The sequence below is a fragment of the Phyllobates terribilis genome, unplaced genomic scaffold, assembly GCF_046119375.1.
Source record: "Phyllobates terribilis strain yellow unplaced genomic scaffold, ASM4611937v1 Scaffold_3__8_contigs__length_932513732, whole genome shotgun sequence".
Lineage (NCBI taxonomy): Eukaryota > Metazoa > Chordata > Amphibia > Anura > Dendrobatidae > Phyllobates > Phyllobates terribilis.
The window spans coordinates 407,834,634-407,906,722 of record NW_027362763.1 but is presented as its reverse complement, the minus strand read 5'-3'; positions in this window follow the sequence as shown (position 1 = coordinate 407,906,722).

The window sequence follows — 72,089 nt, the reverse complement described above, 5'->3', positions numbered from 1 at the left end:
AGTCTCCGTAGCTGTGAGTCTGGACCACATAATCCTCACCCTGATCGTCCTTCCTCTCACCATGCTAAGTGCTCGGAGACAAGTAATCCCACACTTGGACACTCTGAAGAGCTGTTCACATTTCCATTTATAGATTCTGGCCGCTTGCCCTGCCCACTTCAAGCAGGACATGAGGAGATCGCATGTAGCAATGCCCAAATATTTGAGCAGCTACGGTCACAAGAATGCGATGGTGGGAAAGTGCAATTACTGTCACAACAGGTGGATAATGAGACACAATTGCCAGCTGGTAATGAGGAGGACCAGGGTGCAGAAGTGGAAGATGAGGTGGTGGACCATGAAGTCACTGACCCAACCTAGGAATGTGACATGCATAGCGAGGACAGCAGCGCAGAGGGGGGGGGATCCTCAAAGCAATACAACAGGCAGGAAGAAGCAGTGGAGTGTCCACAGACATAAGGCGGGCAACTGTTCCCCAGAGCACCAACATGAGGCAAGTTGCCAGTCCAAGGGTTTGGTGTTCCCAAGTCTGGCACTTTTTTAAAGACTGTCCAGTTAACATTTAGCAGGGGAAGCAAAACTACCAGCCTGACCACCATCAGCATCCTCAGGCACATGACAGCAAAGCACCCGACTAGTTGGGCTGGACGACAAGATCCAGAAACAGTGTCTGTGAGTGACATCACTGCCTCTTCCCCTGTTCTACATGCATGCTAATCACTTGTCCATGAAACCGGCAAAAATGCCTCCCACCCTGCACCTGTCGTTGAAAACTTGCAACCACCATCAGCATCCTTGTCCCAGCACAGTGTTCAGTTGTCCTTATCCTAGTCCTTGGAACGCAAAAGTAAATACGCAACCACCAACTCGCAAGCCACATTACTAACCTGCCACATTTCCACACTGCTTACACTGGAAATGTTGTCGTTTAGGCTTGTAGAGATGGAAGCTTTCCGCAACCTCATGGTGGTGTCCGTCCCTTTGTACTCTGTCCCTAGCCATCACTATTTCTCTCGGTGTGCTGTCCTGGCCTTATACAAGCACGTGTCCCATAACATCAGCTATTACCTGAACAATGCTGTTACTGGGAAGGTCCACTTAACCACGGACACATGGAAAAGTGCTTGTGGCAAGGGACACTACATTTCCCTGATGGCACACTAGGTGAATATTGTGGATTCGGGATCCAGTCGGACCCTGGGACAGAACATGTGCTACCGACGCCGAGGATTGCGGGCTCTGGGACAATCAGGGTTTCCCCCTCCTTCTACACCAGTTTCTGCACCTCCTCCTTGTCACCCTCCATCTGCGAAATGCCAACATAAATCGCAGGCTGGAAGCACTGCCTCAGCCAAATGGCAACAGGCTCTGCTGAAACGAATCAGCTTAGGTAACAAACCGCACAATGCCACAGAATTGTTGAAAGTTCTAACAGACCAGATTGATCAGTGGCTCATGCCCCTGAACCTACAGCCAGGCATGGTCATGTTTGACAATGCCCATAACCTGTTGGCGGCTCTGAAGCTTGGAAACCTCGCACGCGTATCATGCCTTGCCCACGCGCTCACCTTAGTGGTTCAGCGGTTTCTCAAAACCTACCGAGATCTGCCTAAGCTGCTTGTGAAAGTATGCAGCATGTGTGCCGATTTCCGCAAGACAGCTACAGATTCTGCCGCCCTGACAGTGCTTCAGCAGCATTTACAACTTCCAGACTGGTGTGCGATGTCACCACATGATGGAACTCAACTTTACATATGTTGGCAAGGCTTTGTGAGCAGCAGAGGATAGTAATTGAATACCAGCTCCAACATGCTCGTCAGTTTTCTGGTCAGCCTTCATACAGAAGAGCTGATGAGTGGGCATGGATGTCTGACATCTGTGCCATTCTCCAAAACTTTGAGGACTCGACCAAGATGTTGAGTGGCGATGATGCCATAATCAGTGTCACCATCTCGCTTCTCTGTCTACTAAAACGCTCAATGCTCACAAATAAAGAGGCTTTGCAGGCGAAGCAAGTTGAGATAGAGCAAGAAACTATACAGGGTGATGCTACACAGTCCAGCCTCATCTCATCTTTTTAACGCGGATTGGATGATAATAAGGAGGAGGAGGAGGAGGAACAGGAGCTTGTTGCCTGCGCTACAGATGGTACTACCCACACCACATTCATACTGTCTGTTCAGTGTGGATGGCCTGTAGAAGAGGATGAGAGGGAGGAGGATGAGGAGGAGATGGACAGTCATCCTCTTGGTGGGGACAGGGAAGTCTTGGCTTTTGGCAGTCTGGTACACATGGCTGAGTTTATGTTCCACTGCCTTTCCCATGACCCTCGCGTTGTACGCATTTTGTCTAACACTAATTACAGGTTGGTCATCCTTCTAGACCCATGCTACAAGGAGAACTTTCCATCTCTCCTTCCCGTGGTGGAGAGGTCTATGAAAATGTTGCAGTACCAGAAGGCCCTAGTTGAAGATTTATTTAAAAAATTCTCACCTGACAATGCTGGAGGCAGAGGTCACAGTTCCTTGGACAACCAAGGAGTTGACACGAGGGAGACACACACCAGATGTAGATGAGGCAGGGTAACACTATCAAAGGTCTAGGACAGTTTTCTCAGACCCTCCCACCGCCCAGGCCCTGATGCGTGGGGTACTCTGACAAGGAGCGAAAGTTTTAGAAGATGCTGAAGGAGTACCTTGCCGACCATACCCACGTCCTTCGTGATTCCTCTGTTCCTTACAATTATTGGATATCCAAGCTAGACACATGGCATGAACTGTCTCGCTAAGCCTTGGAGGTCCGGGCCTTCCCTGCCACTTGATACTCATAATTAAAGAGTAGGTTTTAACCAAACTGCTGCCGGAAAAAAAATTGTATTCTATTGCTTATTAATACTTCTGTCAGCTGCATTTAGTATAGGGACAGGTGCTAGACATCATCTGCTGGAAATGAGTGTTCATTCTGGTCACATACATCTCTTCCACTATCTATAACTTGATTGCTTTTTCCCAAAAGCTCATTGACCGATGAATAATTTTTATGGTGATCTGTACTCAGAAATTCATCAAAGCTGGCAAAATTAACTAATTTAATGTGTCCATTCACAGTTTCTCTGTAGCTTCTGTTTGTAAGAGGTAGAGGTGGGAGGCTTTACACTACTGGAGCTGGAATTACCACTTCAGAATGCTCCAGTGCTTTGTTTCTATCCATTTCTGAGTGCTTCTTGAAGTATGTTTAGGGTTATTCTTTCCAGTAAAATCCATTTTAGCTCTGGTTTTGTATGTTTTATTTTTATTATTTATTTTTAAATTTATTTTTATAATAATAATAAATTTATTATTAAATAGGATAAAGTAGCTGTGGTTTGCAAAACCAAAGTCTCTTAAATTCCCAAAACCTGCCCATTTTCCATCTCACGGTTGAAGAGTCAGCAGTCCACAAATTCTTTTTTTCTGGCGATTGGAACGCGGTATCCGCCGCTTGTTCCTGTTCATAGAGAGCATCTGCTGTAACTGCACCCCCCCGGCACTGACTGACAGCCGGTTCTAATGCTGAGCTCTAATGCTGAGCTGTCAGTCTGCGCTCGGAGTGAGGTTACAGCCTCTGCTCTCTACACACTGAGTTGTGACTGCCAGCCACCCCATGACTGAAAGAGAGACATTGCCAGAGGTAATAAAATGTATTTCCTCCAGGCAGCTGGACTCTCAGTACCGGAGTCCGAATGCTATTAACCTGTAGATTGACCACCATATCTGCAGGCTGATAGCATTATTTTACTGACAGGTTCCCTTTCAGACAAGTAAGATTTTTAATATTCTATTTAGAGAAGTGGATGGGAAGCTAGTTTAGTATATTACACAAAATTAGGTTTCGACATGTTGCAATACTTGCTGAAAATTCCTCCAAGGCTGGACTTTCCATTTATTATACTGTACATACTGTATGATTTCTTTCAGCTGTACTAATCATGTTACTGGGTGTCATATTCATTGATTGTTACTTTTCTAGGCAGCTTTACACAAAAACAATATAGCATTAATTCAAAGAAAGATATATTTTAATCTGAGCAATACTGTCGGATTGTATATACAGGTTTGCTTTCTACCTGATCCTAATTTGAAAAACATACCTTATTATCATGCGAAATGCATTTTTTATGCCTACACACCATCTGCAGTTGGCATAGTTCATTCAAACAGATTGCATTGCTTATTAAAAAAAGGCTGCAAAAAAAGAAAAAAACATTTGTTTGTAAAGAATTGATAAGCTTTAGATTTTCTTAATATTGAAAACTTATAAAAGGTAAAATTTAATGACAAACAAAACCTAACGTTACATAGTGTGCCATTGTGTGATTTTTGGATATTGTATTACTTATTATTACAAGGAAAATATTTATTTTAGTTGATAAAGAAAAAAATATACCAATTCAAAATGTAAAATTCACCAAACACTATTCACACTGTAATGCTATAAAGACAGAACATGGCAACATTGACTATTTGTTACTATTATAACAGGCGATAAGGCCTTTTATTTTCAGATATTGTACTGTAGTCAAAGTTATGGTCTCTCATTGAAAAATTTACTTATCAGTAAATTTAGGAAAATGCTTATTTAAGTTACATAAGGCTATTTCCTGATTATATTTATGAGGAATTTTTCAGGATTTTTTTGTCAGTATTTATTCATGTAATTAGAGAAGTTCAAGTTATACAAGTTGTTGGCTGCTTTTTTACATGGCTTTTATTATTTAAACCTCTGTTACATTGTCATGTCTGCTTTTGGACCTACCAGTTTAGAAGTCAATGTGATGCTTGCTCTTCACTTCTTTTACTGTTCCAGCTGATGTAACTGTCTGTACCTTCTCTCAGACAGATATAAATGTGCAAGCTACAAGTGAGAAAATTCAGCTCAGAAATCTCCTTGAAGGGAATAAGTAATGCTGACCGGAACTGAATACAAATTGCATTCCAAAGTGCAAAAGTAGGAAGACTGGATGTTTGAGTAAATGGAGGGGGAAAAATAGCAATTACAGTATCAAACTAGACATAAGATTGCTTCCAGTGGAAAACAATGGCACAGCATTTGAAAACACACAATGCTCATAGATCTGGCTATGAGCTGTATACTACAAATGGTAGGATATTTGTATTGATGACTGTTTGCATAGTGCTACATTTATATTGTTTAAAACCATACAGAGCTTTTATAGGGATTCTATCATTCCATATTGACTGAGCCCTGAACTAAGAACATAGCCTGGTAGGGGATGTAGCCTCAATAAAAATCATATTTTTAGTGTTCTAATCTCTGTCTTTATTATGCAGAAGCTGAAATTTAATCAGATATACTATTTAAAGTGCTTAATGTACCCTTGGTGTGGTTAAACAGCTCATTGAACCATTCTACAATGAAAAAAGATGGAAGGCACTCACCAGTCTGTATAAAACTTGCTTCTTTATTTCTTCATTTAAAACAAGCTGGGGGGTATACGTGTTGCACGTATGTTGACGACGGCCGTTTCGCGCCTACAAGCGCTTCAACGGGTCAAACAGGTATGAGGGAAGTAACGAGGGTGGCCGTATTTAACTAGTCTATACCCATTTGGCACACTTGATAGTGGCGAAATCAGACAAACCCACACTGCTGCGAATTAAAAAAAACAGTCAATTAAAAACAATCTAGATATATATCACAATATAATTTACATATTCAATATTCTTACAAGAACGCCGACATCTCTATTCTATCATTTAGACCGGTTGGTCCCTGTGCTTGCAGGTGTAGGATACACCACGCCTCTCTCCTAAGAAGGCATTTGTGAACGTCCTCGCCTCCTGCTGGTAAGCGAACCTGCTCCAAGCCCACAAAGTGCATCACCTGGGAATCTCAGCATGGCACTCCCATATATGCTCAAGCACTCCTCTACAAATGCCTTACTCCATTATTACAGTATTTATCCACCGTACACAAAGATCTCATTACCATGTAGTCAGTTCTTAAGATTAAAACAAATTAATTTGCATGAGAATTTTTTTCTTGAGCAAGCGAAAGAACTTGAATGTAGATTTTTGAGGAGAGGCTATCCCAAAAGAGTTCTTGATAAGGCTTTACAGAGAGTAAATGATTCTAGTCAAAATAACCGATTTAAAAAAATTCAGAAAGTAAAAAGGGAGAAAAGATTCATTTTTAAGTTTAAATATAGTTCAATGGATAAAGCAATTAGATTTGCCATACACAAAAACTGGCATCTCCTAAGGGGTGATGACGTATAAGCTGAAATGGTAGAAAGGGGTCCAATAGTATCCTGCAGACCTACTATTAATCTAAGAGACATATTGGTCCAGAATAGAATAAAAAAAGTATCAAAAAATTGGTTAGATACAGATTCCTAAAAGCGCAATTTTAAATGTAGTCATTGCAATTATTGCCAATTCCACATTACAGACAAATTGATCAAAATGGGCAGTATCAACCATATAGTACAGGATTTTATCTCCTGCCACACAAATGATGTGGTCTATGCAATCTTATGCCCGTGTGGCTACTATTAAATAGGAAAAACGATCCGTCCCCTTTTCAGCTGATTCCGCGAGCACTATAAATCAATTCAGACTAAGAAAGGTTCAAAAAGACTAATTGCGCATATATGGGAGTGTCATGCTGGAGATTCCCAGTTGATGCACTTTTCCGGCTTGGAGCAGGTTCTCTTACCAGCAGGAGGCGGGGACCTTCACAAATGCCTTCTTAGGAGAGAGGCGTGGTGTATCCTACACCTGCAAGCACAGGGACCAACCGGTCTAAATGATAGAATAGAGATGTCGGCGTTCTTGTAAGAATATTGATTATGTAAATTATATTGTGATATATATCTAGATTGTTTTTAATTGACTGTTTTTTTTAATTCGCAGCAGTGTGGGTTTGTCTGATTGGACACTTGATAGTGGCGAAAATGGGTATAGACTAGTTAACTCGTCACTTCCCTCATACCTGTTTGACCAGTTGAAGCGCTTGTAGGCGCGAAATGGCCGTAGTCAACATAGGTGCAACACGTATACCCCCCAGCTTGTGTTCGTTTTAAATGAAGAAATAAAGAAGCAAGTTTTATACAGACTGGTGAGAGCTTTCCTTCTTTTTTAATTATTTATAAGCACTTTATATGGAAGTTAATGCACCCAGTCTCAAGGGATAGGTGCTTAGCCCTGCAATAAGGAGAAGTGATTGGAGGCACAGGTGCAAGCTTTTCTTTTTGCTTCATTTGTTGGTCATTGAACCATTCTGTCTATACAGTGGGTACGGAAAGTCCTTTTAAATTTTTCACTCTTAGCTTCATTGCAGCCATTTGGTAAAATCTAAAAAGTTCATTTTTTTCTCACTAAAGTACACTCTGCACCCCATCTTGACTGAAAAAAAACAAATGTAGAAATTTTTGCAAATTTATTAAAAAAGAAAAAGTGAAATATCATATGGTCATAAGTATTCAGACCCTTTGGTCAGTATTGAGTAGAAGCACCCTTTTGAGCTAATACAGCCATGTGTCTTCTTAAGAATGATGCAACAAGTTTTTAACACCTGGATTTGGGAATCCTCTGTCATTCTTCCTTGCAGACCCTCTCCAGTTCCGTCAGGTTGTATGGTGAACGTAGACAGCCATTTTCAGGTCTCTCCAGAAATTCTCAATTGGGTTTAGGTCAGGGCTCTGGCTGAGCCAGTCAAGAATTCTCAGAGTTGTTCTGAAGCCACTCCTTTGTTATTTTAGCTGTGTGCTTAGGGTCATTGTCTTATTGGAAGTTGAATCTTCGACCAAGTCTAAGGTCCAGAGCATTCTGGAAGAGGTTTTCATCCAGGATGTCTCTGTACTTGGCCGCATTCATGTTTCCTTCATTTGCAACCAGTCGTCCTGTTCCTGCAGCTGAAAAACACCCCCATAGCATGATGCTGCCACCACAATGTTTCACTGTTGGGATTGTATTGAGCAGGTGATGAGCAGTGCCTGGTTATCTCCACACATACCGCTTAGAATTATCACCAAAAAGTTCTATCTTCATCTCATTAGACCGGGGAATCTTATTTCTCATAGTCTGGGAGTCCTTCGTGTGTTTTTGAGCAAATTCTATGCGGGCTTTCATATGTCTTGCACTGAGGAGAGGCTTCCGTCAGGGCACTCTGCCATAAAGGTCCGACTGGTGGAGGGCTGCAGTGATAGTTGACTTTATGGAATTTTCTCCCACCTCCCTACTGCATCTCTGGAGCTCAGCCACAGTCATCTTGGGGTTCTTCTTTACCTCTCTCACCAAGACTCTTCTCCCACTTTTGCTCATTTTGGCTGGACGGCCAGGTCTAGGAAGACTTCTGGTGGTCCCAAACTTTTTCCATTTAAGGATTATGGAGGCAACTGTGCTTTTAGGAACCTTGAGGAATGCAGGAATTCTTTTGTAACCTTGGCCAGTTCTGTGCCTTGCCACAATTCTGTCTCTGAGCTCCTTGGGCAGTTCATTTGAACTCATGATTCTCATTTGGTCTGACATTCACTGTGAGCTGTGAGGTCTTATATAGACAGGTGTGTGCCTTTTCAAATCAAGTCCTATCAGTTTAATTAAACACCGCTGGACTCCAATGAAGGAGTAGAACCATCTGAAGGAGGATCACAAGGAAATGGACAGCATGTGACTTAAATATGAGTGTCTGAGCAAAGGGTCTGAATACTTATGACCATGTAATATTTCAGTTTTTCTTTTTTAAAAAATTTGCAAAAATTTCTACATTTCTGATTTTTTTTCAGTCAAGATGGGGTGTAGAGTGTACTTTAATGAGAAAAAAATTAACTTTCTAGAATTTACCAAATGGCTGCAATGAAACAAAGAGTGAAAAATTCAAAGGGGTCTGAATGCTTTCCATACCCACTGTAGGTTTCACCTACGCCTCTCTCACTGGTGACTGATGGCACTGACTTGCCTGGAGCAAGGAATGTCTGCACAGAATGCTCAGATAAGCCAGCACTGTCAATCACCAATGACAGAGGAGTGTGCAAAACCAGTGCTAGAATTGTGAACTAAGTTACTTGGTCACGTGAAGTATGCACCAAGCATACACTGTGTTCAGAATTATTAGGCAAATGAGTATTTTGATCACATGATACTTTTTATACATGTTTTCGTACTCCAAGCTGCATAGGCTTGAGAGCCAACTACCAATTAAGTAAATCTGGTGATGTGCATCTCTGTAATGAGGAGGGGTGTGGACTAATGACATTAACACCCTATATAAGGTGTGCTTAATTATTAGGCAACTTCCTTTCCTTTGGCAAAATGGGTCAGAAGAGAGATTTGACGGGGTCTGAAATGTCCAAAATTGCGAGATGTCTTGCAGAGGGATGCAGCAGTCTTGAAATTTCCAAACTTTTAAAGCGTGATCACCGAACAATCAAGCATTTTATGGCAAATAACCAACAGGGTCGCAAGAAGCGCGTTGGCTAAAATAGGCGCAAAATAACTGCCCAAGAATTCAGGAAAATCAAGCGTGAAGCTGCCAAGATGCCATTTGCCACCAGTTTTGCCAGATTTCAGAGCTGCAACGTTACTGAAGTATCAAAAAGCACAAGGTGTGCGATACTCACGGACATGGCCAAGGTAAGGAAGGCTGAAAAACGACCTCCTTTGAACAAGAAACATAAGATAAAACGTCAAGAATGGGCCACGAAATATCTTAAGACTGATTTTTCAAAGGTTTTATGGACTGATGAAATGAGAGTGACTCTTGATGGGCCAGATGAATGGGCTAGAGGCTGGATCAGTAAAGGGCAGAGAGCTCCACTCCGACTCAGACGCCAGAAAGGTGGAGATGGGGTACTGGTATGGGCTGGTATCATCAAAGATGAACTTGTGGAACCTTTTCGGGTTGAGGATGGAGTGAAGCTCAACTCCCAGACTTACTGCCAGATTCTGGAAGACAACTTCTTCAAACAGTGATACAGGAAGAAGTCAGTATCGTTCAAGAAAAACATGATTTTCATGCAGGACAATGCTCCATCACATGCATCCAACTACTCCACAGCGTGGCTGGCCGGTGAAGGTCTAAAAGAAGAAAAAATAATGACATGGCCCCCTTGTTCACCTGATCTGAACCCCATAAAGAACCTGTGGTCCATCATAAAATGTGAGATCTACAGGAAGGGAAAACAGTACACCTCTCAGAACAGTGTCTGGGATGCTGTGATGGCTGCTACACGCAATGTTGATCGAAAACAGATCAAGCAACTGACAGAATCTATGGATGGAAGGCTGTTGAGTGTTATCATAAAGAAAGGTGGCTATATTGATCACTAATTTTTTTGGTTTTTGTTTTTGCATGTCAGAAATGTTTATCTCTAAAGTTTGTGCACTGATGTTGGTTTACCTGGTGAAAATAAACACGTGAGATGGAATTATATTTGGTTTTTATTAAGTTGCCTAATAATTCGGCACAGTAATAGTTACCTGCACAAACAGATATCCTCTTAAGATAGCCAAATCTAAAAAAAAAAAACACTCCAACTTACAAAAATATTAAGCTTGGATATTTATGAGTCTTTTGGGTTGATTGAGAACATAGATGTTGATCAATAATAAAAATAATCCTCTAAAATACAACTTGCCTAATAATTCTGCACACAGTGTATTTGACTAAACTTCTGCAGCGTGGAGGTGGTGATTAGAACACTAAAAGACTGATTTTTAAAGGGGCTATAGCCCCTACAAGGCTGTGCGCTTAGTTTCTACTATCAATGTGGGCTAGCAGACCTCCTTAAAACTTATTTAACCACCCATCTCTGAATCTACCTACTTATATATAAAGTTTGGAAATGAGTGAATCTGAAAAATGCTAATAAACCAAGTTGTGTAAATTTTACAGGAAAATTTGATTTGCAGCAAAATTATTAACTGTGAATTGAATGTTCCTTACGATACTCTAAGGTATTATTAAACTCTAGAGCAAAGGAAATGTAGAATGTAAAAAAAAACAAAAACTTACTACTTACCTGTCTGGCCATCCTTACACTCCGCCTCTTCTTATACCGTTTGGCCATCGCGCACATTCTTTTCCCATCCTGCCCATACTTATTGGCCGTTGCACCCACTGTCTTCATCCAAGACTGATATGCTGGATAACAAAGAAAATGACGGCACTTCCACTACAAAAACTAGGTGTGAACAGGTGCTTACTAAGAGCAGCTACCTCCATATATAATGAACAAATAAAGTAGCACACTGTAACACTGAGTATATAGATATGAAATATGAAATATGAATAGCTTAACTGCTGTAGAAAATAGAAATAAATGAAAAAATTTTTTTGAAAAATTTTTTTGCGCATGTAAATATGAAGTATGGAAAATGAATAGCATTACTGCTGTAAATAAATGAGAAATCTTAGCGCATAAATTGGCCAATTCATGTGTACCTGACAGCCGCGGTAAGGCGTTTCTCGATGTCAGGACCTATAATGTGAATACCTCTCTAAGAGACCTCCGTCTGCTTATGTATGGGAAAGACAGATCCTGATGCATTTAAAACCACCTGCGGCATGGGGGTGGGGGTGGAGTGCTCAGTCAACGCTAAATCTAGTAACAAAGAAAATGACGGCACTTCCACTACAAAAACTAGGTGTGAACAGGTGCTTACTAAGAGCAGCTACCTCCATATATAATGAACAAATAAAGTAGCACACTGTAACACTGAGTATATAGATATGAAATATGAAATATGAATAGCTTAACTGCTGTAGAAAATAGAAATAAATGAAAAAATTTTTTTGAAAAATTTTTTTGCGCATGTAAATATGAAGTATGGAAAATGAATAGCATTACTGCTGTAAATAAATGAGAAATCTTAGCGCATAAATTGGCCAATTCATGTGTACCTGACAGCCGCGGTAAGGCGTTTCTCGATGTCAGGACCTATAATGTGAATACCTCTCTAAGAGACCTCCGTCTGCTTATGTATGGGAAAGACAGATCCTGATGCATTTAAAACCACCTGCGGCATGGGGGTGGGGGTGGAGTGCTCAGTCAACGCTAAATCTAGTAACAAAGAAAATGACGGCACTTCCACTACAAAAACTAGGTGTGAACAGGTGCTTACTAAGAGCAGCTACCTCCATATATAATGAACAAATAAAGTAGCACACTGTAACACTGAGTATGTAGATATGAAATATGAAATATGAATAGCTTAACTGCTGTAGAAAATAGAAATAAATGAAAAAATTTTTTTGAAAAATTTTTTTGCGCATGTAAATATGAAGTATGGAAAATGAATAGCATTACTGCTGTAAATAAATGAGAAATCTTAGCGCATAAATTGGCCAATTCATGTGTACCTGACAGCCGCGGTAAGGCGTTTCTCGATGTCAGGACCTATAATGTGAATACCTCTCTAAGAGACCTCCGTCTGCTTATGTATGGGAAAGACAGATCCTGATGCATTTAAAACCACCTGCGGCATGGGGGTGGGGGTGGAGTGCTCAGTCAACGCTAAATCTAGTAACAAAGAAAATGACGGCACTTCCACTACAAAAACTAGGTGTGAACAGGTGCTTACTAAGAGCAGCTACCTCCATATATAATGAACAAATAAAGTAGCACACTGTAACACTGAGTATATAGATATGAAATATGAAATATGAATAGCTTAACTGCTGTAGAAAATAGAAATAAATGAAAAAATTTTTTTGAAAAATTTTTTTGCGCATGTAAATATGAAGTATGGAAAATGAATAGCATTACTGCTGTAAATAAATGAGAAATCTTAGCGCATAAATTGGCCAATTCATGTGTACCTGACAGCCGCGGTAAGGCGTTTCTCGATGTCAGGACCTATAATGTGAATACCTCTCTAAGAGACCTCCGTCTGCTTATGTATGGGAAAGACAGATCCTGATGCATTTAAAACCACCTGCGGCATGGGGGTGGGGGTGGAGTGCTCAGTCAACGCTAAATCTAGTAACAAAGAAAATGACGGCACTTCCACTACAAAAACTAGGTGTGAACAGGTGCTTACTAAGAGCAGCTACCTCCATATATAATGAACAAATAAAGTAGCACACTGTAACACTGAGTATGTAGATATGAAATATGAAATATGAATAGCTTAACTGCTGTAGAAAATAGAAATAAATGAAAAAATTTTTTTGAAAAATTTTTTTGCGCATGTAAATATGAAGTATGGAAAATGAATAGCATTACTGCTGTAAATAAATGAGAAATCTTAGCGCATAAATTGGCCAATTCATGTGTACCTGACAGCCGCGGTAAGGCGTTTCTCGATGTCAGGACCTATAATGTGAATACCTCTCTAAGAGACCTCCGTCTGCTTATGTATGGGAAAGACAGATCCTGATGCATTTAAAACCACCTGCGGCATGGGGGTGGGGGTGGAGTGCTCAGTCAACGCTAAATCTAGTAACAAAGAAAATGACGGCACTTCCACTACAAAAACTAGGTGTGAACAGGTGCTTACTAAGAGCAGCTACCTCCATATATAATGAACAAATAAAGTAGCACACTGTAACACTGAGTATATAGATATGAAATATGAAATATGAATAGCTTAACTGCTGTAGAAAATAGAAATAAATGAAAAAATTTTTTTGAAAAATTTTTTTGCGCATGTAAATATGAAGTATGGAAAATGAATAGCATTACTGCTGTAAATAAATGAGAAATCTTAGCGCATAAATTGGCCAATTCATGTGTACCTGACAGCCGCGGTAAGGCGTTTCTCGATGTCAGGACCTATAATGTGAATACCTCTCTAAGAGACCTCCGTCTGCTTATGTATGGGAAAGACAGATCCTGATGCATTTAAAACCACCTGCGGCATGGGGGTGGGGGTGGAGTGCTCAGTCAACGCTAAATCTAGTAACAAAGAAAATGACGGCACTTCCACTACAAAAACTAGGTGTGAACAGGTGCTTACTAAGAGCAGCTACCTCCATATATAATGAACAAATAAAGTAGCACACTGTAACACTGAGTATATAGATATGAAATATGAAATATGAATAGCTTAACTGCTGTAGAAAATAGAAATAAATGAAAAAATTTTTTTGAAAAATTTTTTTGCGCATGTAAATATGAAGTATGGAAAATGAATAGCATTACTGCTGTAAATAAATGAGAAATCTTAGCGCATAAATTGGCCAATTCATGTGTACCTGACAGCCGCGGTAAGGCGTTTCTCGATGTCAGGACCTATAATGTGAATACCTCTCTAAGAGACCTCCGTCTGCTTATGTATGGGAAAGACAGATCCTGATGCATTTAAAACCACCTGCGGCATGGGGGTGGGGGTGGAGTGCTCAGTCAACGCTAAATCTAGTAACAAAGAAAATGACGGCACTTCCACTACAAAAACTAGGTGTGAACAGGTGCTTACTAAGAGCAGCTACCTCCATATATAATGAACAAATAAAGTAGCACACTGTAACACTGAGTATATAGATATGAAATATGAAATATGAATAGCTTAACTGCTGTAGAAAATAGAAATAAATGAAAAAATTTTTTGAAAAATTTTTTTGCGCATGTAAATATGAAGTATGGAAAATGAATAGCATTACTGCTGTAAATAAATGAGAAATCTTAGCGCATAAATTGGCCAATTCATGTGTACCTGACAGCCGCGGTAAGGCGTTTCTCGATGTCAGGACCTATAATGTGAATACCTCTCTAAGAGACCTCCGTCTGCTTATGTATGGGAAAGACAGATCCTGATGCATTTAAAACCACCTGCGGCATGGCCGTTATTATTGGCCGTTGCACCCACTGTCTTCATCCAAGACTGATATGCTGGATAGTGATGAGCGAGCATGCTCGCTACTGCTCGGTGCTCGCCCGAGCATCTCACAGCTCATGATGCTCGGCGCTCGCCGAGTATTTCCGGGTTGCTCGGGCGGGAACTCGGGTCACCTCCCTGTATGTTTGGCGCTCTTTAGAGAGCCAATGAACATGCAGGGATTGCCTGCCATGCACTGTAATGCTGTAGCCAGTGCTGCAGGTCTGCCAAGAACTACTGAAGTGGCATGGTATTATGAAGGTTATAGAGATAAATAAACTCAAGTAGTAAAGAGAATCCGGTACTCAAAAGTAGGTTATGTGAAGAAATCATGGTTTTGATTCAGGGGCCCACTATATGATATACAGGTGCATCTCACTAAATTAGAATATCATTAGTGATGAGCGAGCATGCTCGCCATTGCTCGGTACTCGCCCGAGCATCTCACTGCATCCCACTCCGGGGTTGCTCGGAGGGAGCTCGGGTCCCCTCCCTGCATGTTTGCCGCTCTTTAGAGAGCCAATGAACATGCAGGGATTGCCTGCCACTCACTGTAATGCCATAGCCATGTTGGTTGTGGCATTACAGTGATTGGCTGGCAGCATAGTGTCATCGGATCTATATCAGACCTGGCGCCACCACGCTCGTCAAAGTCACCCCAGAATCAGACAGTTTAGGAGAAGTGCTGCTGTGTCAGGGAGAGATTTGATCGCGTATTAGGTAGTGTAGGGAGAAAAAATGTAAATTACACATATCCATCTTAAACAGTCCTTCTGAGGCCTAATCCATCTGCAGAGATATCAGGCAGGCAGGGTGTATAGGCAGGCGGTGTATTTAGCAGACTGCAGTGCATATAGCACAAGAGGCTCCATTCCAATTCTGCCTTCTGCTGCTGTTAGATATTTCTATACAAAGGCACAGGACTCAGGGGCCAGGAATACTTTTCTTAGGATCTTAATCCTCATTATTTGCTTAAAAAGCAATCCAGAGAACACCATTTTTTCTGCACCATTTGCTTGTTGGCACTGCAGAATACAGCCAGGTCCTTTCCATATTAGAGTGCTAGAAATCCAGCTATGTAAAACTGTATTTTCTCCATCAAACGGATCACATATACGTTGTCAGAAAATACTGCCTTTTCTGGCCTCCATTAAAAATTTCCTTTAGTGTGTCATTGAAGCAATTCACCGCAGTTTGCTGTTCAAACTACTTACCTACAGGCCAGGTATTTAAAACTTTGTTTTCTCTATCACACGGATCACATTTAAGTTTGCTCCAAACTCAGTCATTTGTAGTGAGCGTGGAAGATTCTGTCTTCCATTTAAAATGGGCAAGGCACGTGGCAAGGGACGGGGAACTGGACGTGATGGTAATGGTGCATGCAGAGGCCGAGGACAAGGCCGTGAGCAAGCCGAAATTGTGCCACAACAAACACCCACATCTTCTTGCCTGACCTTCTTGTCCCAATTTCTAGGGGACCGCAGCACACCACTATTGAACCCAGAGCAGTGTCAAAAGGTTGTTGGTTGGATAGCGGATAATGCTTCCAGTCACTTAGCCACCACCACCACCAGCCTGTCTTCCACACGGTCAAGTCTCAGTAGCCGTGAGTCTGGACCGCATATTCCTCACCCTGATCCTACTTCCTCCCACTGCGCCGAGTACCCAGAGACAACTGATCCCACGCTTGGACACTCTGAAGAGCTGTTCACTTTTCCATTTATAGATTTGGGTCTCTCGCCCGGTCCACTTGAAACGGGACAAGAGGAGATTACATGTAGCGATGCCCAAATATTTGAGCAGCCATGGTCACATGAAGGTGACGGTTGGAAAGTGTCACAAGAGGTGGAAGATGATGAGACACAATTGCCAGAAAGTCAGGAGGAGGACCAGGGTGCGGAAGTGGAAGACGAGGTGGTGGATGATACAGTAACTGACCCAACCTGGCAGGAGGACATGCAGAGCGAGGACAGCAGCACACAGGGGCGGGGGGGGCCGAGCACCCCACCAGGCAGGAAGAAGCAGTGTAGAGGCCGCAGACAGAAGGCAGGCAACCGTTCCCCGTAACATCAACACAAAGGAAGCTGCAAGTTCACCTTCCCAAGTCTGGTTGTTTTTTAAAGACTCTGCCAATAACCCCTAAAAGGCCATTTACACCACCTGTCAGGTCAGCATCAGCAGGGGTGGCAAAACGACCAGCCTGACCACCACCAGCATGATCAGGCACGTGGCAGCAAAGCACTCGACTTTGGGGGCCGAACCCCAGGGTCCAGCAACAGTGTCTGTGGGTGGCACCATTGCTTTTTCCGCTGTTGTGCATGCAAGCCAATCCCCTGTCCATGATGCATGGGAAGATGCCTCCTGCCCTGCACCTGTCATTTCGCACTCTCAAGTAGCAGCATCAGGAAGCACGTCCATGTCCTTGTCCCAGCGCAGAGTTCAGTTGTCCATGCCCCAGTCCTTGGAACGCAAGCGCAAATATGCAGCCAACGCCCCACAGGCCATACTACTAAATTCTCACATTTCACGACTGCTTGTGCTCGAAATGTTGCTTTTTAGGCTCGTGGATACGGAAGCATTCCGTAACCTGATGGCAGCGGCCGTCCCTTGGTACTCGGTCCCCAGCCGCCACTATTTCTCCCGGTTTGCCATCCCTGCATAACACAAAACATTAGCCGTGCTCTCAACAATGCAGTTACCGGTAAAGTCCACCTAACCATCGACAGGTGGACAAGTGCTTGTGGGCAGGGATGGTACATCTTGCTGACGGCTCACTGGGTTAACATAGTGTAAGCCAGGACCCAGTCGGACCTTGGGACAGAACACGTCCTCCCGACGCCAAGGATTGCGGACCTTAGGTCAATAAGGGTTACCCCCACAATCTACAGCTCCTGCACCTCATCCTCCTCAGCCTCCTCCTCCACTTCAGCCTCCATCTCTGAAATGACTACATCAGTCACAAGCAGGAAGCACTGCAGCAGTGCCTCGGCCAAGCAGCCACAGGCTGTGCTGAATCTAATATACTTAGGTGAAAAACCACACAATGCTGAAGAGTTGTGGACAGCTCTGAAAGAGCAGGCAGATCTGTGGCTCACACCGCTGAACCTACAGCCAGGCATGGTCATGTGTGACAATGGCCGGAACCTGGTGGGGGCTCTGAGGCGAGGCGAGCTCACACACGTACCATGTCTGGCCCATGTGCTTAACCTCGTGGTTCAGTGGTTTCTCAAATCCTACCCGGAGCTGCCGGATCTGCTTGTTAAAGCACGCCACCTGTGTGCCCATTTTAGAAAGACAGCTACAGCTTCCGCCGCCATTGCAGTGTTTCAGCAGCGTTTGCAGCATCCGGCTCACAGACTGGTGTGTGATGTCCTCAAGTATTGGAACTCTACACTGCAGATGTTGGGAAGGATTTGTGAGCAGAAGAGGGCAGTTGTTGAGCACCAGCATCAACAAGGCCGTCGGTATTCAGTTCAGACTCCACACATAAGACCTCAGGAGTGGACATGGATGTCAGACATATGTACCATTTTCCAAAACTTTGAGGACTCCACCAAAATGGTGAGCTGCGATGACGCCATAATTAGTGTCACCATCCCTCTTCTCTGTCTTCTGATATGCTCTCTGCTCACAATCAAAGAGGATGCATTGTAGGCTGAGCACGATGAGATAGAGCAAGGAACCATTCAGGTTGATTACACACAGCCAAGCCTCTTCTCACCCCAACGTCGATTGGGTGACAGTGAGGAAGAGGAGGAGGAGGAGGAAGGACAAGAGCTAGTTTCAAGCAATATAGACGGTACTACCTGCACAGCTGTCATACCGTCTGTTCAGCGTGGATGGCCAGAGGATAGAGAGGAGGAGGAGGAGGAAAGCATGGTCAGTCATCCTCTTGGTGAGGACACGGAAGTCTTGCCTGTTAGTAGTCTGGCACGCATGGCTGAGTTTATATTACGCTGCCTTTCCCATGACCCTCGCGTTCTCAAAATTTTGGGTGACAATCATTAGTGGTTGGTGACACTTCTAGACCCACGCTACAAGGAGAACTTTATATCTCTTATTCCTGAGGCGGACAGGTCTTCAAAAATGGGGCAGTACAAGAAGGTCCTTGTTGCGGAACTATTAATAAAATTCCCATCTGAAAATGCTGGTGGCAGAAGGCACACTTCGTTGGAAAACCAAGGAGTACAGGCGAGAGAGACACAACTTCAATCCAGCAGTGGCAGGGGAACACTGTCAAAGTTCTGGGAGAGTTTTCTCAGACCATCCTATTGCACAGGCCCTGAGGCGTGGGGTACTCTCACAAGGAGTGCAAAGTTTGGGGGGATGCTGAGGGAGCACCTTGCCGACCATACCAACGTCCTCCGTGATTCCTCTGTGCCTTATAATTATTGGGTATTCAAGATGGATACGTGGAATGAACTGGCTCTCTATGCCTTGGAGGTCCTGGCCTGCCCTGCTGCCAGCATTTTATCAGAGCGGGTTTTTAGTGCCGCTGGTGGAATTATAACTGATGAGCACTTTCGCCTGTCAACTGAAAATGCTGACGGGCTGACTCTTATAAAAATGAACAAGGGCTGGATTTTGCCAGTCTTCTCAACACCACCAAGTGATAGCAGCATAACAAACTCAAATCCAGTGTCTTTTCTTGGGAGGTGTATTCCCATGCACCTTTTCACACCCACACATGGGAATACGCTTCCTGATTTTGTCTATTTGCTCTTGTCCTCCTCCTTCTCCTCATCCTCAGCCACCATATCACCAGGGTGACCGTGGTCCGTGATGCAAAACCCACATAATTTTTTTAAAGGGTGTTTATGATGCCCGTAAAATTTTTTTTTATACAGTTTGTTCATGTATACCCCCCAGGGGTAAATGTTTGTCAGCCCATACACTTAGTGCATGGGCATTACAAGTATAGGAGGCCCGCTCCTTTCTAATCGGAACATTTCTTTATGAGGCCCTCCTCCACGTCTCTTTCAAGGGGCATTCAAGTGCCTCCAAATTTTTGGCAGCCATTGCAGTCACTGGATACGCAATAACAGTAAAAGAAACCCACTTGTTAATAATGGGAAAAACAAAGCATAGCCAGCTCATGGTTCTCTATCAATAGCTAGGGCCGACAGCTGGCCTTTTAAGAATAGTAAGGGCCGTCTGATGTCCCTGTAAAAATAGGCTTTATGACTTTCAGAGTCCCTCCATCATAAATAAAAAAGGATGTGTCTGATGATGTGTCACACACCACATTGCCAGATAAGTTTGTAAAATGTTAAAATGACATTTCCCGGTGAATGCATTTGTCTTAAAAAATAACGTTAAAAAAACAAAACAATAGGATCTTTCTTTAGTATAAAGAAACAGCGTCACCAATTTAACCTCAAAGTAATCACATTGTTCAGCTCATGCACCTCCTCCTCCATCTCCAAAATGACCACATCAGTCACAAGCTGACAGCATTGCCTTGGCCAAGCGGCAACAGGCTGTGCTGAAGATAACATTAGTGTTGAGCCACCCCCGTAGTGTTCGGGTTCGGTTCGTCGAACACCAGGATGTTCATGGAACTGTTCGTCGAACACCTTAGAACACTGTCGATCACCGTCGAACACCGTTAAAACCAATGGCAGGCAAATAAAAACACATAGAAAACACCTTCAAATGTGTCCAAAAGCTGACAAACTGCTCAGAAGACACTCTCTTTAAAAAAGCCGGCCGGCAATTCAGCATCGGTACCCGACAATTTAGAACAGAAAGAATAGAGCATCACACATAGATTAGATAGATAGAAACATGTCAGTCACATATATAATAAGTACAGTGATAGTGTTGATTACTGTACTTGTCATTTAGCGTTAAAATAAAGGATTTATTTAAAAAAAAATTGACGTGGGGTTCCCCGTAATTTTAGTCTCTAGCGGAGGTTAAGCAGACGGCTGGGGCAGATGTTTGAAGCCTGGAAAGGGGGTAATACCCACGGAGATTCCCATGCTACTAATATCAGCCCCCCAGCTGAATATCTAGCCTTTACTAGCTATTAAAATATGGGACTCCCCAAAAAAATGACGTGGGGTCCCCGCTATTTTAATAGCTAGCAAAGGCTAGGCAGACAGCTGGGGGCTGATATTAATAGCCCCGGAAGGGTGCCATGAATATTGGCCCCCTCCCAGGCTAGAAACACCAGCCGTCAGCCGCCTCAGAAATGGCGCATCCATAGGATGCGCCAATTCTGGCACTTAGCCTTGCTCTTCCCACTGCCCTGTAGCGGTGGCAGTGGGGTAATAGGGCTGGGGTTGATGTCAGCTTATAATGCCAGCTGACATCAAGCCCAGGTTAGTAATGGAGAGGCGTCTGTAAGACACCCCCATTACTAACCCCATAGTCAAAGTTAAAAGAAAACACAAACACCCAGAATAAAGTCCTTTAATTGAAATAAACACACAATTCTTTATTGTTCTAAATTAAACCATACTTACCGTCACGCCCATTCCAGCTGAAGCCAACGATCTCCTGCAATAAAAGTAAAATAATAAACCAACATCATCCTTACTTTTCCATGGTTCCCAGGACGGCTCTTGCTCTGCTACATGGAGATGACAGGCTGGATCGCAGCAGAACGCTGCCATCCAGCTTGCCATGCCGCAGACACTGAGAAGCGCAGGCATGCTTGCGCTCCTCAGTGTCTGGCTGTGAAGGCATCCAGATGAGCCGAGTTCATGTCCAATGAACTCAGCTCACCTCATGCACGTCACTAACAGCGTGGGAAAATTCTCCTGCGCTTGCCGTGAGCGCAGAAGAATTCTCTCACGCTCACCGCAAGCGCAGGAGAATTTTACCACGCTGTCAGTGACGTGCATGAGGTGAGCCGAGTTCATTGGACATGAACTCGGCTCATCTGGATGCGGTCAAAGCCAGACACTGAGGAGCGCAAGCATGCCTGCGCTTCTCAGTGTCAGCGGCATGGCAAGCTGGATGGAAGCTTTCGGCTGCGATCCAGCCTGTCATGTGAATGTAGCAGAGCTGGAGCCATCCTGGGAACCATGGAAAGGTAAGGATGATGTTGGTTTATTATTTTACTTTTATTGCAGAAGACATTGGCTTCAGCTCGAATGGGTGTGATGGTAAGTATGGTTTAATTTAGAACATTAAAAAATTGTGTGTTTATTTCAATTAAAGGACTTTATTCTGGGTGTTGTGTTTTTTTTAAATACTTTACTAGAAATTCATGGTGGTCATGTCTAATATTGGCGTGACCCCATGAATTTCGGGCTTAGGGCCAGCTGATAACACCAAGCTGGCCCTACACCCCTTTATTACCCAGTGAGCCACCGCTCAATATACGTGGGGCTTCGCCCTATTCCCAGGACTTCCTGGGAGAAATGACACGCTGGGTACATATGGTTTCCCTCTATGCCAGTCCTTTCACCGAGCTAAATACAACTCTTAGCAAAAAAAGTTGTGGACTGGCTCCGTACCGTCCCTGGCCACATTCACCTGTCCACGTGTTTGTGGTTAGGCGGTCCTTCCCAGTAAGTGCACTGGGGAGGGCACGGGTAATGTTGCTGGACCCGTGCTTGTGGAAGGCGGAGGCGATACTGGGAAATATAGTGGCGGCATGAGGTTGTGAAAAGCTTCCGCCTCCACGAGCCTAAAAGGCCACATTTCAAGTGCAAGCAGCTGTCAAAAATTTGGCAGTATAGTATTGCAGCCTGTGGGTGGGTGGGTGGCTGCCTGCATACTTGCGCTTGCATTCCAAGGAATGGGCTAGGGACAACTGAACGCTGCAGTGGGACAAGAATGTGGACTGTGATTGTTGCAAGTCTGCAACGACAGGTGCATGGCGGGAGGCATCTTCGCATGCACCAAGGATCACTTATGATGGGCACACTTTTAGGCAGTGACCTGGGAGTCAGAGATGCTTCCAGAGGTGTTCCCCATGCTGTTCCCATGTCTTTACAGCACTGTATGCATGTGTCTGATGATGTGTCACACACCACATGGCCAGATAAGGTTGCAAAATGTTAAAATTACATTTCCTGGTGAATGCATTTCTCTTGGTTGAAAGCAATTCAAAAGTGCAAAAACGCATCAAAAACGCTACGTGTGAACATAGCCCAAGTTGTGGAGGAGTATTTTTATTTTTGGTTATTTATTTTGACTTATATACAAGTCATTACCCTTGCAAGGATGTTCCTTAACATATTTCCCAGGAAAATCCATTTTGGTTTCGTTTTTGTATGTTTTATTGTGAGTCCGTAAAAGTGGCGTAATACTTTGACCACATTGCTGACAGCAGTCATCTGGGAGTTAGAGATGCTTCCAGGTGTCTACCCCATGCTGTTCCCAAGTCATTTGAGCACTGTTCCCATCGATTTGGGCAATTTTTAGGCCCTCTGCAGACCGCCGGGGGAGCCGCCTGAAAAATGCTCGAGATTCCCATAGACTTACATTGGGCTCATTACTCGGGTCGAGCACCCAAGTATTCCAATTTGCTCGACCTGAGCAACGAGTACCCAAAAATTTTAGTGCTCGCTCATCACTAATGTTGGATTGACAAGGCCTCACAGGTCACTAAGAGTCGCGATATCACCTGGGTGGCGCACATCGTGATGTCATGGCGTGCAATATGATATCACGGGACGCAGTGGCCCAGTCAACCTGGAATACCTGTACTGTAAGACCCTGGAGAGAATGTGCACCATGGCTGTATAAGAAAAGAGGACTGAACGGCAGGATGCAGGGATGGTGTGACAGCTCAGCAGTGAAGTATTATTTTTTTTTAACCATTTAACTAGACTTTTATGATTAAGCAAAACTGTCAAAAAAGCTTTGAAAAGTTGCTAGGGGAGTTGTACAAAATGATTTAGACTTTTGACATTTTCATGCCAGTTTTAATAAGCTCTGCCAAAATGGGTAGAGCTGGGGAACAGCTGAAATGGTATGGGTGCATGCCTGCCCATCAATGGTGAATGATGCCGTTTTTGTTAAACAGAAATGCTACTCCTACTCCCTAAATTTAGTAGCATTTCTGGCAAAGCACACAGAGGCAAAAAAACATCAGAGAAAACTCCAAAGTCAGCTCACCTCCCGGAAGTCCACTGCACGGAGACTGAAGTGCACTGAAGTCAGTAGAGAAGAGAGGAATTCTAGCAGCATGCAGATCCGGTAAAAAATTCCAAAGATTTATTCAAATAATCAATAAATTCAACAAACAATCCTCACCTACCACCACTTATAAGGATAAAGGTCTGGCAAAATAGAGGCACACACCACTCAGAAGAGATGCCATATTCATTAAGTAGTCATTTTCTACTGCAGTAAGACTTACGTAGGGCCAGTATACGCTGCGCAAGTCTTAAGGAATCTGCCCCATCAAGCTTTACCTACTTTGACCTGTAAGATAAATGTAATAATCTAATGCAAAGGGTGAAGAGAATAAGAATTAGATATAAAGAGAATATTAACGTGGTTTACTAGGACTTATATATTGATGGCCTGTCCTTAAATTATATCTTCATTGTTAGTGAGAAGGCAACACCTGACACCTCTATCTAGCTACTGTTAGCTGGACCAGTGGCAGCTAGAGGTAAAGAATGTATGGAAACCATGCATCCCAGGTTTGTACAGTGTATATGTGGCACCCCAGGGGTCTGGTTGCCACAGTAGTAGAAATATTACGTCTGGGAGCAAGTGGGAGGTTTCTCTGGTCAGGAGTACTAAGCATGCAACACCTCCCGCCCAGACCTGGGAGGGGAGGAATCGGCCCTTATAAACTGGGTCTGGGGCGGGATTAGAGAGTCAGAGACTGGAGAGGGAAAGTTACAGCAGGAGCTCTGTAGGAGCTAGGAGCAGAAGACCAGGGGCTGGAAGCTAAGCAGAGATATAGCTCGCCCTGGCAGAAGAATCTGATAACCGGACACCGGAGTCCGAGGCTGTGGGGACTGATATCCACCCAGCAGCAGAAACCAGCCTGCAGGGGATTCCAGGTCATCTGGCCACAGAAGCCCGGAGGCTCAGTCACAAGGAAGGGACCAGCACCGCCATCCTGTAGCGTAGGCTAACAGAAGGCCCCAAGTCACCAGCCATACGGGTGAGCACCACACGGTATACTCAGGGACGTGGGCTACTTCTACCCGCTTACAGCAAGGTAGCCAGAAAGAGTGCAGATAGACGGGGAGGCCTACAACTCCACCTGGCCAGGGGAACTCCTGTTTGCTCGCAGACTGACCAGGCCCCTTATGCTAGCCAGTACTCCCGGGAGGGTATGCCTTAACATCTCCAGTAAAGACCCTGAACTGCACTGCAAAGACTCTGAGTCATTCCTGCTTCATCGCCCACCAGCACTACTAGTGCTGGGACTCCCGTGCACTATCACCCTCACCATCAACTACACTGCCCTGGGGCTCCACTCTTCCCGTGGGGAGTCACACTACCTCAGCTGCACACACCATCAGCCACAGCGGTCTGTCTTGCAGCGGCGGTCCGCGCTGACCGCAATCCATGGGTGGCGTAGTCGGACAATTAACTTAAAACCCACAAAATACCGCCATTGGCCTGACCACCCTGAGCCACGGGACCGGGTCACCGCCACGGATACTACAACCCCCAGAAGCCCGGTTCCGGGTGCCCCTCGGCCCAGGGGGCGAGTCAGCTTTGGCGTAGTCGGCAGGATTTCGTGCCCGCAACCACCGGGTACTGCGTGCCTTCAAAAGACTATCATACCTGCGGTGGTGAAGGTCCCCGCCATCCGTAGCCGTCTCCTGCCATCTTCAGTCGGTTCCCGCCATCCGGAGCCGTTTCCCACCATCCGCAGCTGTTTTCCCGCCATCCGCATTCTTTTTCCCGCCATTGGACGCCATCTTCGGGACGCCGCGCGGGAAGAAGAGGGGCGTGGACGCCGAAAGCGCGCGAGACCCGAAGCTCCGCCCCACGCATCGACGCTGCGCAAGGTCCTGGAAGGGAGAGAGAGCGACGCTGACGTCACCAGAGTGCGACGCAAGGTCCTCCACCCTGACGATCGTCTGCGGAGCCGCGGCCTACGGAGAAGAAGCAACAGAAGGTAGGCCACACTTAACTAGGGGGGAGGAGGATGACGGATACGGAGGGACCCTCTACCACCAGCGCGGCCGCTGCCACAGTAATGGCATTTACGATGCCCTCTATCCCCGGAGCGGCCTGGCTGCCCCAGTACTCTGGCTGCCCAGCATACCCTAAGCGACTTTAAAGAGAGACTGTACAGCCTGTTTAAGGTATACTCCCTGACAGAAGGACAAAAAGTGAGCATATTGGTAGGCCAGCTAACCGGGGCAGCCCAACGTGAAGTAAAGTCCTCGTCAGTCCGGGACAAGGAGACTGTAAAAGAAATCTTAACCCGTCTGAGGGACACTTTTGATACCCGTACCTCAGCAGAGATCAAAATGAAATTCTATGGGTGCAAGCAGCGGGCCCAAGACAGTATAAGAGACTATGCTTTGAATTTGCAAGAGGCCCTGGGAGCCATTAAACAGGCAGACCCTGACAGTGTGTGGAATGCAGATGAACTGTTAACTGAGCAATTCATTGAGGGTCTGCTGTCCAACGCCCACCGAACCCAGTTACGTGCAATGGCCTTGCAGAACCCTGGTTTAGACTTTGCAAAGTTCAAAGACAGGGCCATCCGGGTGCTCAGAGAACCGGCACCGGGTAGCGCTGTAACCCACCGGCACCCTGCTATTACCTATCACCTGGAGGCGGCGCCCTTGTCTACAGAGTCTGTAGGAGCTGATGCGCAGGCTTTGGATAACAACCCGGCTACAGACCTGCACCATCAGGTCCAAGAGTTAACCAAAAGTGTAGCCGCGATAACCAGGACTGTGCAGTCTTTACAGGTCTCTCCTCCAGGGAAGATTCAGCTGGCATCCGGACCGGAGGACGTCCCGTGGCGCCGACAGAGGAGGATCCCAACGTCCAGAGTAAGACCCAGCGACAGATACAACAAGGATGGACAACCCATCTGCCGCCGCTGCAATCAACCCGGACATATGGCAATGTACTGTCATTTAAACGGGCACAACCTGGGGTAGAGGGCCAACCCCCAGGCGTAAGATCATCAGGCCCATCGAACTGGCGTGATAAATACGTAGGGGGACTTCCGGTCTTGCCTGTGGTACTGGATGGCATTCCTATGAGTGCCCTACTGGACACTGGGTCACCGGTGACTACCATCCCATACGTGCTCTTTAAGCGGTACTAGAATGACTCGGACATAACCCGCTACCCAGATGACGACCTGAGTATCATCGCCAGCAATGGTCAGCCCATGCCGCAGGTGGGATTCAAGGCGGTGACCATTAAGGTCGGTAAAGTCGAACTGGCGACACAAGGACTGATTATTGTGGACATAGACCGTCATGAGAGTCACCCTAGAATAACCTTGGGAACTAACGTGATTGAAAATTGTCTTGCAGAGGTGATTCTCATTTTACAGCAGGCTGCCAAGAACGCCAGTTCCAGCCAGCAGCGTGTGCTCTAAAAAGAGATCCGGGCACTGATGAAGCGGCAACAAGTGGAACTATCTGGTGGTGAGATAGGTAGCGTGAGAATGTGTGACCCGTTCCCTATTGCCATGCCCCTGAAAGTGAGATGATGATCTGGTGCCGGGCAGCTATTGGTCTAAGAGGTAGAGGCTACCAAGCAATGGTAGAACCCGTCTACTCAGACAGTAGGCCCACCATTTTGACAGCACGGGGGGTGGTCGATGTACGCCATGGGAGGGTGCCTTTCCGCATTATAAATATCGGGGAGAGGGAAGTGTACCTGCCCCGGTATGCCACGCTAGCCAAATTGTTCACCATAAACCAAAATTCTGTAAGGGCCGTGGAACCCTTGCCTCCATCTCAACCAGAGGAAGGTAATGGCTAGAGATGAGCGTTGTTCTACTCGAACTGTTCGCCGATCTCAAATTCGAGCTCTTTTGGGCGGTGTTCGAGCCGTTCGGCGAACACGAACAATTTGAGAAAAATTCGGCTGTTCGAGGTTATGTTCGATAACTGTTCGTGCACCAAAATCATAACTGGATTTTTTCTCAGTAATGATGAAAATTAATGTTAATACGCAGTTTGAGTGTACAGCGGGGTGGGGGGAGGGGCAGGGGATGGATCTCTGCAGGAACAATGAAGATCTCCATTTTTTTTTCTCTTTCCCGCATTTGCAGTGGGGAGGTGCAATCTGTCAGCCTATCAGCAGCGCACACACGGAGCGAAGTGCTTTTTTTCACACAAGCAAGGGCATGTGTCATTGGCAGTGTATGTCACATGTCCTTGCCCTATAAGACCAAGCCATTTTCCCCGTCGCCACCATTTTCTCACTGCTGCAGCTGCGTGTTAGACGGCACCGCTGTTGCTGTGTGCGCTATACCTTGTTAATTTCAAGCCAATTTTCGCACAAATCTTCAGATAGCTTGGGAGTAGGGAATAGTTGTGATTGCAGTCCTTTTAAGGACTAGGTTACAGCATTTCCTACGACTTTTATCAGGCAGGTCTGTGCTCTTAAATAGATAGATTGTGGGAGTAAAGACTAATTGTAATTGGAGTCCTTTTCAGGACTAGGTTACATCAGTTCCTATCAGTTTTTGCCAGGCAGGTCTGTGCCAGTGCTGTGCAAGTTTTTTTCACAGCATTTGGCTGAATCTAGCAAAGCTAATCCTTTTTGGCCTATTGCAGAGTGTGTTAGTCAGTGGAGTAGCCTATCTGTGTTGCAAGATATACCACCTGTGTATAGAATACCAATTTTTTTACTGCACCTAGTGAAATAAAATCTTTTGGGCATAGCATCATTCTATTAGTCCATCTATACTGACCTCCATCAGGTTGCAAATTGAATATAATTTTTTTCTGCATCTAGCTCTGAAAAAATATTGGGCTTCTAGCTGTGTGTGGGACTTGTTCTATTAATCCATCTATACAGACCTCCATCAGGTTGCAAACTGAATATATTTTTTCTGCATCTAGCTCTGAAAAAAAATTGGGCTTCTAGCTGTGTGTGGGACTTGTTCTATTAATCCATCTATACAGACCTCCATCAGGTTGCAAACTGAATATATTTTTTTCTGCATCTACCTCTGAAAAATTATTGGGCTTCTAGCTGTGTGTGGGACTTGTTCTATTAATCCATCTATACAGACCTCCATCAGGTTGCAAACTGAATATATTTTTTTCTGCATCTACCTCTGAAAAAATATTGGGCTTCTAGCTGTGTGTGGGACTTGTTCTATTAATCCATCTATACAGACCTCCATCAGGTTGCAAACTGAATATATTTTTTTCTGCATCTACCTCTGAAAAAATATTGGGCTTCTAGCTGTGTGTGGGACTTGTTGTATTAGTCCATCTATACTGACCTCCATCAGGTTGCAAACTGAATATATTTTTTTCTGCATCTACCTCTGAAAAAATATTGGGCTTCTAGCTGTGTGTGGGACTTGTTGTATTAGTCCATCTATACTGACCTCCATCAGGTTGCAAACTGAATATATTTTTTTCTGCATCTACCTCTGAAAAAATATTGGGCTTCTAGCTGTGTGTGGGACTTGTTCTATTAATCCATCTATACAGACCTCCATCCGGTTGCAAACTGAATATATTTTTTTCTGCATCTAGCTCTGAAAAAATTTGGGCTTCTAGCTGTGTGTGGGACTTGTTCTATTAATCCATCTATACAGACCTCCATCAGGTTGCAAACTGAATATATTTTTTTCTGCATCTACCTCTGAAAAAATATTGGGCTTCTAGCTGTGTGTGGGACTTGTTCTATTAATCCATCTATACAGACCTCCATCAGGTTGCAAACTGAATATATTTTTTTCTGCATCTACCTCTGAAAAAATATTGGGCTTCTAGCTGTGTGTGGGACTTGTTCTATTAATCCATCTATACAGACCTCCATCAGGTTGCAAACTGAATTTATTTTTTTCTGCATCTACCTCTGAAAAAATATTGGGCTTCTAGCTGTGTGTGGGACTTGTTGTATTAGTCCATCTATACTGACCTCCATCAGGTTGCAAACTGAATATATTTTTTTCTGCATCTACCTCTGAAAAAATATTGGTCTTCTAGCTGTGTGTGGGACTTGTTCTATTAATCCATCTATACAGACCTCCATCAGGTTGCAAACTGAATATATTTTTTTCTGCATCTACCTCTGAAAAAATATTGGGCTTCTAGCTGTGTGTGGGACTTGTTGTATTAGTCCATCTATACTGACCTCCATCAGGTTGCAAACTGAATATATTTTTTTCTGCATCTACCTCTGAAAAAATATTGGGCTTCTAGCTGTGTGTGGGACTTGTTGTATTATTCCATCTATACTGATCTCCATCAGGTTGCAAACTGAATATATTTTTTTCTGCATCTACCTCTGAAAAAATATTGGGCTTCTAGCTGTGTGTGGGACTTGTTCTATTAATCCATCTATACAGACCTCCATCAGGTTGCAAACTGAATATATTTTTTTCTGCATCTAGCTCTGAAAAAATTTGGGCTTCTAGCTGTGTGTGGGACTTGTTCTATTAATCCATCTATACAGACCTCCATCAGGTTGCAAACTGAATATATTTTTTTCTGCATCTACCTCTGAAAAAATATTGGGCTTCTAGCTGTGTGTGGGACTTGTTGTATTAGTCCATCTATACTGACCTCCATCAAGTTGCAAACTGAATATATTTTTTTCTGCATCTACCTCTGAAAAAATATTGGTCTTCTAGCTGTGTGTGGGACTTGTTCTATTAATCCATCTATACAGACCTCCATCAGGTTGCAAATTGAATATAATTTTTTTCTGCATCTAACCCAGCCAATAGTTTTGGCCTAATACCACGGTTTGGCCACTCAGCTCTGCTCGGTTCCCATCCATTTTTTTTTTGTGCAAACAACTCCAGAGTTGTGAATTAGTTAACCACCAAAATGAGTGGAAAAAGGCCTGCTGCTGGTGGAAAGGGGAATAGGCGTGTTGGGAAGGGGAAAAAAGGTTGTGTCCGTGGGGTAGGTGTTAAAGCAACAGTAACATCTGCAGAAGAAAGACCATCTTCCAGCCAAACTGAAATGTCTACTTCTTTTAGCGGACAATGTGATAAGATTCCTTTCTTACGGCCACGCCAATCGCTACAAATTCCAGATAAGGCACAAAAACAGCAGGTGCTTCAACGGATATCAAGTGCTCCTTTAAGTGGGCTCTCCTCCACATCAACTTCAACATCACAAATACTCCAGTCCTCAAAGGTGTCACCCCAATCGCACTTGCTTCCTCACAGCTCCCAAATCTCCAGCTGCCCGTCTGAGTATGAGGTAGAACAGATGGTTGAGTCTGCAGAGCTGTTTACTCATACTATAGCCTGGGAATCAGAGGTCGACTCCAGCGCTTCTGTGAATCCAGACGAGGAAATGATCTGCACTGATGCCCAGAATCTTTATGAGTCGGATCCAGGACCAGACGCAGAAGGTTCTGACCATAAAGTAGACCCTCATTCCCAAACTGTAACTCCTGTTGGTGGAGACAATGAGGAAGACGATGATAAGATTCAAATACCTGATTGGAGCGACAACTTTAGTTTTTTGTCAGGGCAGGAACAGGTTGGCTCTGAGGACGATGGGTGTGATAACGCACAGGGTGATGATGATGAGGTTGGAGATCCCACTTACTGTCAACCCACAGTCAGCCAAGAGATGAGGTCAGCAGAGGAGGTGGAGGAAGATACTAGTGACGACGAGGTCAGGTTGCGCCTTCCTGGACAGAGACGTAGTACTGGAAGCACGTCAACAACTGCATCCTCAAACACAACTCTGCCTCTCACCACAAGTCGTGGTGGCTCTTCAGGTCGCATGGGTGCTTAGCCTTGCATAGTCTGGGCATTTTTTCAGATCGATAAAGATGACCCAACTCGTGTTATCTGTAACATTTGTCAGCAAAAGCTAAGTAGAGGCCAAAAAATACATAGTTTGAGTACTTCATGCATGAACCGGCACATGGACATGAAGCATAAGTTGCAGTGGGAAGCTCAGTGTGCTACAATGCGGCCTAGCCTGCCGGGCCAACCACCGTCTGCCATATCTTGTGCATCCGCGGCCTCTTCATCCTCTGTGACTGGGGGGACAGCAGTCACACCTGTTTTGGGGCGCAGACCTGCCACCTCTTTACCCGCAACAGCCAGCGTGATTGGCAGGTCATCATTTTCTTTGGAGGTGGTAACACCAGCTGGTGTTGAGCGCTGTCCGACATCGATAGCACCACCTTTGGATCAAGGCAACCTAACATGTCCGCCTGCATCTTCCTCACAGACCGGCAGTTTGCCGGGGACACCCTTCTCAACCCCGTCTAAGCACAATAGCCAGCCCTCGGTCCCTCAGATGTGGACAAGTAAAAGACCATTTCCTCCTAGCCATGAGAAAGCTAAGAGGTTGAATTTCACCATCTGCAAGCTCTTGGCTACAGAAATGCTGCCTTTCCGCCTGGTGGACACAGAGGATTTTCGAGACCTTATGTCCGTCGCAGTGCCCCAGTACCAGATGCCCAGTCGGCACTACTTCTCAAAGAAAGGTGTGCCTGCGCTCCACCAGCATGTCGCACACAACATCACCGCTTCTTTGAGAAACTCTGTGTGTGACAGGGTGCATTTCACCACAGACACTTGGACGAGTAGGCATGGACAGGGGCGATACATGTCGCTGACTGGGCACTGGGTAACTATGGTGACAGCAGGACAAGGGGCTGCTGTCCAAGTCTTGCCGTCCCCACGAGTTGTGCGTCAATCCTCTTTATGTCAAAGTTCCTCCACTGCTTCTGCCTCCTCAACCTCCTCTCGGTCTTCCACCTGCACCCAAAGCCTGTCTGGTCATGCCACAAGCTTTCTAACTGCGCAGAAGGGATCCTGCACACCTCCTTACTATGCTGGCAGTAGGGCTCAACGTCATCAGGCGGTTTTTACATTGAAATGTCTGGGAAATGTGAGTCACACAGCTGAGGAGTGGTGGTCAGCTCTGGAGAACCAATTTCATGAATGGTTGTCTCCACTGGACCTGAAACCAGGGAAGGCCGTGTGCGACAATGCTGCAAACCTGTGTGCGGCCCTTCGCCGGGGCAATGTCACACACGTGCCTTGTATGGCTCACGTGTTGAACCTGGTTGTCCAGCAATTTTTAGCCCACTATCCCAGACTAGATGGCCTTCTGCAGAGGGCACGGTCGCTGTGTGCTCACTTCCGCCGTTCGCATCCCGCTGCTCAGCGACTTACATCTCTACAGAAGTCGTTGGGCCTGCCACTTCACCGGCTAAAATGCGATGTGCCTACCCGGTGGAACTCAACTCTGCACATGTTGCAGCGACTGTGGCAGCACCGACAAGCCCTGGTGCAATACGTTCTGATGTATAGCCTTGGCCAACGAGATTCAGAGATGGGGCAAATCATGCTGGAGGAGTGGTCTCAGATCAGGGACCTATGCACCCTTCTGCACAGTTTTGAAATGGCGACGAAGATGTTTAGTGCTGACGATGCCATTATCAGCATGACTATTCCGGTGATTTACATGCTGGAGCACATGTTAAACAGAATTCGGAGTCAGGTGGTGGCACAAGAGGAGGTGGAGGAAGTAGAGGAGGAGGAGTTGTATGCGGAAGGTCTAACATCGCAAGGTCCAGACGGTCGGCAGCACCAAGGCGGCAGGCATGTGAGGGTGGGTGAGATGGTTTTACCAGGGCGCATGGTAGCAGCCAAACTAGTGAGGAAGGTGCAGGAGCCCAGGAAGAAGTGGAGGACGAACTGATGGAAGACTCATCAGATGAGGGAGACCTTGATCACATTTCTGTTGTGCGAGGTTGGGGGGAGAGAACAGAGGAAGGAAGCATGATTGTTACCTCGCCACCAACACAACAGGGACTTGGTGCTCCTGGATGCGCAACACACATGAGTGCCTTCTTGCTGCACTACCTGCAACATGACCCTCGAATTGTGAGAATTAGAAATAATCCTGACTACTGGGTTGCCACACTGTTAGATCCCCGGTACAAAAGTAAATTTGCAGAAATTATTCCTGCCATAGAAAGGGATGCACGCATGCAGGAGTATCAGCAGAGACTGTTGCAGAATCTTACATGTGCTTTTCCACAAAATACCAGTGGTGCACGTAGTGAATCTCACAGTTCCAACTTGCCAACCATGGGACCGTCAAGTGTTCAGCACTCAAACCGTAACAGAACCACAGTATCTGCTGGTAACATCAATTTTGCGGAATCATTTCACCACTTTTTTAGCCCATCCTTTGCAAGGCCACAGGAGACAAGAAGTCTGACACATAGTCAACGCCTAGAGACGATGGTACAGGAGTATCTCCAAGTAAACATTGAAGCCACGACTGTGTCACTGGACCCTTGCTCTTTTTGGGCTTCCAATCTGGATAAATGGCCGGAGCTAGCCACTTACGCCTTGGAGATCTTGTCATGCCCCGCAGCCAGCGTTCTGTCTGAACGTGTGTTCAGCGCTGCTGGTGGTGTGCTGACAGATAAGCGCACGCGGCTCTCCACTGATAATGTAGACAGACTCACGTTCATAAAGATGAACAAATCATGGATCCGAAACGACTTTTCTACCCCTGTGTCATCCTGGGGAGAGTAAAAGCTTGATGATTGGTTAAAATCACCCTACCAACCGTTTTAAGCTTTCAAATTACTAATCATGTTTATCTGTATCTTGGCTGGAAAATAATTTGGGCTTTGTAGCAGTGTGCAGCACTGATCCTATTAGGCCATCTATACTAAAGCTTCACCAGATTTAAAATTAACAATAATTTTTAGCTACATCTAGCCCGGAAAATAATTTTGGGGCTCCGAGATGCGCAAGACACATAAGTGCCTTCTTGCTGCACTACCTGCAGCATGACCCTCATATTGTCAGAATTCGAAGTAATCATGACTACTGGGTTGCCACACTCTTAGATCCCCCAAACTTTTCGATCAACCTTTTCATTTTAATAAAGACCAAAAAAATGGTCATTTTTGAAATTATAAGCATTAGCAGGTTGTTAGAAACTGAAATCAAACAGTTTTCAACTAAAAACTTTATTCTAGGTGATGTTACATTTTCACATAGGACCCCTTGTTCGAAAGGAGATTCTGAACTCTCTCGTCCATTGAATTTGTCAGGTTTTGGATGGTTTCTGTTTCAATTGTTTTGCATGAGGACAGAATACCCTCCCAGAGCTGTTGCTTAGATGTGAACTGCCTCCCGCCATCATAGACACTCCTTTTAATGATGCTCCAAAGGTTCTGAATGGGGTCAGGTCAGGGGAGCATGGGGGTCACACCATAAGTTTGTCCCCTTTTATGCCCATATCAGCCAGAGATGCAGATGTTTTATGTGCAGCATGAGATGGTGCATTATCATGCAGAAAAATGATCTTGCTGTGAAATACACGGTTCTTCTTCTTGAACCATGGCAGGAAGTGCTGTTTGAGAAAATCCACATACATTATGGAGTTCATCTTTAGCGCCTTCAGGGATCCTAAAGGGGCCGACAATCTCTCTCCCCATGATTCCAGCCCAAAACATTACTCCACCTCCTCCTTGTTGGCGCTGTAGCCGTGTTTGCGTGGGGTGTCCATCAACCAGCCATCCTCCACTCCATCCATCTGGACCATCGAGCGCTGCACGGCACTCATCCGTGAACAAAACAGTTTTGAAATCAGTCTTCATGTAATGTTTGGCCCACTGGAGCCGTTTCTGCTTGTGTGAAGTGGATAGAGGAGGTCGACAGGATGGCGTATGCACAGCTGCAAACCTCTGAAGGACCCTGCATCTTGTTGTTCGGGGGACGTTGGAGGCACAAGCAGCTTCAAAAACTTGTCTGCTGCTATGACAAGGCTTTTTTGCCGCTGCTCTTTCAACCTGACGTAATTGCCTGTAGGAAAGAGTCCTCAATTTGCCCTTATCAGCACGCACACGTGTGTTTTGTGAATCAGCTACATACTTCTTGATTGCCAAGACACTTCATCCTGATCATCGCACAATGTTGATTGTAGTCATGCCTTGACCTAAACACTCCACAATTTGTTGCTTCTCAGCAGCCGACACATCCTTTTTCTTTCCCATTTTGGCAGAAAATGTAGGCTGCTTAATAATGTGAGACAGCCTTCTTAAGTAGTCTTGCCTTTCATTGGACACACCTGCCAAACTAATTAGCACAGGTGTCTGCAATTGCTTACAGTGATATAAAGAGCCCTGACACACATCACCATCAATGAGTTTAACTGACAAACAAACAAATTCTTCCCTTATCACTCCTAAACACTTTTTGCATAATAATTTGGAACGCAGTGTACATGTGCTTTTCCACAAAACACCAGTGGTTCACGTAGTGAATCTTACAGTTCTAACTTGCCAACCGTGGTCTGTATGGAGTTGTTCAATAAAGGGCCCAAAATTAAGATAACATAGATGGGAGAGGTCTCTATGAATAGGAATTCCTAAGTATTTGATACCCTGTGAGGGCCAGGCAAAGGGAAAGTTGGACTGGATGGAATCCTATATGGATTTGGGGAGGGAGACATCGAGGGCCTCAGACTTCGCTGCATTGATTTTAAAATTTGACCATGTAACAAAGTGATCTATTTCAGCCATAACAGCATGGATGGATATATGTGATTGAGTGATATATACTAGGACATCATCAGCAAATAGAGAGCACTTGTACTCGGTGCCTCCCACCTCAATCCACCTAATATTGGGGTTATGGCGAATTGATGAGAGCAGGTGCTCCGTCACTAGGATGTATAAGAGAGGGGACAGAGGACATCCCTGCCTTGTCCCATTGGTGATTGTGAAATGTGATGAAAATGTTCTGATGCACCCCCTGGGCCTTGGGACACCCGGAGCCGGACCCTTTTTGGTGGATGCTGGTGGTTGTAGTCTTCGTGGCGGCGACCCGGTTCCGTGGCTCAGGGTGGTCAAACCAGTGGCGGAACTATTTATGTGGTTTTGATGTTTAAATGTCCGACTACGCCACCCGTGGATTGCGGTCAGAGTGAACCGCCGCTGCAGGGCAGACCGCTGAGGCTGGTGTTGTGGGTGCAGCAGAGCGTAGCATAACTCCCCACGGGAGGAGTATAGCCTCAGGGCAGTGTATGCGGAGGATGGGGGTGATGGTGCAGGGCAGCAGCAGTAACGACACGGAGTCAGTGATGCAGTCCAGGGCCTTTACTCACAGTTCTTATTATCCAGACCACGTCTGCAGGTAACGGCTGCCCACGTCGTACTGTGCTCACCAGGTGAGGAGCTCAGACAACTCCCAGATAACTTTGGAGCGCTTCACAGGACCCCCTTTGTGTGTCCTTTGTCTGGCCTTTCTTACCAACCCTTCTGTCCGGCTGCCTCGGGCCTCCTCTTGGTAAACTTGGCGCCAGTTTCCCTGACCCTATGTGGTGCCTTCCTAGCGGGTGTAGCGAGGGGCTGCGCCACATAAAATGTCACAGCCTCCGGTTTCTAGCTGAGGGTCGTTTCCTGCCTCCACTAGTTTCAGGGACCGGTCTCCCCCTTTGGCCTGACCCCTCCACGCAGGTGGATTCGGGCGTGCGGTGGCGACTCGCCCGTCCGCACCCCTGGGATCCCTTCATTCCTCGTTCCTGGAGCCTTCTCTGCTCCTCTTCCTTCCTTCTCCCTCTTCCAGGCCTGGGCCTCTGTTACTAGGCCCGCCTCCGGAGCAGAGCTCATGCAGAGCCCCTGCTCCCTGCCACTTCTGCTCAGACTTCTCTGCACTGAACTAAGATGGTGCCCACCTTTTATACTCCCTTCTCAATGCACCCAGGAACTGCTTCCTCCCTGCTCCTGCACTACAGGGTTCCCCTTCCTCAGTGTTCCCTCCCCCCACTCCAGCCAGGGACAGGGACTGTCGTGCCCATCTCAGAGGCATATTGGTCGCCCTGCCCCACGGCAATGTGGTGTAATGCATGCAGGTGTCGGGTCCTGATCCACACTCCATCCTTACCTGAGAGTGAGATATCACACCTCTGGGTGAGGTGCAATACCTCTGTAGCAACCGAGCCCTCAGGGTAATACAGTTCCATTTATCTTCAGCCTAGGTGATGTATTGTGATACAGGGCCGTGATTTTGGCTATAAAAGGGTCCCCTAGACCCCTACCCCAAGCTTTTTAAGAGAATCATATATGGCGTGCCAGGAGACTCTATGGAATGCTTTCTCAGCATCCAATGAGAGTATCTAATTACAAATTTTTAACTGCATCTAGCCCAGGAAATACTTTGTGCCTAGTAGCAGTGTCTGCTAGTCAGCGGATTATCCCGGCTGTTAAGCAAGCTACACCACCTGTAGTTTAGACACTTAATTTTTTCAAAGGAAATGCTTCGGGACCATGGGATACTCAGTGAAGAGCATCAGGAGGCACCCCAAGGCATAGGGGCTGGGACTGGCAGTAGGATGCCTTGCGGTGGACAGCCGAGCTCGATCCTTATAAAAGCTTTTTAACTGCAGCAGCTTTAGTGGACGCTACTGGAGCTGGAATTACGCGGCTGCTGGCATGAGACTTGCCCTCCAATAGATCCTTGTAAATGGATTTAAAGTGTATTCATTCAAATTAGAGAGACAATTTAAATTAAAAAGCTTAGAGCTGCCTCCACCACAGGGGGGCTCGCTCGACCCACCAGCGGACAGGCACCAGTATTGGGAGAGGGGGGCTGGCCATCAGGGTTCACCGCGGCTCTGGCACAAACCCGGCGACACGGAGGTGGCACGGGCAGGAGCGGACTGGCCGTGTCGGCTTCTCACTTTTTGGAGTTTAGAAGGGCATGACATGCCTATATCTGTGTCTCCCCCTCCTTTTACTCCTCCACCTCTTTTATTTTCGCATGACTATATGTACTTGTCACTTTTCCATTTGTTAGTTATGTCTTCTGAGCAGTTTGTCAGCTTTTGGACACCTTTGAAGGTGTTTTCTATGTGTTTCTATGTGTTTTTGTTTGCCTGCCATTGGTTTTAACGGTGTTCGAAGGTGTTCGACGAACAGTTCGGCGAACACACGGGTGTTCGACGAACCGAACCGAACTCGAACACTACGGGGGTGGCTCAACACTAGTAATGGCTCTAAGAAACAAATGGAGGACTGGGGTCAGCAACTGCATTTGGGTACTGACTCCACTCCCTCACACCAAAAACAGGGAGTCTACCGGGTGGTTCAGGAGTACGAAAGAGTCTTTAGTAAACACCCGCTAGACTTCGGGCGAGTAAAGGGGGTAGAACATCACATCCCCACAGGAGACCATCCACCCATAAAGGAAAGATAACGACCTGTACCCCCTGCACACTATCAGCATGCAAAGGGGATGTTGCGGGGCATGAAGGAGGCTGGGGTAATCAGGGACAGCTGTAGCCCCTGGGCAGCTCCACTAGTTCTAGTGAAAAAGAAGGACAACACAATGAGAATGTGTGTAGACTACAGAAAGGTCAACCGTATCACAGACAAAGATGCGTATCCGTTACCTAGGATAGAAGAATCTTTAGCTGCATTAAAATCTGCTAATGTCTTCTCCACTTTGGATCTTACTAGCGGGTACTGGCAGGTTCCTGTAGCAGAGGCAGACAAGGAGAAGACTGCATTCACCACCCTGATGGGCCTCAGCGAATTCAACTGTATGCCGTTCGGGCTCTGCAACGCACCAGGAACCTTCCAACGGTTGATGGAATGCTGTCTGGGACACCGGAATTTCGAGACGGTCCTGTTATACCTGGACGATTCATCGTCTATTCCAAAACCTACGAGGACCATCTGAAACACCTGGCAGAAGTGTTTGACGCCCTGGCAAGATACGGCCTCAAGGTGAAACCCTCCAAGTGTCACCTGCTGAAACCAAAGGTGCAGTACCTGGGACACGTGGTGAGTGCTGACGGAGTGGCTCCCGACCCCGATAAGATCACCGTGATTAAAGACTGGCCAAGACCCTCCAGCATAAAGGAAGTGCGGCAGTTTCTCGGGTTGGTAGGCTACTACCGAAGATTCATTCCCGGTTTCACCAAAATGGCAGCTCCTATGCAGGACCTCCTGATAGGTCAATCCAGGAAGGCCAAAAACCAGAAGCCGCCCTTCAGGTGGAAAAAGCTGGAAGAGGAGTCCTTCTGCCTGCTGAAGATGGCCCTCACGGGGGATGAAATCCTAGCGTACCCTGACTACAGCCAGCCCTTTATCCTCCACACAGACGCAAGCAACATCGGGCTAGGAGCCGTACTGTCCCAGATCCAGCAGTGGAAAGAACGGGTAATCGCTTACGCCAGCCGAAAACTACGGCCCACAGAAACCCTGAGAATTATAGCTCATTCAAGCTAGAGTTCCTGGCAGTGGTGTGGGCAGTGACCGAACGTTTCAAGCATTACCTTGCCTCTTCCAAGTTCACCGTGTACACGGATAACAACCTGTTGACACACCTGGACACTGCAAGACTTGGTGCCCTGGAGCAGAGATGGATGGCCCGCCTGTCCAACTACGAATTCACCATCAAATACCGGGCGGGGCACTCAATTGCCAACGCGGATGCCCTGTCGAGAATGCCAAACTTGCCGGATGTAGGGGAAGATCCAGAAGATCTGGAAGAAGTCGAACTCCCTCCGTTCCACCGTCATGGGATTACCCTGTATTCCCACCGAGTGAAGGACAGGCGCTCTGCTACATTCAATCCCTTACCCCACTACAGCAGGGCGGAGACACAAGGCAGTGATCCCGCAGTCCGTCTGGTGAAGGAAATGCTGACACAGGCTGATGCCCGTCTTGACCCAGATGCTCCGGAGGAGACCAAGCAACTGTGGAAGGAGAAAAGTAAGCTGTTTCTCTACAGGGAGAAGCTGTGCCGAGGAATGGTCAACTCTCGAACACATGAGCTGACCTGGCAGGTAGTGGTCCCAAGACGAGACGCGGCTATGGTCCTGGAGGCATACCACAATGGAGCAGGACACTTCGGATGGAAGAAGCTGGAGTTCTTGTTGCGTGAACGGTTCTACTGGGTAGGCATGAGAGGAGCCATCGAGAGGTGGTGCAGAGACTGTGGCCCGTGCAACCTAAGAAGAAAGGACCATGCCAGCCAGAAGACTCCCCTGCAGCCCATCATCACCAGGCAGCCACTGGAACTGGTAGCCCTGGACCATGTGAAACTGGCTCCAAGCAAATCTGGGTACGTCTACGCCCTTACAATCGTAGATCACTACTCCCGGTTCCTGGTGGTGGTCCCTGTCAAGGACTTAACGGCTCAAACAGCAGCTAGAGCCTTCCAGCAGCACTTCTGCCATCCACACGGGTATCCGGAGCAAGTGTTGACGGACCAAGGACCAGCCTTCGAAGCGGAGGTCTTCCAAGAGTTCTGCAACCTGTATGGCTGCAAGAAGATAAGAACAATGCCCTATCACCCTCAGACCAACAGACTATGTGAGAAAATTAACCAGGTGGTGATAGACTTGCTAAAAACATTGCCCCTGGAAGAACGCAGTCTGTGGCCTGAAAAACTGCCTGATTTGGTGGACTTGTACAATCACATCCCCGTAGGCTCCACCAACTGTACCCCGGCTTACCTAATGAGAGCAAGACCTGGTAAGCTGCCTATTGACCTGGATATGGGAGTCCTGACACCTGAGAACACCTCGCCAGAGGCAGACTGGGATATAGAACGGCAGCAGCAGTATCGGAAAGTACAGGAAAGCGTCGAGCAAAGTCTGTCTCAAGCAAGAGAAAGGCAAGAGAAGGCTTATAACCAGTATGCTCCCGCTGTTCCCCTGGTACCTGGAGAGCAGGTCTTGAAGAGAAAGAGACGGCTCCACAAGTTGAATGACCAGTGGGAGAAGGACCCGTACACCGTACTGCCTTCAAGTCATGAGAACCCAAAAGTATGTATCATCAGTAAGGACGGAGGAGAGACCACAGCCATTGTCTCCAGAGACCACCTGAAGAAGTGTCCCGAGCAGCTGCAAATACCTGAAGAAGATCAAGAAAACCCTCAACCCGCAGAGAAAAGGGAAGAAATGATCAGTACCGTACTCGGAGACATTCCCGGGTCCTGGACTCAGATCAACAACGCAGTCGTGGTACCCGTCCTCACCTTTCTCCAGCCAGCCCCAGAAGAGTCTACAGAAGAACAGGTAGTGTCAGAAGAGCAGCCGGCCCAGGAGGCAGAAGAATCCATACCAGCAGCCCAGGAGAATCAACCCTCTGCTAGTAGTGAGTCTGCCGTGCCCCTAGTAAGCCAAAGAGTACGCAGAAAGCTGCCAGACCTACCCGTAACACCTCCTACACCCTGTAGTGCAGAACCAGATACTAGGTTACGTAGGTCCACCAGGAGCACTAGAGGACAAATGCCCGCTCGCTGGAGAATCTAAAATGTAATGTGAATTTGCTTGTAAATTGCCAATGTTGAAAAAGGTTTATGTTTTTGTTACCTGGTTACTAATTATGTTTCTCTAGTTACCCTTCAGGTTTATTTGGACTGACAGGTTATGAACGCTGAATAACCGGAACTACAATGTAGATAGTTGCATCTTGGTGCCTCTTGCGAAGATGGCCGCGGAAGAGAAAACCTGTCTGGCGTGGCCTCCTTGTGGCCCAAAGTAGCTAGCCTCAGCCTTGCAGCCACGCCCAGGGCCAACGCTTGGGGTTTGCTTTAGACAGGTCCCCTACTCTGTGCCAAGACTTCACCTTGTTGGGTGATATGGACACCCGGTTCCGGACACGCCGTGACCTCTAAAGACTAAAGCTTCTTGTATATATGTTGTTGTATTATTGTTTATACCCTGTATTTGTGTTTTCTTAAAAATGTGTTTAGTCCCGGAGTACTAAAATTCACTAGGGGGGAATGTGGCACCCCAGGGGTCTGGTTGCCACAGTAATAGAAATATTACGTCTGGGAGCAAGTGGGAGGTTTCTCTGGTCAGGAGCCCTAAGCATGCAACACCTCCCGCCCAGACCTGGGAGGGGAGGAATCTGCCCTTATAAACTGGGTCTGCGGCGGGATTAGAGAGTCAGAGCCTGGAGAGGGAAAGTTACAGCAGGAGCTCTGTAGGAGCTAGGAGCAGAAGTCCAGGGGCCGGAAGCTAAGCAGAGATATAGCTCGCCCTGGCAGAAGAATCTGATAACCGGACACCGGAGTCCGAGGCTGTGGGGACTGATATCCACCCAGCAGCAGAAACCAGCCGGCAGGGGATTCCAGGTCCTCTGGCCATAGAAGCCTGGAGGCTCAGTCACAAGGAAGGGACCAGCACCGCCATCCAGGATCGGAGGCTAACAGAAGGCCCCAAGTCACCAGCCATACGGGTGAGCACCACACGGTATACTCAGAGACGTGGGCTACTTCTACCCGCTTACAGCAAGGTAACCAGAAAGAGTGCAGATAGACGGGGAGGCCTACAACTCCACCTGGCCAGGGAACTCCTGTTTGCTCGCAGACTGACCAGGCCCCTTATGCTAGCCAGTACTCCCGGGAGGGTATGCCTTAACATCTCCAGTAAAGACCCTGAACATCTCCAGTGAAGACTCTGAGTCATTCCTGCTTCATCGCCGCACCAGCACTACTAGTGCTGGGACTCCCGTGCACGATCACCCTCACCATCAACTACACTGCCCTGGGGCTCCACTCTTCCCGTGGGGAGTCACACTACCTCAGCTGCACACACCATCAGCCCCAGCGGTCTGCCTTGCAGCGGCGGTCCGCGCTGACCGCAATCCATGGGTGGCGTAGTCGGACAATTAAGTTTAAACCCACAAAATACCGCCATTGGCCTGACCACCCTGAGCCACGGGACCGGGTCACCGCCACGGATACTACAACCCCCAGAAGCCCGGTTCCGGGTGCCCCTCGGCCCAGGGGGCGAGTCATATACACAACAGGACAACAGCAACACAAAACACCAGCTGCTGTGGAACCTGCAAAAAACTGATTTGTGGAGATGCAGAGTGTCGGACCTCCATCGATTTGATATTAATGAACAATCCCAAGGATCTATCAGTATCTAACTTCTGTCCAGCAGCTTGTCGAACACATTTTTTACTGTGATGAAACTATACATTTTTACTATTTTTTTCATTTTCATATTTTTGTAAATAACAATAATGGAAAAAAAAATCAGAATAATAAAAATGAAACTACAGAACTGTTGTTGGCAAACACATATTAGCAATTTCAGTACATATCTACCAGCTCTCTGTCCTTGAAGCCTGAGACGTCAACATTAACATCATAAAAGTTATTAATGCCTTCAGCTCTTGTCTCCAAGGGTTGCAAAAACTTGTTGTTGTTAATTTAAAACTGTTTGAGGTAGAATCTGAGAGTGAAAGTGGACAATAAAGGTATTTTTTATGATAATGGATGTAAATGAACGTCATATTTTATAAATGGAAAAATTCCACTTTTTATCTTTAGTTGTGGTCATTTTACCTTACCTAATGTGATTTATTTAGTGGATATATATTAAGAAGCTGGTAGCAAGCCCATTACTGAAGACCACTTCCAGAAGTTGTACATTATTAACTAGTGGTTGATCGATAAATGTCAGACATGCAGTATTTTATAATGTACTGTACCTTTCACTTCATGCTTTTTAATATAATAAGGTACAGTATTGTGAATGCTTTTTTTGTGGTATAATGGTCTATTTCAATAATTAATTACCTGTTATTGGTCACTAGAAAGTCAGGGTTTTTGAGCCCTGTGGAATCAAATTATTAGTGAATAAATGAAAATGAGGCATTTATCTAATACAATGAACATGACTTTTGCCTTGGGACTGAAACATTTGTTACATTTAATATGTTCTTAAGCTTTTACATTCTACCTTTTTATTTCACTGTTTATAGTCATCACAACAACATCCTTGGAACAACTTCTCTATGTAAATATTCTCTATAATCGCTTCTAAATGCACATTTTTTTCAAAATATCAAGGATAGAATGTGTGCCTATGTGGGACAGGACGGCATTGTTTATTAGAGACTTGTATTTCTTTCACTGTTGCTCCCTATAAGCAGCACATATCTACATGCCCTTGTGATGTATTGCAGCACTGATTCATTCAACTGAACATGGTGGTATGATCTGCAGTACCAGGCATAGTCACAAGTATAGGTACACACCTGTGTCCAAAATAACATTGATAGTGTTGCAGCAGTCAAGCAAGTGGTGCAGCTGCCTAGTCCTGCTGAATGTTGGGAATCCCAGGGTCTGGACTCTCACTTGTTACACTATAGGTTTTCTGAGCATTGTGGCTAAGTGGCAAGAACTTTTTTTTTTTGCAGTATGGCGGTCCTGCACATCTGCACAGAGTTTTGCATGCTCCCCTCATGTTTGTGTGAGTTGACTCCTGATACTCTAGTTCCCTCTTACACTCCAATCCAGACATAGTGATAGGGAATTTAGCTTTTGAGCCCCAATGGGGCATTGATGACAATGTTTTTAAATCATTGTGGAATATGACATATATATATATATATATATATATATATATATATATAATAACTAGCTATTGAACCCGTTCTATGCCCGAGTGGAGAGCATTTTTATTGGTATATGGTCTCCCATGCTGGTATGTGTGGTATGTGCTGCCCCCCTCCTGGTATTTGTGCTACCACCATCCTATCCTGGTATGCATGGCACCCCTCATCCCCAATCCCGGTATGCATGGCACTCCTCATCCCCAATCCCGGTATGCGTGGCACCCCTCATCCCCAATCCTGGTATGCATGGCACCCCTCATCCCTATCCTGGTATGCATGGTACCCCATCCCTCATCCCTATCCTGGTATGTATGGTACCCCATCCCTCATCCCCATACTGGTATGCATGGCCCCTCATCCGAATCCCGGTATACATGGCACCCCTCATCCCCAATCCCAGTATGCGTGGCACCCCTCATCCCCAATCCCGGTATGCGTGGCACCCCTCATCCCCAATCCCGGTATGCGTGACACCCCTCATCCATATTCTGGTATGCATGGCACCCCTCATCCCCAATCCCGGTATGCATGGCACTCCTCATCCCCAATCCCGGTATGCGTGGCACCCCTCACCCCCAATCCCGGTATGCGTGGCACCCCTCATCCCCAATCCTAGTATGCATGGCACCCCTCATCCCTATCCTGGTATGCATGGTACCCCATCCCTCATCCCTATCCTGGTATGTATGGTACCCCATCCCTCATCCCCATACTGGTATGCATGGCCCCTCATCCGAATCCCGGTATGCATGGCACCCCTCATCCCCAATCCCGGTATGCGTGGCACCCCTCATCCCCAATCCCGGTATGCGTGGCACCCCTCATCCCCAATCCCGGTATGCGTGACACCCCTCATCCCCAATCCCGGTATGCGTGACACCCCTCATCCCCAATCCCGGTATGCGGGGCTCCCTCACCCACCAACCCTTGTATGCGTGGTCCCCTCACCCCCCAATCCAGGTATGTGTGGCACCCCTCATCCCCTATCCCTGTATGCGTGGCACCCCTCATCCCCAATCCCTGTATGCGTGGCACCCCTCATCCCCAATCCCTGTATGCGTGGCACCCCTCATCCCCAATCCCTGTATGCGTGGCACCCCTCATTCCCAATCCCTGTATGCGTGGCACCCCTCATCCCCAGTCCCAGTATGCGTGGCTCCCCTCATCCCCAATCCCGGTATGCGTGGCTCCCCTCATCCCCAATCCTGGTATGCGTGGCTCCCCTCATCCCCATTCCCAGTATGTGTGGCACCCCTCATCCCCAATTCTGGTATGTGTGGCACCCCTCATCCCCAATTCTGGTATGCGTGGCACCCCTCATCCCCAATCCCGGTATGCGTGGCACCCCTCATCCCCAATCCCGGTATGCGTGGCTCCCCTCATCCCCAATCCCGGTATGCGTGGCTCCCCTCATCCCCATTCCCGGTATGAGTGGCTCCCCTCATCCCCAATCCCGATATGGGTGGCTCCCCTCATCCCCAATCCTGGTATGCGTGGTACCCCTCACACCCCAATCCTGGTATGCATGGTACCACTCACCCCCCAATCCTGGTATATGTATGGTCCCCTCACCCCACAATCCTGGTATATGCATGGTCCCCTCACCCCACAATACTGGTATATGTGGCCCCCTCATCCCTTTTACACTGTACACACATTCAAAAAAAATAAACACTTATACTCACCTTTCTTCTCTGTGCTCCAGCGCTGCAGCGTCCTGTTCTGCCGGAGGCCGGGGGAGGAGAGCGGCGCCGGAGCACCGCGCTGTCCGGCGCCATTTTGCTGAAGACACACTGTAAATGTGTCTTCAGTAAAATGGCGAAGGATAGCGCTATGCGCACACGCTGGTCCAACGCCTCACTCCGCCCCCGGTCTCCGGCCAGAAGAGATGCGCCGCGGCAACGCTCCTCCCAGTCAGGTGAGTATGCAAGTATGGCGCCGGAGATCGCGGTATGTGTTCAGTGTCTACACATACCACGATCTCCGGCGCCATACACTCCTCTTACCTGTAACAGCTGGATGCCTGCTTCTGTCTGGAGCCAGACTGCGTGTCACACATGCGCAGTCTATCGAGGCTTCAGACAGAGTCACGCATCCCCGGTTATATTATAGATAATAAAAATAATTTTTATTTTTATAGCGCCAACATATTCCGCAGCACTTTACAATTTTAGGGGGGCCTGTACAGACAAAAATATATTACAGAATAAGCATAACTTAGTTATTAAAAGGAGTGAGGGCACTGCTCGCAAGCTTACAGTCTATAAGGAAAAGGTAAGATGTACATATATTGTATAATACCGCCATAATATGCTAAATAGGGTAAGTATATAACACTACATGAACTGGGCGCCAGCCAGTATCTGTACAGTACAGGCCAAGGCTATTAAGTGCATGGATGGTATGAGCATGTTTTTGAAGAAAATTTTAATATGGGCCAAACTGGGACAGCTAGATAAGTATGTTGAGGCGATAAGCCAGTGTAAAGAAATGGGTTTTTAGGACACGCTTAAAACTGTGGGTATTGGGAATTAATCGAATTGTCCTGGGTAGTGCATTCCAAAGAATTGGTGCAGCATGCGAGAAATCTTGGAGACGGGAGTGGGAAGTTCGGATTATGGAGGATTTTATTTTGAAGTCATTAGCAAAACGGAGGGCACGGGTAGGGTGGTAGACTGAGATGAGGGAGGAGATGTAGAGTGGTGCTGAATTGTGGAGAGCTTTGTGGGTAAAACATAAATTAACTCTGATTTACCATGTCTTGGGAAGCTGAGTTCAATTTCCCAAGCCACACACAGGACTGATTAGTGCACACATGTTCTCAATCAAGATGTCACTTAAATAGGACCAGCCTGACAAAGCGCACAGCTGGAAGAGACATATCCCAAAAAAATTGACTCAGAGGGGCTAAATACAAATACAAATACATGTCACAACTTTCAGATTTATATTTTTAAAATATTTAAAAAAACATGTATCATTTCCTTTACACTTAAATAATTGCCACTTTGTGTTGGTATATCACATACAATTCCAATAAAATACATTTAAGTTGTTGGGTGTAACATGAAAGAACATGAAAAAGTTCACCGAGTATAAATACTTTTTCAAGTCACTGTACATCAACTAAAAATGTGCCATTATCTTAACTACATAGACATTAAGGAAATGTTTTTGAATAATAAAATTCATAATTTAATGCTTTATTTTTCTTCTTTTCAAAGTATTCTTATCTGTATTACAGTGACTAGATGCTAAATCTATTTAGCATCTTCCAATAGAATTTAGCTAAATGCCATCTATGGTGTATTGCAGTATAATGTAAATCATATTTAAGAATCCATTAATATACATAATTATTCATAAGTAGTTATCTCTTGGTACACCATGGGTACTTTCAATTATGTGATGACCTGCACCTATGTATTCAATGCTTTTTTTTGTAAACCCCAGAAAACACCTATTGTGTGAGCCATCAATGACTTAAATTACAACCTTCCAAGATACCAATTCTGCATAAATAAAGGATTGCATTGAAAAGAAAATAAATGATCTTTTGTCGGTGAAATTTAAAGGAAGAAAAAAATAAAGAGTATGGTAAACAAGATAAATATGTCAGTGTGATTGTCTTTTGTCAAGGAATGATAAAAGCTGAGGACAATGGATGGTGGTAATACTCTTAGAAAAACACTCTCCCTCATTTCAATATAAATACCAGCAATTGGTTCTCTAAATGCCAAGTAGCAGCACAAACTCTTAAAGATGACTAACCTCTAAAACATTTTTGGACAGAACTAAACACTGATAATAACAACATCTATTCTATTTGGAATGTCAACTGTAAAGGGTATAATATGATAGGCAGCAAATCAGTTATTGAAGTTGATGTGTCGAAAACAGAAAAAATGAGCAACTGCAAGGATTTGAAGGACTATGACAAGAGACAAATTGTGGTGCATAGATGACTGTGTAGAAGCACCCACAAAACAGCCTTGGGGTGTTCTCAATATGCAATATTTAGTACTTGTCTAAAGTGGGCAAAGAAAGAGAAATTGGTGAGATGTAAGTGTTCAAGAATTATTGATGCATCTACAGTAAATTACAGAATTCTCCAATAATTATGCAATCATCCTTTACCATCCCTCGGTTGAATATGATGGACGTGTCTGTTTTCCAACTATGTAACTATATAAGGTGTAACTTAATTTAATTTTATTGAATAATGTATAAATGAATGAACATTCAACAATATCATCTATTATGGTTATTCAGTCAAATTTTAGAGCGCTTAATTATTGTAAATAAGTTAAGTTATACATATAGCAAAAGGCTATTGGACTTATCCCACAGAAGAGTTGCTACATTGCAAATTTCTAAAAATGTTAATGCTTTGAAACAAATGTACCAGAACATAAATGGAATTGCAGCTTGCCGTCTATAGGGCAGTGTAGCTGGGCAGTGGCCAATGTTGTCCCCTGTCCAAGAAAAAAATATTTATGATGAACATATGGTATGAGCATCAGGACTGGACCATGGAGCAATACTTAATGTTAGCCTGGTCTTGTGAATCACGTTTCCTGTCACATCATATATCCATTTTCTTTATGACTGCATGATTCAGCTCTTTCCAATAATGTTTTATTGACTTTAGATCAGGGCTCATAGAAGGCCATTTCAGAATAGTCTATTGCTTTGCTTTTAGCCATTCTTGGTTGTTTTTAGCTGTACTTTATGACATTATCCTGTTGGAGGAACCATGACCTGCAACACATTTCATTCCTTAATGCCTTTATAGATTTGAGATTACAATGTACCCTGCACAGATTCAAGACACCCTGTGCCAGTTGCAACTTACTTGCCCCAAAACATGACCGAACCACTTCCATGTTTCACAGTAGGTACAATGATCTTTTCTTTCTATGCTTCATTTTTGTGACTGTAAACACAAAGCGGATGTGAGTTTTATCTCATCTGTCCAAAGAGCATTCTTCCAGAAGCTTTTGACTTTTCAAAATATAGTTTGGCAAATTTCAGTCTTGTTATTTTAATGATTTGTTTTCAACAGAAATTTCCTCCTTGGTCGTCATCCATGAAGTTCACTTAAGCCAAGACAGCGACGGATGATGCGATCTGACACAGATGTAATTTGACCATGGCATTCACCTCTAATCTTTTTGGAAGTTGCTCTGGGCTCTTTGGTTACCATTTGCATTATCAGTCTCTTCAATTTGTCATTAATTTTCCTCTTGTGGCCACGTCAAGGGAGATTGGCTACAGTCCCATAGACCTTAAATGTCTGAACAATTTGTGCAACTGTAGTAAGAGGAACATCAAGCTGTTTGGAGATGGTCTATAGCCGTTATCTTTAACCTTTCTATGTCTATAACTTTCTTCCTAATCTGCTGAGACAGCTCTCTCCTTAGCTTTGTTTGGTCCTTATTCAGTGTGGTACGCACAATGATACCTGTTAGGCGTCGGTCTGTGGCTGGATTCGAAATGGGTCCAGGACCTTCTGTGGTCTCCCATTTCGGTCCAGTCGGTGCTGATGCTGCTCAGCATCTTCGTCAGCCCCAACGCCTAGCTGGTCCATGAGAAATTATTATATAAGGTGACATTGTCCTTCGGTACATCTGCAGTTACTGCCAAGGCGTGGGTGGACTCTGGTGCTGATGGCAATTTTTTGTCATCTTCGTTTGCCCAGAGGCACACCATTCCTATAGAGTTACTGCCAAGACCTATGAACATTAGAGTGATCAATGGTTCACTCCTGGACACGCAAATCACCCACCAGTCAATTCCACTCACCATGTCATTTTCTCAGGGCCACCGGGAGGTCATCTCCTTTCTTATTATTCCCGGTGGATTAGATGAGGTGTTATTGGGTCTCCCCTGGTTATGTTTTCATACTCCACACATTGACTGGAATACGGGGAGAATTTTTTCCTGGAGTGAGAATTGTGTGTCTCAGTGTATGGTTACTGTCACCCGGAGGGTAGTTTCTGATCCCTCTACCATCGTGGCTTCCGGTACAGATTCTTTGTCTGTCCCCAAGACCCGGGTCTTGTCAGACTATGCCAAAAAGAACTCTCAGGTAGAGTGGGTGGCTCCAGTATCCTATAACCAGGTTCCGTTGGGGAGGACATTTGTTTCCCCTAATTTACAAAATGAGGTGCTCTCCTGGGCTCATGCCCCTAAGATCGGAGCTCATCTCGGGGTCAAACGTACCACTAAGTCCCTTCAACGGTCCTATTGGTGGCCCCGGTGGCGCCAGGACGTCAAGGACTTTGTTCTCTCATGTCCCGTCTGTGCGAGAGATAAATCTTTCCGCCAAAGTCCGGCTGGTCTTCCCCAGCTGTCACCCGTGACCGACTCCACACATAGAGAGTCGGTTGTCACTTCTCATCGTCCTGCCCCCGTATTCTATCCGGGCGACAGAGTGTGGCTCACGGTCCGTAATACTAAAGTACGCGGGGAATCTGCGAGGTTTGCCCCTCGCTTTAAAAAAGGGTACCCTGTACACCGGAGGGGTCACGGTTCTGTGAATCCCCTCTGTGACCCGGTGGACCACATTTTTGTCCCCCTGCTCATGGAGGAAAATGAGCGTCAAGTGGAGGGGGATAATGTTAGGTGTTGGTCTGTGGCTGGATTTGAAATGGGTCCAGGACCTTCTGTGCTCTCCCATTTCAGTCCAGCCAGGGCTGATGCTGCTCAGCATCTTCGTCAGCCCCAACGCCTAGCTGGTCCACGAGACATACAGATTGTCTCCCGTGTATTGGTACCTAGCAACGTTAAGCCTAGGTTGCAGAGTGAGACTGGACGTTTGGAGTCTAAGTCCAGGATTCGCCGCACTGAGCATGCCCGTGACATGGCGGATTGTGATTGGTAGTTTGGCACCCCCCTGACTCAGTGACCTGGCACCGCCTGATTGGTCCACGGGTGGCATCACCAATGGCGCGTCGGTGGGCAGAGCTTAGTCTTTAAAAGGCCCGCCCACAAACATGGCGGCGCGCTCTGATCATTGAGCAGTGATGCGATTGTGTGGACGACAGTGCCCCACAAGTAGTTTCTGTCAGGCAGGCTAGTTCCATAGAGGCAGGCTAGTTCCATAGAGGCAGGTAGTTTCGTCTAGTAGTCTGGCTCTGCCAAAGGGGTCGCCTAACACCCTGACCAGCATGCAGACGTCCTATCCATGGCTATCGCCTGTTAGCCATGTGGAGTAGTACCCTTCAGTCCGGTAGCATGCCGGCTGGAGGCACGTGTACCCGTCGGCATAGTCACACACGCATCCTAGCGCCGCCACTGCAGTCCCTGTGCTGTAACAGGACTACAGATAGTTTTTCTCTGCCTATCTCTCGTGCAGCTAACGGAGATAGTGCGAATTGCTATTCCCGTTCCAGTGTGCAGAAACACGGAAGGGTTTTACATTCAAGTTGGTTGCTTTCCTTTCCACCCGGAAAGTGTTCGGCAGCAGTCCACCAGGCTGCATAGCAGACCCTGGGGTCGGTTGCGTTCCGTTATATTAAAGTTGTCTGTAACCGCCCTCCTAACAATACCAAACAGCACAGAGACTACTTTTTGCCCTTTAGATAGACAGACTGACTTATTACAAGTTTGTACACACCAAAAGATGCTAATTACAAGAAACATCTTTGTTTAACATGTCCCTTAGTTTAACATGTCTTTTCCACACACACTAATCTTTACTGTTGTGCTGTCACCCACTATCTGTATGGTTTCTTCAGTGTTTTATGGTTTTATCTTCCTATTTCTTTGGCTAGACTGTGAGCTGTGATGTCATCTCACTATCCATATTCACGTAAAATGGCTGCTGCATTTCCTGATTCTACTTTTATGCAGACTATGATAGTCTCTTTTGATTGCCTGTGCTATACCATGTTATATGATAGCTGCAAAGTACTCGGGAAAGCACACCAAACAATGTTTTTGGTCATGTTTTCCTGCTGATACAATCTTCTGCAATGTGTAAAATGGTGGCAGCAGTTTTAGGTGATTCACATGTAGCAAGTCTCCTATTGTTTAAGTGCACTGAGTTATGCAACAGGAAGCAGGCTGTCAATCGACCTGACATCAGCAGTGGCACCCCGTAAAAATAGCAGAGTGGAAGAGAATGAACTGCTCTGTCAATGTGACATCACATGAAATAGGAGAATTGCTGTCAGGAGCAGTCTGTGACCACTGTGAGCTGGGAGAGATCATCACATGACAGAGCAGACAGGTTGTTTACAACTACCTGCCGATAAGCCCCATAGAGAAAAGATAAAGCCCCCCTTTATACCATGATTTTGTGTTACATGTATCTTTCTTTTTGTCATTTTTAAAAAAATCATGATCATTAATAACCCCTTCCCGACATATAAATATTAGCAATATAGTACTACGTCATATATATCGGGTTCCTTTGTTTGGTTCAAGCTCAGAGATGCAAGCTACAAATTTTAGATTGCATAATTGACAGAACACACAGGCTGTGTTATACAGCCAGCATCTGCCTCTACCAGGAACAGGTAAGGCTGACCTCTGCCCTTTGTGGTTAATCACCTAAACGTCCCTACCAATCTCATATAGTGGCATGTAATGCAAATAAACAGGTGGGTGCGCCATTCTACGCAATTATCTCCCACCCAAACTTGATGGTGGGATACTGATGAGTTGCATTGACAGCGAAGGGTCTGCAAAAGACAACTATGCTCACCATTATGATACTTCTGTAAAGACCAGCCAGTGGCTAGCATTCATAAGTGACCATAATTTTTACTTATACTGTGGTTTTTCAGTATTTAATACAAGTGATCAGATTACTGCAGAATCAAGTTCCTAAAGAAATGTTTTCTAGAAATATAGAAAATATACACAATTTTGAATCATCCCCCTTTTCTCCCATTAATAATAAAGAAATAAATATAAACAAACATAAATGTGGTATCACTGAAATTGGGGTGGAATGGGTCCCTGAAAAGTCGCCGCAGCTGCACACCTCGGCTCGTCAGGTAACTTCTCTGCCACTGCTCCCACATGGCTCCCACATGGTGCCTGGAGCAATTGGACTGGTTGTACCGAAGTCTGTGTGTAACGGGTCTGGGAGGTGGAACCTCTGAGCAACTATACAAAGGCGCAGTCTTTGTAAGGAAGCGGGTGGCTCCCAGGGAAGGCGGGCAGGTAGTCACGGCAAGTGACAGGGACAGTCTCTGGGTAGAAGGGCAGGAAGTCACGGCAAGTGACGGGGGCAGTCTCTTGACAGGCGGGTGGTCACGGCAAGTGACAGGGTAAGAGTCTCTAGATGGACAGGTGGTCACGGCAAGTGACAGCAGGGTAAGAGTCTCTAGACAGGCTAGCAGGCAGGTAGCAGGTGAGCGCTCCCAGGTGAGCGGGCAAGAGTCTCTGGACAGGCAGGTGGTCACAGCAAGTGACGGCAGAGCCTCCAGGTAGGCTAGCAGGCAGGTAGCAGGTGAGTGCTCCCAGGTGAGCGGGCAAGAGTCTCTGGACAGGCAGGTGGTCACAGCAAGTGACGGCTAAGACTCCAGGTAGGCTAGCAGGCAGGTAGAAGGTGAGCGCTCCCAGGTGAGCGAGTAAGAGTCTCTGGACAGGCAGGCAGGTATCTGGCAGGTACTTCCTGGTCCGCAGGCGGACTGATCCATAGACAGACTGGCAGGTGCTGGTAGGCAGACTGTCGGACCACAGGATAGCAAGCAGGTAACCAGATATCAGGCAGGTATCAAGCAGGAATCTGGCAGGTGACTGGCAGGTAACTGGTAACGGGACCTGAGGGCTGAAGCAGAGTTGAAAGGCTTTGCAACAACATTGCTCGGGCACCTCCATTTTGGAGGAGGTGCCTTATATATGGTGAGGTCCTCCGGCCATTGGCCGGGGACTCCTTAGGATGGCGCGCGCGGCCCCTTTAAGAGAGGGGGAGCGCGCGCGTGCGCCCTAAGCACAGAGGCCGGGAAGCAGCGCGCGCTGCCAGCAGAGCGGGAGGAAGACGCCGGGCACGGAGCGGAGAGGTGAGGGGAACGGCGTCCCTGCCTAGCAGGAGGCAGAGATGCCGACGCTACAGTACCCCCCCCCTTTTTTAGGCCAGACAGAAATTTATCTAGGATGAGCGGGGCATGGATGTTCTCCCGGGGCCCCCATGTTCTCTCCTCAGGACCAAACCCCTTCCAATCCACTAGAAAAAAGGTCCTTCCTCTTACCCTTTTGGTGGCCAGAATGTTCTCTACCTCAAACTCGTTTTCAGCAGAAACCGGAGCAGGAGGCGTACCTGTAGACTTGGAAAAAGAGTTAAGAATCACGGGTTTGAGTAGAGATACATGGAAGGAGTTGGGAATCCGCAAATTGGCCGGGAGTTTCAATTTATAGGCCACCGGGTTGATTTGTTTGATAACTTCCAGTGGGCCGATGAACTGAGGCCCTAACTTGTAGGAAGGAATCTTGAGCCGGACATATTTGGATGAGAGCCAGACTTTATCTCCAGGACGGAATTGTGGTGGATCCAGACGTCTCTTGTCAGCCTGTTTTTTCATCCGCTCGGATGACTGAAGAAGTGCGGATCTGGTACTTTCCCAAATGGAGGAAAATTCGTTAACGAGAGATTCCGCAGCCGGATTGTCTACCGAGGCGGAGATGGGAAGCGGGATCCGAGGATGCTGACCGAAGACTACAAAAAACGGGGATTTGGAGGAAGATTCGCTCTCGTGATTATTGTAGGAAAATTCGGCCCACGGTAAAAGATCCACCCAGTCGGAATGGTGAGCATTAACAAAGTGCCGGAGGTAACTGGTTAAAATTTGGTTGATCCGTTCTACTTGGCCATTGGACTGTGGGTGATAAGCGGAAGAAAAGTCCAAGGTGACCCCCAGCAGTTTACACATGGCTCGCCAAAAACGAGAGGTGAACTGAACCCCTCGGTCGGATACAATGTGGAGAGGAAGACCATGAAGACGGAAGACATGATGGATAAAGTCTTTAGCTAACTCTAATGCAGACGGGAGACCCGGCAGGGGAATAAAGTGAGCCATTTTGGAAAAGCGGACAGCGACCACCCATATGACCGTACAACCGGCAGAGACAGGGAGGTCCGTTATAAAGTCCATAGCTATATGCTGCCACGGGGCAGCAGGTACAGGAAGTGGAAGGAGACAGCCGGCTGGCAGATGTCTCGGAACCTTGTTGCGGGCGCAGGACACACAGGCTGAAACAAAGTCTATTACGTCCTTGTGCAGGGTAGGCCACCAGTAATGCCGGGTAATAAGCTGGAGGGTCTTTTTCTGACCAGCGTGGCCAGCTAGTTTGGACGAGTGTCCCCAGTGTAGAACCTTCTCACGATCAGGAACAGTTGCGAACGTCTTACCGGGTGGAAGACGATTTAGATTCACGAGGGCCACCAGCATTAATTTGACGGGGTCGATGATGTGTTTAGGCTCCTCTTCAAGATCAGAGACCAAAAAGGATCGGGATAAGGCATCAGCTTTGATGTTTTTGTCAGCCGGGCGAAAATGAAGAATGAAATTAAAGCGGGCGAAGAACAAGGACCACCGGGCTTGGCGCGGGTTAAGTCTCTGGGCACTCTGGAGGTAAGCCAAGTTCTTGTGGTCCGTGTAAATTATTACCGGGTGAAGAGCCCCCTCGAGCAGGTAACGCCACTCCTCCAGTGCCAGCTTAATGGCCAACAATTCTCGGTCTCCTATAGAATAATTGCGCTCAGAAGAGGTGAAGAGTTTGGAGAAGAAGCCACAAGTTACCATTCTTCCGGAAGACGACTTTTGGGTAAGTACTGCTCCGGCTCCGGAGGAGGAAGCGTCGACTTCTAGAAAGAATTGTTTGTTGCCGTCGGAACGATGCAGCACAGGGGCGGAGGAAAAAGCTCGTTTTAAGGAAAGGAAGGCCTCCTCTGCTTCGGGCGGCCATTCTCTGGGATTATCGCCCTTACGGGTGAGCGCCGAGATAGGGGCAGTCCAGGAAGAGAAGTGTGGAATGAAGAGGCGGTAGTAGTTGGCGAAGCCCAGGAACCGCTGAATAGCCTTCAACCCCTCTGGTCGGGGCCACTTCTGGATGCAGACAGTTTCTCAGGGTCCATTTGTAGGCCGGTCTGAGAGATTATGTAGCCCAGAAACGGAAGCGAGGTCTGCTCAAAGAGGCACTTCTCATATTTAGCGTAGAGGTGGTTCTGCCTGAGCCTGAGCAGGACCTGACGAATGTCCCTCCGGTGAGTGAGAAGATCCGGAGAGAAGACCAAGATGTCGTCCAGGTACACCATCACGCAGGAGTAGAGAAGGTCACGGAAGATGTCATTGACCAACTCTTGAAAGATGGCGGGAGCGTTACAGAGACCGAAGGGCATTACAAGATATTCATAGTGGCCGTCCCGGGTGTTGAATGCCGTCTTCCATTCATCCCCCTGACGGATACGGACCAGATTATACGCCCCACGGAGGTCCAGCTTGGTGAAGATTCTAGCCCCCCTCAGACGGTCAAATAATTCTGGAATGAGCGGAAGGGGGTATTTATTCTTCACTGTGATCTGGTTAAGGCCTCTATATTCTATACAGGGACGGAGTGAGCCGTCCTTCTTTTTGACGAAGAAGAAGCCTGCTCCCGCCGGGGAGGTAGATTTCCGGATAAATCCCTGGGCCAGATTCTCCTCAATATATTCAGACATGGACTGGGTCTCAGCAGCGGACAAAGGGTAAATACGCCCACGGGGAGGAGTAGCGCCGGGCATCAGGTCAATTGGGCAGTCGTATGGTCTATGAGGGGGTAATGTCTCTGCTTCTCTTTTATTAAAGACATCCGCAAAAGACCAATAAGGAGCCGGTAGGCCGGGTAGATTGGCTGGGGTAGGAGAAGGACGAGCAGGATGAACGGGAACTAAACAAGTCTTATGGCAGTCCTGTCCCCAGCGAAGAACTTCTCCGGTCTGCCAATCAAGCACGGGTGCGTGTCTCAGGAGCCAAGGTAGGCCTAGCAAGAAGGCGTGAGAGAGTCCAGGCAGAACATGGAAGCAGATGCTCTCTGAGTGCAGCATTCCCACCTGCAGAGTTATGGATTCGGTGATGAGTTGGATGGGATGTGGTAAGAGGCCCCCATCCACGGCGGCGACAGATAAGGGTACAGCCAGAGGTTTGGTGGGAATGCGGTATTTCTCTACCAGGGACTGAGAAATGAGATTTCCGGCAGCTCCAGAGTCAAGTTGAGCCAGTTCAAAATAACGGTACTCCCCGCAGATGATAGAGACCGACAGCTTTAGAGATGGAGAGGGTTTATTTCTGTCTAGGGCGACCTCTCTGAGCGACCCTAGACACAGGCGTTTCCCGACCTCTCCGGGCAGGAACGGATCCGGTGCTCCTTACTGCCACAGTAGAAGCAGCTCCCCTCGGCACGGCGTAATTCTTGACGGGTCTTGACCATCTTGGTCTGGTCGACCTGCATAGGCTCGGGTGAGTGCGCCGGGGGAGTAACGGAGGAAGTGACGGGTCTCTGGAAGGTAGGGGCAAGGCGTGGAAACCTCCTCTCATGGGTGGCCTCTTTGGTGCGCTCCTGGAACCGGATGTCAATCCGGGTGGCAAGTGTAATCAAGTCGTCGAGAGTGGTAGGAATGTCCCGACCGGCGAGTTCATCTTTAATAAGGCCGGACAGACCCTCCCAGAAGACGGAGACCAGGGCGTCGTTATCCCAGGCAAGCTACGAAGCAAGGGTACGGAACCGTATGGCATATTGGCCCACGGTGAGACTTCCTTGGCGGAGGCGTAGCAGAGATGAGGCGGATGAGGTCCTCCGTCCTGGTTCGTCGAAGACCTTCAGGAAAGCCGAGAGAAAGGCTGGCAGATTGGACACCAGGGGGTCTCCTCTCTCCCATAGAGGATTTAGCCAAGCCAGCGCCTCCCCCGTGAGATGGGACATGATGAAGGCTACTTTGGTTCGGTCGGTGGAAAACTGGTGTGCCAACAGTTCGAAGTGCAGAGTGCACAGGTTAATGAAGCCCCGTGCCTGACCGGGATCTCCGCCAAAACGAGGCGGGGCGGTGAGGTGGGGACCGGGAAGAGATGCCATGGAATTGATGAGCAGCGGCGCTGCCGGGGTAGGAGTTGTGCGACTGGAAGCCGGTCCCGAAGATGTAGTCAGTGTGTCCAGGCGGGAGTTAACACTACGCAGGTGGCTCAGGATGGACTCCTGTTGGGACCTCTGACGGGACAGTTCATGGCATAGGTCCGAGAGCGAGGTAGCTTGGATGCCACCGGGTTCCATGGCCCGAGCAAACAGTAACGGGTCTGGGAGGTGGAACCTCTGAGCAACTATTCAAAGGGGCAGTCTTTGTAAGGAAGCGGGTGGCTCCCAGGGAAGACGGGCAGGTAGTCACGGCAAGTGACAGGGACAGTCTCTGGGTAGAAGGGCAGGAAGTCATGGCAAGTGACGGGGGCAGTCTCTTGACAGGTGGGTGGTCACGGCAAGTGACAGCAGGGTAAGAGTCTCTAGATGGACAGGTGGTCATGGCAAGTGACAGCAGGGTAAGATTCTCTAGACAGGCTAGCAGGCAGGTAGCAGGTGAGCGCTCCCAGGTGAGCGGGCAAGAGTCTCTGGACAGGCAGGTGGTCACGGCAAGTGACGGCAGAGTCTCCAGGTAGGCTAGCAGGCAGGTAGCAGGTGAGCGCTCCCAGGTGAGCGGGCAAGAGTCTCTGGACAGGCAGGTGGTCACAGCAAGTGACGGCAGAGCCTCCAGGTAGGCTAGCAGGCAGGTAGCAGGTGAGCGCTCCCAGGTGAGCAAGTAAGAGTCTCTGGACAGGCAGGTAGGTATCTGGCAGATACTTCCTGGTCTGCAGGCGGACTGATCCATAGACAGACTGGCAGGTGCCCGGTAGGCAGACTGTCGGACCACAGGATAGCAAGCAGGTAAGCAGATATCAGGCAGGTATCAAGCAGGAATCTGGCAGGTGACTGGCAGGTAACTGGTAACGGGACCTGAGGGCTGAAGCAGAGTTGAAAGGCTTTGCAACAACATTGCTCGGGCACCTCCATTTTGGAGGAGGTGCCTTATATATGGTGAGGTCCTCCGGCCATTGGCCGGGGACTCCTTAGGACGGCGCGCGCGGCCCCTTTAAGAGAGGGGGAGCGCGCGCGCCCTAAGCACAGAGGCCGGGTAGCAGCGCGCGCTGCCAGCAGAGCGGGAGGAAGACGCCGGGCTCGGAGCGGAGAGGTGAGGGGAACGGCGTCCCTGCCTAGCAGGAGGCAGGAACGCCGACGCTACACTGTGTCCTTTATTCACTATGATGATTATGATGAATATTGATTCCCTGAATTTGAATATTGATTCTATGAATATATTCTTAGGTTAATGTAAAAGATTGAAATATAAACATGAAGGAAACTAATACAACAAACTGGATGTGATTTATGCCATTTATTACATAGTTTGTACTTTTAGCTGTTGAGAGGAACGACTGCATTTCGGCATAAGTCTATATATGATCAAGTAGAATTTGGTCAGTTTGCCGTATTGAGAAGGGGAGGAATAAAATAAAAATGCAATAATGGAAAAAACACTATTTCGGGAAGGGGTTAAAAAACAAAATTCGCAATCTTGACTTTTTACACTAGCCACTGTGAAATTAAGATGCTAATTTCCTGTTTCAGAAAACAACATAAGAATATTAGCCACAATGAACAGTCTCCTACACTATATTTTGTATTGAAGAATCAAAGGAGCCTGTGCAAAGGTCATTGTGAGGAGAGGTGTAGCTGCTCAAGGTGTGATATGACCTATTGTGATTGTGGATTCTTCATTATCAGCTATTAACAGAAGTGTGCTGATAGTGGGCCTTAAGGCCCCGTCACACATAACAAGATCGCTAGTGAGATCGTTGTTACATCACGGTTTTGGGATCGCTGGAGAGTCGTTTAATGATCGCTGTGGAGCTGTCATTGGGATGCTTTTACACAGCCGCTATTTCAATGATCCATACCTTGATAGGGACTGTACTGTGTCACAAAGGCGTGCATAAAATTACGCAAAATCAGGACTCAGTCGAATGAACAGATATCAACAGCCCGGAGAATTCTGCTATGATCTGCAATCCAGCACGAGGTCAGAAACAAAGGATGGAATCGCTATTCTGTTGCCTTCTTTATGCACGGCGGAAAATGAGAACGCTGTAGCGACCACCAATCGGGGATGAGGGGCGCGAAAAAGTCCAATTTATGCACGCCTACGTGTCTCAGTTCTGAATCGCTAACGAGGTCGTTGATAAGGTGTCAAATACAGCAATGCACACTGCCCAGCGGGAGCGCAACGACCCAGGAATGGTCCAGGAAGCTTTGTAACGATCTGCGATCTCACAGCAGGGGCCTGATCGTTGCTACCTGTCAGACATAACGAGATCGCTAGCAAGATCGCTATTGCGTCACAAAAGCCGTGACGTATCAACGATCTCGCTAGCGATCTCGTTATGTGTGATGGGGCCTTTACTGAAAACCTTTCCTGAAAGGACATGAAGCGCGAGAGTCTAAAGAAAGCCTCAGTGGCCACTGCAAAGCTTGCATAATTGTTAATTTTGTTGTTTAATAAAGATCATGATATAAAAAAAAAACACGTTGACATTTTTTTACAAATCATACAAAAACCTGATTTAAACAATAGGTAATTTTCTGAAGAATTCTTCCCTTAAAGTATAATTGCCTTTCAGGTGTAACAGATCTAGTTACTAATATTTGTAAAACCTAATGGCAGATGAACATTAAAGGGGTTGTCCACTACTAGGACAACCCCTTCTTGAGCTAAATGATTGGCCCCGATAAAATAAAAAAGCCTATACTCACCTCCCGTGCTGGTGCGATTCCAGCAGTGTCAGCACTTGCGGTCCCAGAGCTGTCGTGCGGTGGAATAACACGTGGTGCCCGGCGCACAATCAGTGCTGGCGTCAATGTCCCCGCCTTCGTACAGATTGAACATGAAGAGGAAGTCAGAGATCAGCTGCAGCCCTGGCTTCCCCTTCATGTTCAATCCGTACGAAGGCGAGGACAGTGATGCCAGCTCTGATTGGGCACCGGTGCCACATGTCATTCCACCGCACCAGAGCTCCAGGACCACGAGTGCTGACACTGCTGAAACAGTGCCAGCACGGGAAGTGAGTAAAGATTTTTTTATTTTATCGGCGCCAAACATTTAGTTCAATTAGGGGTTGTCCTAGCAGTAGACAACCCCGCTAAGAAGCATAGCTACCAGAGATGCACCGGTAACAGTTGCACTTGGGCTCTGCTGGCTGAAAATGCATAAATGAGGACCTGTTACATAATTTTCTTTGGGGTCCTTAAGCCTCAACTTATATAGCCATTTGCCTTTATATTATTATTTTACAACAGCTAACATATGCAAATTCTCTCTTCACAGGTGAAGAGGACTTGAACTCTAGTGCCAACTATTGGAAGTAGCAATCCTACAAGTCAATATCGATCCTTTAAGGAGCCTTGCAATATGACTTAGAATAAAAGCCAAATCAGAATCTCAATTTGAAGACACAGTGTTTTGGGGCACTGCCCCTCATCAGTGCAAAGACTGGGATCTAAGGGGTAACTATTTTCCTTATAGAGAGTGACATGCCAGGTCTGGCACACCAGTATGAGGAGGCTTAAACGCCACCTCCGCAAGCTCCTCTTGGAAATTAAATATGCAAAATGACTCTTCAGAGAGGAAGAGGACTTGAACTCTAGTCCCACCTATTGGAAGTAGCAATCTTACAAGTCAATATCAACCTTTTAACGAGCCTTGCAATATGACTTAGGATATTTAATTTCCCAGAGGAACATGCAAGGAGTTTAAGCCTCCTCATACTGGCGTGCCAAACCTGGCATGTCTCTCTCCATAAGGAGAATACTTACCCTTTAGATCACAGTCTTAGCCTTTCAAACAGCCAAAATCAGATCCCATACTTTGCACTGACAAGGGGCAATACCCCGAAACACCATTGAGAAGATCTGATGATATAGTTTGTAATAATTACCTAGACAGGTTAACGATACAACTATTTTTTATTTCTTACATCCATGGTCTTACAGCAATTCTGGGTAGCTGGTCACGATTAGAGATGAGCGAACATTTCAATGTTTGGTTTGGTTCCTGATCGCCGATTTTGCAATGTTCGCCGAATAATTCGTCAAACATTCGCCGAACGTATTCGAATCCTATTGGATTCAATGGGAGGCAACATCAAATGCATACACAACACCTTCAAATGGGCTCAAAAGCATGCCAAAACAGATAAAATTAGGGGCAGACATCAGAAAAGTGGCATCAATTGACCCAGAGTACAAGTAGTAAAGGTTTCTGCAGGTTGTACGCTTGTCAGAAGAGGTTGTTCTTCAGCTTACTTTTGAAGGTTTCCACGGTAGGTGAGAGTCTGATGTGTTGGGGTTAGAGAGTTCCACAGTAGGAGAGATGCATAGGAAAAATCTAGTATGCGATTGTGGCAAGAAGAGATAAGAGGGAAGTAAGGAAGGAGATCTTGTGAGTATGGGAGGTTGCGCGCAGGTAAGTACAGGGAGATTAAGTCACAGATGTATGGAGGAGACAAGTTTTATATGGCTTTTTATGCCAAAGTTAGGGTTTTGAACTGGAGTCTCTGGGCAACAGGGAGCCAGTGCAGGGATTGAACAAGGGGAGAAGCCAGGGAATAGCGGGGTGACAGGTGGATTAGTCGGCCAGCACAGTTTAGAGTAGATTGAAGGGGTGCAAGAGTAATAGAAGGGAGGCCACAGAGCAAGAGCTTGCAGTAGTCGAGGTGAGAGATGAGGGCGTGCACTAGTGTTTTTGTAGATTCATGGTTGAGTAATGTGCGGATCCCGGAGATATTTTGGACTTGGAGTTGAAACTAAGTGGAAGGGGCTAGGATCTGATGTTTGAAGGAGAGATCAGTATCAAGCTTGCGGGACTGGGGTGAGTGGGCAACCATTGACTTTGATGGATAAGTGAATGAAGGGGTGAATGAGATGGTGCAAAGATGATGAATTCAGTTTTATCCATGTTAAGTTTTACAAATCTAGCAGAGAAGAAAGATGAAATAGCGGACACCCATTGTGGGATTCTGGTTAGTAAGGAGGTGATATCAGGTCCAGAGAGGTAGATCTGTGTGTCATCAGCATAGAGGTGATACTGAAAGCCGTGAGACTCTATGTGCTGTCCCATGCCAAAGCGGTAGATGGAGAAGAGCAGGGGTCCTAGAACTGAACATTGGGGGACACTGACACATAGGGGGTGAGGGGAGGAGGTGCTGTGTGAGTGGGAGACACCGAATGTCCTGTCTTTTACGTGCGAGGAGAGCCAATAAAGGGCCAAGTCTGTAATGCCAAGAGATCAGAAAGTATGTAGTAAGAGGGAGTGGTCCACTGTGTCAAAGGCAGATGTCAGGTACAGGAGGAGGAGGAAAAATTAGTGTAGCTTCGATTTTGCAGTTAGTAGGTCGTTGGTGACTTTAGTCAAGGCAGTTTCAGTGGAATGGTGCGGTCAGAAGCCAGATTGTAAGCGGTCAAAGAGGAAGCAAGAGAAGAGGTGGGAGGATAGTTCAAAATGGGCGTGCTGTTCCAGTAGTTTTGAGGCATAGGGGAGAAGTGATATGGGGCGTATCTAGACACAGAAGATGGGTCAAGTAGGGCTTTTTGAGGATGGGTGTGATCGAGGTATGTTTGAAGCATGAGGAGAAGACAGACACCATCTGTTAGTGACAGATTGAAAACTGTGGTAAGGTTTGGAATGAGGTGGGGTGGTATTGGGTCAAGGTCTCAGGTGGTAAGATGTGATTTGGAGAGTAAAGAGGAAAGTTGATCTTCCGTGATGGTGGAGAAGCTGGTTTTGGAGGAGGAGAGTTGAGTAGCTATGAGGAGGTGGTAAGGGGACTTTAAGCAAAAGTTTTGCACATTACTTTGTCAATCTTCTGCTTGAAGAATGAGGCGAAGTGTTCAGCTGACATGAGAGGAGAGGGAGGGGGAGCTGGTGGACAGAGGAGATAATTGAAAGTACAGAATAGTTGTTTAGGGTTGTGAGACAGGTATAATATGAGAGCTAAGAAGTAGGTTTGTTTTGCTACAGTGAGCAATTGCGCAGCATTTTGACAACTTCTCTTACTGGATGGGCTCCTTAACATCACACACAGTAAAGTTCTCAGAGGTGGCACCCCAATTACCCTTGTTTCCCCCCACATCACAACTTTCTACCTGCCCAACTGAGTGTGGGAAACCACAGATGGGCAATTCTGCAGAGCTGTTCACACATTCTATTCCGGGGCATCAGAGGTCTGATCCAAAGATTCACAGACTCAAAAGGAGGAAAGCATGCGTAGCAATGGCCAAAATTTTTTTCAGCTTGTTCCGTGGCTGAACGAACTAGGGTCTGAGCAGAATCCAAACCCTCATGACCAAATGTTAACCCTTGGTAGTGTAGGTGATATTGATGAGACTCACCTAGGAGGTAGAGGAGGAGGAAGATGAGGAGGTTAAATAGTGGTTTCCCACACAGACACAGAGTTATGCAACCACGACAAGCACTGCATCCTCAGCCCCAACTCTGGCAGAGGCCAGCAGTATTCACGGGTCTGCAGTTGCCTAGTCTGGGTCTATTTTGAGACCCCAAAAATGACACAACTCACGCTATCTGCCAACTTTGTTAAAAACGACAGAGTAGAGTAAAAAAAATGCAATAATTTGACTACTACATGCATGAATTGGCACATGCGTGATCAACATGCATTAATCTGGGAATCTCGCTGTGCTAAAACGCAGACCAGTGTGCCTCGCCATCCACTGGTTGGCCCATCAACCGCATCTTCTTCTTCCTCCATCACCGTGGCAGGTGTTCTCACAAATGTCTCTGGACACAGAATCTCCACTTGCTTACCCGCTACAGTCAGGGTGAGCGAGAGCCCGTCAGCTGTTATGGAAGTAGACATGCCTGCTGTTTTTGACTCCTCTCAGACACCCAGGATGCCCCATCTTTCTCAAACCACCGTAACATCTCCGTCTGTACCTCTCTCACAGTCCAGCAGCTTGTCATGTTCACCCTACTCCACCCTCACTCAGCACAGCAGCCAGCCCTCAATCCCACGTTTGTGGTCACGTAAAAGATTGTTTCCTCCTACACATGCCAAAACAAAGAGCTTGAACTTCACCATCTCCATTCTGTTGGCCACGGAAATGCTGCCTTTCCACCTGGTGGATACAGATGGTTTCCGAAAGCTGATAGCCGTCGCAGTCCCCCAGTACCAGTTACCCAGTCACTATTGCTAAGAAAGATGTGCCTGCGCTACACCAGCATGTCGCAGACAACATCACCCGTTTCTTGAAAATATATAGGACTGACATGGTGCATTTCACCACTGACACCTGGTGTATACTTTACTTGGAGCCAAAACAAGTATTTGGTCCGTGCATGCTGCGGGTTTACTCAAGACAAGCATCGGTGAGCTGAATTTAATATTTATTTTTTGTACCTGCACAAGAAAGTATGGCTAGGGGCATTACATCTTGCTGACTGGGCACTGAATGACTCTGGTGGCTGTGTGGGCAGGTGTGGAATGAGCTGCTCCACAAGTCTTGAAATTAGAGGGGTTGGAGAACTAAACTATGAAACAGCTAGGTTTTTAGAATGAAACAAATACACACCAGAACATGGAGAACTAAACTAATAGACAACAGGGGTTGGAGAACTAAACTACTAAATAGCTAAGGTTGGAGAACTAATCTACTACACACCTATGAGCCAGGACTCACTGCAATCAGGCAGTGTTTAAATTAATATGACTTTGATATTGCAGTCATACAGATCTAGAGTTGTGGACAGCTATCCAATGCCTAGTTTGAGCAATGGGTGTCTCCACTGAACCTGGAGCCAGGAAAGGCCGTGTGCGATAACGATGCAAACCTGGTGGCGGCCCTACGCCGGGGCAAACTCACACACGTGCCTTGCATGGCTCGCACCCTCAGCCTGGTGGTACAGCAATTTCTCCACCACTATCCCAGCCTGGTAGCACTGTTGCAGAAACCATGGTCTCTGTGTGTTCACTTCTGCCATTCGGAACCCACGGGTCACCGATTTGCATCACTAGAGAGATATGCTATGTACCGACATGGTGTAATTCAACTCTGCACATGTTGCAGTGTCTGTGGCAGCAGCGATGAGCTCTGATGCAGAATCTCATGTTGTATAGCCTGGGAAAACGCAGTATGGATGTGGTGCAAATCACAATTGCGGAGAGGACACAGATGAAGGACCTCTGCACCCTTCTGCACATTTTCAAAATGGCTACTAAGATGGTTAGCGCTAACGGTGCCATCATCAGCATCACTATTCCGGTCATCTACATGCTGTAGCACACTTTCAATAGTCTGTGGGAGGAGTTGGTGGTCCCAAGGGAAGAGGAGGAAGCAGTGGAGGATGCAGAAGGGTTAACGATATCTCTAAGTTTCTGTCTGTCGTGTCACAGGCGGTTGCCATGGCAGGAACAAATTGAGGAGGATGAGGAGAAAGAGGTGATGGACGTGCAACAGTTAGGAGATGAAGAGGACAATGATTCCCTCTCTGTTGTCCGTGGTTGCCAGGAAGGGATGGAGGAAGCAATCTTGAGTGTTATCCCGCCATCAACACACTATGGACTTGAACCTCATGAAAGAGCTCGACCCATGAGCGCCTTCTTGCAGCACTATCTGCAACATGATTGTTGCCCGTATAGTTAGGATTAGAAATAGTGCTGATTAGTGTTGAGCGAGCACTAAAATGCTCAGGTGCTCGAAGCTCGGGTCGAGCTCACCGTGATACTCGGGTGCTCGACCCGAGAAACGAGCCCAATGTTAGTCTATGGGAGACCCGAGCATTTTGGCGGCGGCACCCCCGGCAGTCTGTAGAAAGCCTAAAAAGTGCCCAAAACGATAGTGACAGTGCTCAAATGACATGGGGACAGCATGGGGATCACCCCAGGAAGCATTTCTGACCCACAGGTCACTGCTGTCAACAACGTGGTCAGAGGTATTAAGCCACTTTTACGGGCTCACAATAAAACGTTCAAAAACGAAACTGAAACTGCTTTCCTGTGAAATATGTTAAGAAACATCCTTTCCAGGGTAAAGACTTGTGTATAAGATTAAATAAATAACAAAAAACAAAAATACTCATCCACACCTTGGGCTATGTTCACAAGTAGCATTTTTTATGCGTTTTTGCACTTTTGTATTGCTTTCAACAGTGACAAATGCATTCACCGGGAAATGTCATTTTAACATTTTACAACCTTATCTGGCCATGTGCTGTGTGACACATTCATACAGTGCTGAAAAGACATGGGAACAGCATGGGGAAGACCCCTGGAAGCATCTCTGATACCCAGGTCACTGCCTAAAAGTGTGCCCATCAGAAGTGATCCTTGCCGCATCAGATGATGCAGATTTGCAACTATCCCTGTGCAAGTCCTTTTCCCAGGGCAGTGTTCAATTGTACCTCCCCCATTCCTTACAAAGCAAGCGCAAATATGCAGCCAACCACCCACCCACCCACAGGCTGCAATACCATACTGCTAGCTTGCATTTGAAATGGGGCCTTCTAGTTTGGAGAAGGCCGAAGCTGGCCACTACCCCATGGCTGCTTCGGCAGCGAGGTCTCCACACTCAGTCCCCAGCCGCTACTATTTGTCCTGGTAACCTTCCCCACACTTTTCTTAGCCTGGCCTGCTTTAGGGCAGCATTGGACGAGCCCACCAGACAACCAGACTCCTCTGGTGGGCCCTGGCTTCTCCATCAGAGGAATTGAGAGTGCCAAGGTGAGGAGCATGATGATGATGATAGAAGTTAGTATTTGCTTTGCTTTCTTGGAATGCAAGCATAAGTGTGCAGCCAGCCACCCATTGACCCCCAGGCTGCAATACCATACTGCTAGCTTGCTTGCACTTGAAATTAGGCCTTTTAGGCTTGTGGAGGCAGACGCCGGCCACCATGTCATGGCTGCGTCGGCAGCCTGGTATCCATACTCAGTCCCCAGCCGCCCGGCGGCCGGGTGTCCACACTTGGTCCCCAGCCTCCAGGGGGCGGCCGGGAGTCCATACTCGGTCCCCAGCCGCCCCCATTTGTCCCGGTGCACCTTATACACAAGTGCGCATACCAAAAAATTACCTGTGCCCTCCCCAGTGCATTTAGTGGGAAGGACAGCCTATTCTGCTGTAGTGTGTGCACGCCAACCCCCTGTTCATGGCACATGCGAAGATGCCTCCTGCCCTGCACCTGTCGTTGCAGACTTTAAACTATCCCCGTTCAAGTCTTTGTCCCAGGGCAGTGTTCAATTGTACCTCCCCCATTCCTTGCAATGCAAGCACAAGTATGCAGCCTGCCACCAACCCACCTCCAGGCTGCAATAACATACTGCTTGCTTGCACTTGAAATTGGACCTTTTAGGCATGTGGAGGCGGAATCTGGCCACAACGTCATGGCTGCGTCGGCGGCCTGGTATCCATACTCAGTCCCCAGCCGCCCGGCGGCCGGCTGTCCACACACGGTCCCCAGCCACCTGGGGGCGGCCGGGTGTCCATAAACGGTCCCCAGCCGACCCTATTTGTTCCGGTGCGCCTTATACACAAGCACGCATACCAAAACATTACCTGTGCCCTCCCCAGTGCATTTAGTGGGAAGGACAGCCTAACCACAAACAGGTGGACAAGTAAATGTGGCCAGGGATGGTCCATCTCACTGACGCCTTCACACTGGGTTAATATTGTGGAAGCCGGGACACAGTTGGTCACTGGGATGCAGCACGTCCTCCAGACATAGAGGATTGCAGGTCCTGAGTCAATCAGGCTTCAACACAAAGTTCAGAAGGTAGACAGCAGCAGTGGTTGGCCTCCTACACAACGAGTAAATTATTCATGATCATGAGGCCATCCATCTTCTTTCTGTTCCTTGGAATGCAAGCTCATGTATGTAGTAACGGCTAGGCCTGAGGTGGTCAGTGTTTTGGCGCATATCCTACCTCCTCCGAGGATGGCTGGATGTTTTCCTGCTACTATCCCAGTTTTATGACTCCCGTTAAAACAAAGCTTCAGGTGATGAATAATGGGTGAGGTGGTGGCAAAGGAGAAAGAGCAGGAGGAACAGGGACCATTCACATCAATATCAGGCCAGTCAACCACACATGTCTTGTAGGATATGTTTCTGTACCAAAAGGAGCTGTTCGGCTACACAGTTATAGGGCATACAGTGAGTGCAATGCCTACCAAAAATTTCGAGGCACTCCAATGCCCCTTGGAAGTGACATGGAGGACAGAGGGCCTTAACTAAACAGTTTTTTCCATTTATAGCAACTGGGTCGCCTGTACACTGCTGGCTTAAGCAGTGAATGGAAGGCTTTCCAAAAATTATGAGGAACTGCAATGCCCCTTGAAACAGACGTGGATTACAGCGTACTAAAAACCTTCTACCCATTATTGGGGAGTGGGTCTCCCTTAATGTTCGCCTATGCATTGAAAAGCAAAAGCTGACTAAAATTACGAGGAAATGCAATGCCTGTTGGAAGAGTCGTGGAGGTTAGAGGTAATTAAAAACAACATTTCAATGCCCTTTGGAAGAGCTGTGGAGTTCAGAGTGGTTTAACAAGATGGTTTTAATGCCCTTTGGAAGAGACGTGGAGGTCACAGTAGCTTAACAAGACGGTTTTAATGCCCCTTGGAAGATTCGTGGAGGTTGCAGTGGAATAAAAAGACAATATCAATGCCCCTTGGAAGAGTGGTGGAGGTTAGAGTGGAATAAAAAGACAATATCAATGACCCTTGGAAGACACGTGGAGGTCACAGTAGCTTAACAAGATGATTTTAATGCCCCTTAAAAGAGCCATACAGTACAGCATATTAAAAACATTATTCCCATTATTGGGGAGTGGGTCTCCCATAGTCTTTGCTTATGCCTTCCAAGCAAAAGCGGCCAAAAATTAGGACAGAGGAACTTGCAGTGCTGGCAGCATGGACCACGGTCACCCTGGTGGTATAGTGGTGGTGGAGGCTGAGGATAAGGAGAAGAGCAAAATACAGCCGAAATGAGGAAGCGTATACCCATGTGTGGGTGTGAAGTGGTGCATGGGAATACACCTCTCAAAATAACACAGTTGATTTGACTTTATGTTACTCTGCTGTCATTTGGTGGTGATGAGAAGTCAGGCCAAATCCAGCCGTTGTTCATTTTGATAAGGGTCAGCTTTTCAGCATTGTCAGTTGACAGGCGAGTGCGCTTATCAGTTATAATTCCCCCAGCGGCACTAAAAACACGCTCCGATAACACGCTAGCGGCAGGGCAGGCCAGGACCTCCAAGGCATACAGAACGAGTTCACCCCAAGTGTCCAGCTTGGATACTCAATAATTAAAAGGCACAGAGGAATCATGGAGGACGCTGGTACGGTCAGCAAGGTACTCACTCACCATCTATTGAACCTTTCCACTCCTTGTGAGAGTACCCCGCACCTCAGGGCCTGTAAGCTGGGCGAGTCTCAGAAAATTGTCCCAGAACATTGACAGTGATCCCCTGCCTCTGCTGGATCGGAGTTGCCTCTCTATCATCTGTACGCCTTGGTTGGGCAACGAACTGTGACCTCTGCCGCTAGCATGTTCAGATGGGAATTTTTTTAAGAGTTCTGCAGCAAGGGCCTTCTGGTACTGCCCCATTTTTGTAGACCTCTCCACCTCAGGAATAGGAGAGTGAAAGTTCTCCTTGTAGCGGGGGGTCTAAAAGTGTCACCAACCAGTAATGACTGTCACCCAACATTTTAACAA